The 72,089-nt window shown below is 39.9% G+C and overlaps 1 protein-coding gene across 1 annotated transcript; it reads right to left on the reverse strand.

The window, feature by feature from the left end:
- Nucleotides 1-21,869: 21,869 nt before the first annotated feature.
- On the reverse strand, nt 21,870-48,471 carry PLEK (pleckstrin). The gene is made up of 9 exons (XM_056127501.1): nt 48,378-48,471; nt 34,042-34,197; nt 33,620-33,801; nt 32,077-32,168; nt 30,521-30,705; nt 26,972-27,076; nt 25,170-25,253; nt 23,416-23,485; nt 21,870-22,110 (listed from the first exon to the last, which is right to left on the reverse strand). The coding sequence occupies exons 1-9, from the start codon at nt 48,417-48,419 to the stop codon at nt 21,974-21,976; spliced, it is 1,053 nt and encodes a 350-aa protein (XP_055983476.1). The 5' UTR covers nt 48,420-48,471; the 3' UTR covers nt 21,870-21,973.
- Between the last annotated feature and the right edge of the window lie 23,618 nt (nt 48,472-72,089).

Consider the following 72,089-nt stretch of genomic DNA (forward strand, 5'->3'; position numbering starts at 1 on the left):
TACCTTAAATCAATTTTTTAAAGAACTTTATAAAATTCACATTTGAAAATCTCTTATTTAAATTCTTGCAGGCAGCAGAGTGTTGGATTCAATTTTCTAATCCAATTCTGCATTTCTATCTCTTAATTGGTGCATTTAGCCCATTGACACTAAAGAGAGATTATTGTAATGGGGTTTTGACCCATCTTTCTGCAGGATTTGGTGTGTTTGAGGGACTTGTCTTAAAAGTGCCCATTTAGTTCTTATTGTAACAATGGCCTTGAGTCTATGAAGTTCCTGAGTTGTTCTTTGTTTGTAAAGCTGTGTATTGTTCCTTCAAATATGGATGAGTCTAGCTGGGTAAAGTATTCCTGGTGAGGCCTTTATTTCATTCAGTTTTTGTCACTATACCCACCACTGTCTCTGGGCCTGAAGGGTTTTGTCTGATAAGTCTGCTGTTCTTATTTAAATTTTGTGTGGTTTTGTTTTGCTTTCATTCCCAAAGGTTAATTTTTAAAATAAAGTAAATAAAACAATTGTTTTATCATTCTTTTCCTGTTTTATCTCTTCAGTTCTTTATTAGCTCTTTTTATTATATCATTTAAAAATACGTTTTTTTTTTCTTTACAAGATCTATCCTGAAAGATTTCAAACATGGGAAAGTTGAAGAAATTTTCATATTTCTACAGTCACCTAGATTGCCTAGTTGTTAATTTTGGTCTTGTTTACTTTATCTCTATGTAACATTTGAAATATCTTGGCATGATAGACACTTTGATCTGGCTATTTCTCCATTTAGAGGTTGATGTATACATCCCAGGTTATTTAACAGCATCCCTGGTCTCTCTCTTCCTTAGATTTCAATGGCACTCCCTCCCAAGTTGTCACAACCAAAATGTCTCCACTCATTGGCAATAGCCTCTATCCAAAAACATTGTTTCAGACCAAGGAGGGAGCTAGAGCTCCAACCCCATCTCTGCATATCACTCCACCCTCCACAAATCCCCTCAGCTCCATCGCTACTGGGAGCGGCCTTTAAGCTCTGCAACAGAAGTAGCCCCTGAGTACTGCTGATTGTTCACCCAGCGAAAAAATCTGATAAGTAAAAAATAAGACATAAAGAAAGACTAAAAGTAAAGTAAAGTAAAGGCCCTCCCGTTGATCATCGATTTGCTCGAGCAGGCCCAGTAACGTTTCCATTGGAGACTTTGTTGTTACTGTGTCTGGCATATCGAATACGTCACGGGGAGCTTGCCAGGCTCTGCCGTGCCGGCGAGATACTCTCGGTAGCTTGCCAGGCTCTCCGAGAGGGGCGGAGGAATCGAACTCGGGTTGGCCATGTTGGCTGCGTGCAAAGCAAACACCCTACCGCTGTGCTACTCTGGTTTCTCTTCAAATCATATAAGGAAAGACTATTCTATAACATTTTTCAAAACCTACTTTGGTAGAGTGGAGTATTTGAAAGTAGATTTTTTAGATCCCGTGACATTTTTACCACTAATTATCATATAGAATGCAATCACTAAAGACAGCCAGTCACTTCACATCTACGTGCAACATATTTACATCCACAAAATCTAGCTTTCGCAGTAATATTGTCACTTAATATCCATCTCACACCCAAATTTCCCTCAATGAGCCATAGTTTTTTGCCAAGCATTTGATTGTTCACCAATCTTATAGCAAAAATCATAATTCTCAACATGCCTTTCATTTCCCCAATGATCTATAATGAACTGTTTCAAATGTACAGGAAAATTGAAAGAATTTTTTAATTGATATTTCATTTTCATTTCTCTTTCGTAAGTGAAACTTGCATGCAAAAAAGACACTTGGATTTTGACATGACCTTTGTTTTCCTCAATTTTTTAGTACTTTGAAAGCAGGAAAAGCTAGCTCTTTATGACATGTGTCATAATTACTTCCACCACTACCCCTTTCCCCAGCTTATTGCTTGTTTTTTCGTTTTTCTGATATTTCCTTTTCCACAAAACTTGATTTTTTTAATGTAGTCAAATGTGTTTATTTTTCCACTATTGAATCATAGAATGAGCACACTTTTAAAGGTTTTCCCCCCACGAAAAGAGTATAAACACATTCACTCAGTTTTTTCCTCTAATACTCACAAGGCTTATTCTTTCTCATCTGTAGTTTTCCCTGGAGCATGAAGTGCATATGGATCCCAAAATTATTTTTCAAATTATTGTACAGTTGTCTTACCATTCACTAATGTCTATATTTTGCCCATTGATTTAAATAGCACAGCGGGTAGGACGTTCGCCTTACACGCAGCCAACATGGCCGACCCGAGTTCGATTCCTCCGCCCCTCTCGGAGAGCCCGGCAAGCTACCGAGAGTATTCGATATGCCAGACACAGTAACAACAAAGTCTCCAATGGAGACGTTACTGGGCCCGCTCGAGCAAATCGACGATCAACGGGAGGGCCTTTATTCTTTATTCTTTAAGAATCCATTCTACTACATTAAAATATTATTTGTACTTAGCTATTTTTTTTATTTTTCATGTTTCTAACCTGTCCATCTATTCGTACCAGACAGTTTTTATTTGTTTGTTTGTGTGTGTGTGTGTGTGTGTGTGTTTGGGGGGTCCACACCCAGAAGTGCTCAGGGATTATCCTGGCTCTGCATTTAGGGATCACTCATGGTGGTGCTTGGAGAATCATCCAGAGTCAGCAGCATACAAGTAAATGCCCTGCCCACTGTACTATCACTTTAGCTCCATACCACATATTTTCAATTATAGAGTATAGTATACTATTTCTAGTAAGATTACCTTTCATCACTGATTCTCCTGCTGGGGTCCAATGTTTTCCTATAAATGCCTGAATGTTTATTTTTTCATGTTAACTTTGTAGTCAATTCATGCACTATTAGAAATAATGCAGAAATTTTAGTGCAGTACAGTTAAATTAAGGTCAATTCCCTTCTTTCCACTAAAGTTACTGTATTTACGGAATAGTTGCATTTGTGTTTCATATGCGCTTTAAGATTTTCATCATATTGTTTTTGAACATCTTTTCAAGTTTAGTGCCTAATATTTTTATATTTAAGCTTTTTCACAAATGAGATTAATTTTGTAACCAGCAAACTTACTGAAATTTTGCAATATTATGTTTCTTTGATTCTACTTATTTTTATAGGTGTATGATCATATCACTTGCAAACAGAGATTTACTTCTTTACCTATTCCTATGCCTCTATATTTTTCCATGATACTGTACTGTCCTCCTGTTGTTCATTGATTTGCTCTAGTGGGCCCAGTAGCGTCTCCATCATGAGATTTGTTCTTACTGTGTTTGGCATATCAAATACGTCATGGGTAGCTTGCCAGGCTTTGCCATGCAGGCGAGATACTCTCAGTAGCTTGCCAGGCTCTCCGAGAGGGGCAGAGGAATCCAACTCAGGTCAGCCAGGTCGGCCGTGTGCAAGGCAAACACCCTACCCGCTGTGCTATCGCTCCAGCCCATTTCCATGGTATATGTATATAAAATGATGTTAAATATATTATATATTTAATACCTATTGTCATAGCAAAGGAATATCTGTTTATTTCTATTTGTCTAATAGTTTTATTATAAGGTAAAGGTAAAGGTAAAGGCCCTCCCGTTGATCGTCGATTTGCTCGAGCGGGCCCAGTAACGTCTCCATTGAAGACTTTGTTGTTACTGTGTCTGGCATATCGAATACTCTCGGTAGCTTGCCGGGCTCTCCGAGAGGGGCGGAGGAATTGAACTCGGGTCGGCCATGTTGGCCGCTTGTAAGGCGAACGCCCTACCCGCTGTGTACATATTGAATTTTATAAAAATTCAGAGTTTTTTTAATATCTGTGAGTTAAGTTATTTAACTTTCACCTGAGAATTTTGAAGAACTTTACAAATATTATGCTCTGGAGCAATAACTTCTTAGGTAGACATAATACAGGCAGGTTTTTCTCGTACCCAGAAAGTCAATGATATTGAAGATCTATTTTACAGTCTTAAAAAACTTGGTACTCTTGCTACCTTTCTTCCGCAAGTTGTCTTAAAATAATATCCTAATCCCTCATTGATTTGAGACCAGTAGCCATTTAACTCATCAAACAATCTCAAAAGTTATATTTTTAAGATTAATATTTTAAAGATGAAATAATAGAGAATCTGAGGATCAAAGTAGTTTAAATGAGGTCACATAGCTTGCACAAGAAAGAAAGTGACCCTGACTCCAAGTCTGACTCAGAAGTTTCTGTCTCATCTTGAGATCTGGCCAATGCAAACCAGCTGTCAGCAGAGGGAGCAATGTTTCTACTGAAACTATACTCCTTCCTCTCATGCTTCCTATTGCAGAGCCTCAGAAGTCAAAATTTGTCCAAAGCTTTTTAGTTGCAAATAAAAGAACTAAATAAGTCCATTTCAAATCTGGGGGAGGATGGTTGGAGGTTGGAGTGGGGGTGTGGGGGGCAAGGGGTAGGGGTGGGGGAGAAGGGAGCTTTCCTAGAAAAGAACAAAGAATAGAGAACTAACAAATTCTATGACTTAAAATGTAAGGTATTATGAAAATACAATTGAGAATTTTTATCCCACTCTTCCCTTCAATCCTGGTCTGCCCTGCTAGGTTTCTACCTTAACCACCAAAGGTAAGTTTCAGAGTATTTAAATTTAGTTTTGCATTTAGGGGGAATTCAAAATAGAATGGTCACGTCATTATTCAGTTCAGATTTTTTTCCATGAGGGTATTATTTCATTTTTCCACAGATTTTCTTCAACAACTTTCAGCTCAACACTTCTGCTGCTTCTATAGTACTCTGAAGTTGAGCTGTCAGGGTGAATGTATTCTACTGAAGTAAGAGATGTGAGCACTAAGATCATCAGACCAAGAGCCCAGAATTAGCCATTTGTTGGGACTGGGGTGACAGATCTAAGCTAACCAGAAATCACATAACTTGCATGTGTGAAGCTACTTGTTCCATCCCCTGTGCATCCCCATTTGTAACCCTGGAGGCCCCACTCAGCACAACTGGGGTGATCCTGGTGGACCCCAGCACCTCTGGGCCCAAGCAAAATCATATTACCTGACCAAGCTTTGAACCAACCAGCCTGACTAGCTAAGTATCACCAGAAGTGGCCCCTGGGCCTCCTGAATACTGCTCATAAGACCCCTAAAAAAATTAAAGATAATTTAAAATATTTCAGTTAAAAAATAGGATTAGACACAAGGTTTAATGATCTTTAGGTGTAAAGAAATTTCTTGCCTGTCATTGCCCTTGTGAATAAGTTCCACTTCCTTACATATAAAGATTGTACTGAAGAGGTAGAACAGATAGTGTGTGCCCTGGTTCTATCCCTGACACCACTTAAGGGACCCCCAAGCCCCTTCAGGGATCACTCTTGAGTACAGAGCCAGGTACAGTCCTTGAGCACTTCTGTGTGTGACCTCCAAGCTCTCCACCAAAAAAATGAAGAAGAAAAAGACTTTAAAAGGAAGGAATTCATCCAAGGTTGAAAATACTTTGAGAGTAAGATATCTTTTTCCTATAAAACTTACTTGGGCTGAGCGAACCAGGAGCCTTGGGGAGTTAGAGAAGCTAATCAAAATTGACATGCAAGATTCCACTTCACTTAAAAATAAACCTGTCATAATTAAATTTTGAAATTCCTCTACTGGATCACATACCTTTTTTATGTATATAATATCCACATATCAAAATGGGTTGCAGAATGTTCCCAAGTATGCTATATAATTTTATCTCGACATGACTTCATTTTTTATTCTAATTTTCTAATTTTGTCGAAGGCTTATTATGTTTGGGAGATACAATTTCATCACTGAATATTTGTGTCTATACATAATAATAACTATGCATTTTGTATGTCAAAGATAATCCTCTCAACAGCCCTTGAAAATAGTACATTCCTTAGCTGCCCTTTATTAACTGAGTGAGCTAGTTTCCTAAACCTCTGATTTGCACCTGTAAAATGAAGCTGGCACAAGTATCTGTCTTCTAGGGGAATTCGTGTCCCTGTCTTATCTCCCCAATTTTGCCCTAATAATCTCTTTGTCTCTATAGAGCACTTTATTTGTATTAACTTTTGTATATTGTATGTGAAGTGAGGAACTTTTTTCTCTTTGCGTGTGGTTTTCTAGTCCTTCCAGCATCATTTGAAGTGGAGAAGAAAAGTTATTTCCCTATTGAATAGTCTCAGTACTCTTATTAATATTACTCAACCCTTGATCTCTGTCTTCATTTCTGCACACTTATTTCTGTTCATTTACCATCAATTCTTATGTCAACATTCCTTTTGTCTCTATTTCTATAGCTTTGGCTTAAGTATTGAAGTTGGGAAGAGGAGTCCTCCAACTTTGTTTTTCTTTTTTCTTTTTAAAGTTTATTTTGGCTATGCCAGGTGTTAGGGTAGTTTTTTAACCCAACTTTTTTATACTTTTAGTTGGGAAGGGGGAGTGTTCTTTAAGGAAAATAAAAGGAGGGTGTCCCAGAAGAAAGCACTTCTGAGTGACTGGGCCGTCCTTCTTGCCAATCTCATCAATCTCATCCTGGGGTGCAACTTTTTTACAGCTAAAGTTGAAGAAGGTGTTACCAAATATGTTTCTACTCAGAAAATGTTGTCCTTTGGTATTTTCTGTATTACACTGTCTTATGCAGTAACAAATAGGAACAGAGTTGGGGCAATAGAAATATTATTGGATATATTGTTGGACAGGACTGTAGCACTGTCCTCCTATTGTTCACCGATTTGCTCGAGTGGGCTCAGTAACGTCTCCATTGTGAGACTTGTTGTTACTGTGTTTGTCATATCGAATACGTCACGGGTAGCTTGCCAGGCTTTGCCATGAGGGCGAGATACTCTCCATAGCTTGCCAGGCTCTCCGGAAGGGGAGGAGAAATTGAACCCGGTCAGGTGGGCCAGCCGCATGCAAGGCAAACACCCTACCACTGTGCTATCGTTCCAGCCCATAGAACTATTAACATTGGTTAATAGTAATACTTCTAGCTGATGACTTGCAATTAACTAGTAGGTTACTATGGACATTGAAAAGGTGCTTGACAGAAAGTACCTGGCAGGAGAGGTTATCCCTGCTCTTGGACGCTCTGCTGGAGAACCTAAATCATTGCAGTGACCTTCCTCTCAGAGAGGTCCCTTCTCATCATTGTGTTTCAGTTCAAGAGAGGTTATTTCCCCCGTATTCATTCCACAAATACTTGGGGATTTGCAGCTAATTTTTTGTCATTTTGCTTGGTGCACTTCCTCCTTGCTAGTCTTTTGACACATTCTTTTTTTTATTCTCTATATTTATCCTTTCATTTATTTTAGCTTTGTCATGATTTTTGCCCTTCTAAATCTTGAGATTCAGAATTTTCACTTTCTACTTATCTATTCTTGACTTGGCAGTGTATATTTTATCTTTTTTTTCTGGGGTGGGGGGAGGTTGGACCATACCGGGCTGTGCTTGAAGGCCTTTCCCAGCTGCTAGCTTGGAGTGTTCAGGGGACCGTGCACTGCTCCCTAGACCTCCTGCATGCAGTGCATGAGCTGAGACCATTGAGCCATCTCCCTGATCCCTATTTTATCAGTTTTATATATTGTATTTTTAGTGCTAACATTTTGGTTTTGTGTATGTTTGGGCAACTCCTGGGCTGGAGTGATAGCATAGGGGGTAGGGCGTTTGCCTTGCACACAACTGACCTGGGTTCAATTCCTTCGCCCCTCTCGGAGAGCCCGGCAAGCTACCGAGAGTACTCTGCCCACACAGCAAAGCCTGGCAAGCTACCCATGACGTACTAGATATGCCAAAAAAAAAAAACAGTAACAACAAGTCTCACAATGGAGACGTTACTGGTGCCCACTTGAGCAAATCGATGAACAACGGGAGGACAGTGCTACAGTGGGCAACTCCTGGTGCGCTCAGGCTTTTCATTCAGGGATCACTCTGCCAGTGCTCAGGGTTTGTGGTGCCAGAAATTGAACTGGACCAATCATGTGCAAGGCAAACATCCTACATACTGTACTATTGTTTTGGCCCCTCACTCTATATTGTATTTTTAGTCTAGGTTTTCTTAGCTTTTAAACTATGTCCCATTATATATCTTCTCTCTCTTTTTAATTTGTAACCAAATCTATTACTTGAGTTTTCTGAATTATTCCAGACTATGTTCTTTCATTTATAGTTCCTTTCTTTTTATTCCTTTAACTTAAATTTTTTATCCACATGTTTTTTCATTTTAAATATGGTATCTTTTGCCCATAGCAATTTTCTAAATCTTTTGTTCTTTCTCAAATTCTCAAGTTTACAATGGTAAGCAGGATTTATGGGTCTCAAAATAACCCATCTAAAATGTGGTCTGCACCACACACGGAAACACTGGAGACATTTTTTCCCGTCTAGCTGCCTCTGCACTTACCTAACTCGGCTTAGCTGATCATCAGTCTCCTTTGGTGTTATTCTCCCAAAATAAATGTTTAACTGGAATATACAGACATGGGATTGACAACTTTTTCACACTCTCTAGACTTCACCATGCATAGGCTTCATGTTTGAAATGTTGAGTAAAAATTTTTTGTAGAGTTACATATTCTAATGTACGGTCTGACACATAGCAGTAGTCTAATGAGGGATGGAGATTTAGGCAGAGAGTATCTCTTCTGCCTAAAATCTTTTCTGTGATAATAAATCCAGCCTCATAGACAACCATTGGCAAGTTCTGTCCATTTTACCTCTGTTGTATCCTCCATATTTGTTCCTGTATCTTCAGTTTCACAACTCTCTTGGGCAATATCAGATCATGCCAATTTTGCTTCTAACTACACCTTTTCTGCTTATTTTCCATGTAGCAACCAGTAATATTTTTATTATAAAATGCATCAGTCTTTAACAAAAATAAAGTCAATGTTTTTATATTGTACCTTAAGTAAATCAAAACTCAAACAGAACTTCCTTGCTGGAAACTCCTCCCTGCCTATCACTCCCTTCCCCTGGTCCCCTTATCCCCAAATAACACCGAAGTCTTAATATCTGATTTTTCTTTACTCTTGTCTGTCTTGCCTCCAGAATTAAGGGATTCTGGAAGATTCTGTATTTCTCGAAATGCCTTCTGAGGCGAAGCTGACAAAATGCAAGAACAAAGCAAACTGGGAAGAAAATAACTTGCTTTATTTTTACTAAACTGTGGAATAAAAACTGTCTTATACACATTTAAATAATATTAAACATTTTATTTTGAAAATTAAATGGGGCACATATTGGAATATAAATATTTATTTATCCTTAATTCTCTAATAACCTTTCTTACACAATTTATGCAAGCATAGAAACTGTTTCTCCTTTATTTAGCTTATATAACTGATGACATATATGATTGATAAGTCTGAAACTACTAGATATATCATCAAGGAAAAATGATTTGACATTTTATCAGTTTCAATACTTAGCCCAATCTGGCAGCATAAAGTATTAAAGATTAGACTGTTTGGTTCTGCTTTTGGGCTTATCCCAGCAGTGTTCTGGGCTTACTCCTGCTTCTGAGCTCAGTGATTACCCCTGGCAGGGCTGGGGAACTATATGGAGTGGGGAGGTGGAATCTGGGTTGGCCTTGTGCCCACTATTCTAGCTCTCCAGTCCCTAAATATTAGACTTTTGAGAAAAATGCTCATTGCCTTGCATTACTACTTGGCTTCTACTTAACTCCTATTAAAAATGGTGAGATGCAAGGGGTGGAGGAAGAGGTGATAATAATGTGACTTTGCACCCGAAGAAGTAAGTGACATCTATTCATCTATCATCATATAGAAGACACTTCTTTGGCTAAAACCTTTTTGGCTGATACTCTTCTAAGGCTTTCTACTAGCATCACTAGCTGACATCTGATATATTTCTGAACTTTCCTTTAAGGCTCAATCTTATGCTAATCAGGCCAATGCAAAGCCATTGTGTTGCAGCAGGCTTGAATCTCTTCCACTTCTTTCATGCAGTCTCCTAACCAGAATCAACTGTGGCAGCCTGCTCCAACTCCAGACATGATTACAGATAACTGGCTCTCATTATGAAGTCAAGATAATCTAAAATAGAGTTACTCTCTTCCTGGTCATTGGAACACTGATGGCAGGAAGTGAGTTCTCTAGCAAAATGGGCATGGTGTTGAAATGGTGCATACATGAAAAATATAATTAACAATATTGTAAATCCCTGTATTTCAATAAAAATGTTTTTTTAAATGAAATTTAAAAGCCCAGGCTTACACATGCTAGGGGAAAAGGGAGCTCAGATAGAGAAGGGAGCACCAAATAAAGGGTGTTGGGAGGATCCTCCCAGGATGGGAGAAGCATGCTGAAAGTAGACTATAGACCAAACATGATTGCCACTCAATGCCTCTTTTGCAAACCACAACACCCAAAAGGAGAGAGAGAGAGAACAAAAGGGAATGCCCTGCCACAGAGGCAGGGTGGGACGGGGGTGGGGGGGGGGATGGAGGGTGGGAGGTATAGTGGGATCCGTGGTGGTGGAAAATGGGCACTAGTGGAGGGATGGGTACTTGATCATTGTATAACTGAAACCCAAGCACAAAAATTTGTAAGTCTACAACTGTACCTTATGGTGTTTCACTAATAAAAAAATTTTTTTAAAAAGCCCAGGCTTTCTGAAACATGGTTTAATTTTTTTATGAAGTTGTTCATGATGATTTGTTACAGACATTCAATATTCCAATACCAATCCTACCACTATTGCACCTTCCTACCACCATTATTTCCAATTTTCCCAACCACTTCTTAATCCTGCCTTCATAACAGGCCCCCAATAATTTATTTTATATTGTTTATTATAAATAGTTAAAATAATGATTAAAAATGTTTCTTTAGAAGAAAGTTAGTGAAGACTGTTGTATCTCACCATGGAGACATTAAGCCCTTGTAAAAGAGATTACTGTCACTGTCACTGTCCTCCCGTTATTCATCAATTTGCTTGAGTGGGCCCAGTAATGTCTCCATTTTGAGACTTGTTGTTACTGTGTTTGGCATATTGAATACATCACAGGTAGCTTGCCAGGCTTTGTTGTGCGGGCGAGATACTCTCGGTAGCTTGCTGAGCTCTCTTAGAGGGGCAGAGGAATCGAACCCAGCTTGGCCGGGCTGGCTGCATGCAAGGCAAACGCCCTACCTCTGTGCTAAGAGATTACTAAGATGTTGTTAAAAGTTAAGCCTTCTGTGTTTATATTTTGCTAATTGAAATTGGCTACCTTCTACATTACATCCCATTCAACCTGGTGTGCTACTCCTGGTTTATCAGTTTGAGATGTTGCTTGGCAACTCAAAAGCAGCTGTCTGCGCCCGGTTGTCCAAAAAAATTTTTTTTAATTGATTTATTTATTGAATCACCATGAGAACAGTTACAAAACTATCAGGTTCAAGTCTCAGTCATACAATGATCAAACACCCATCCCTTCACCAGTGCACATTTTCCACCACCAAGAACCCCAATATGCTCCCCATGCTACCCTTCCCCATGCCTGTGAGGCAGATAATTTCCACTTAACTCTCTCTCTCTCTCTACTTTGATTATTCATTATTTCGACAAAAGATGCACCATTATCATTTGGAATTTTCCTCCATCAGTCAAACCTGCTGAAAAAGCATGATGAAATAATTTGTTTTCTGTTGCTGGTTATGAAGACAGTATGATGTCGCGTGGCCGCTACCACAGATTTTGGATTTCTGATATTTTACTAATTAAGTCTGGAGGGATTTCTGCCAAAAATCGAACAGTTCTAAGATTGGTTTGTGTACCTCTGGGTCCATGGCCGTGCCAGAGAGCTGCTCGTGGGGGGCAACTCGTGGCCTCAGCAGGGCAAGAAGGATGTGCTGGTTCCATCCCCAATCCCATGAGGCTGCAGTTGCCCCGTCACCGCCTGGTTCATAACTGTCCAATAAGCTCTGAGGCAGCAGCCACCATGTCACGGGGGGGGGGGGGGGGGGGTGATGGGGGGCGGGGAATGGTGGAAGAGACAGACACCATTTCCCTCCCGAGGGGGCATGGCACCATAGCTTAAGGTATAGTCCATACACCTTTCTGCCAGAAGCTGCTGGGTTCCTAATTAGGTCCGTGTGCCTCTGGGGCCATGGCCGTGCTGGAGACCCGCTTGTGAGGGGCATCTCTTGGTCTTGGCAGGGCAAGAAAGACCAATTACCCAAAATTTATAATGGGTGATACAGCTGGAGTTAAATTTTTAACTGGGTGGCAGCTTTAGAGCATGTGTGTGCCAGGGCTTCCAGAAGTACAGGCAGATGACAGAAGATAGCCCATCTCCTATTCTAAGGAAGCCTGGAGACTTCAGGTATAAAATATTCATAACTGAGTTTTTCAATAGATTAATTTCTGCATGAAGCTCATCCCAAGCATGGAATCTGGCTGGGAGCATGGCAACAATTGTGGAATGTGGAAGCTATCGGCTGTTGGGACTTTGCTTGCTTGGGTAGGTGCTGGGCTTACCCAATCCGCTCTGGGGTGCACTGAATGACTCAGTCTAATGCAGGGCCTAGTAGAATCTCTTTGATTTGCTTTGAGATTTATTTATGAGTCTCTGGAGCATGGCTGGTGAATGGGGATGGAGGTGGTTCATGAATCTGACTGCCAGGGATTCTGGAAGTACAGGAAGAAAGGGGAACATGGCTCATCTCCAACTCCGTGGAAGCCTGGAGAATGAAATATGGTTTAAGAAAAGGTTAAGAAGTGAGCCCTGAGATATACCATCATTCAAACAGAAATAGGATAAATAGGAACCAGTAATGGAGAGAGAATACTGAACTGGAGAAACATTAGGAATGATATGAAAAATTTTCAGGAGCAGGAGGGATCAATGATGTCATGACACTGAGAAGTCAAGTAATAGGCCCCTGGGAATATTGTTTTTACCAATGTGAAGGCCATTTCTGTGTCCTTATGAGGTAGGATTTTTTGCATATGTAAATCTAATTGGAAAATAGTGTGAGAAGTTGAGGAACTTTTAGGGTACCTTGCATAGAAATCTTCACTTGTTTGTGACATTTGTTCAAATGGTCCCATATAACATGTTCTCCATGCTTCTTGGGTATTTTCTTCAAAGCTTTTTTCTCCCACACTTCTCACTTCTCACTCATTCCTTGCTTTTGTCATGCTGGCATCCTTGATGTTCCTCAAGTATTCTGCCACCTAGAAATCCTCACACCGGTTGTTCCCTATGTCTGGAATACTTTTCTGCCAAATTCATGCTGTCTCACTCTCTTCTCTTTTAGTTCTCTTCTTCAGTGTTATCTTTTTGCTTTGTTTTGTTTTGAATTTAGTGGTGCTCAGGGATCACTTCTGGCAGGGCTTGAAGGGACCATATGTGGTGCCAGGGATGGCACCCAAGTGGGCTGCATGCAAGATAAATGCCCTACACACTATGTTATCTCTCTGGTCCTTCCAACGTCATCCTATTGGAAAGGGCTTCTCTGATTCTCTTCACAAAAAGAACATCACAATCCACAGACCATCCACCCTGTACTCCCTTTACTCCTATTCTCTGACTTCTATGTCATAATTATCTCTGCATTGTAATGGATCTATGTAGTAAGAATATTAACACAACAAGTGCAACAGCTAAAACACTGCCTGGCACAAAGTGGTGATCAAGAAAAAGTTTGAATCAGTATTATTTAAATAAATGAATGGAAAACCAACTAACCAAAATGTATCTGTGATAACCATATACAGCATAATCTTCCAAGAAGAGTAAATCACCCAAAATTTAACTACAGAATTATTTTAAGAATCTACAAAGATAAGTGTCTAGTATGGATTCTTCCCCATTCTTTAAACACCCTTTAACAATGATCATATCTGAAGTTTCTGCCTTTATTTTGGATGAACTAAAACATTAGATAAGGATGCATCTCAGTGGTAAAGAATGTGTTTCTTATGAATGAAGCTTTGGGCTTGATTCCTGGCACTATTCCCCCACCCCCAAAGCCACAAATATATATATATATATATATATATATATATATATATATGTATATGCCAAACAGAATAAACTTTCATTTGAATACTAGTTAATAAAAGTAGTACACAATAATGTGTACTTAGTTTCCACTTAAATTTTCTTCAATCTTAAAAAATAATTTACCTAAGACAACTCTTCAATAAACTATATATGTCATTTTTATTATTAAGTTTTTCTTTTATTGACTTTAGAAATGTTAACTTTCTCATATGTATGCTACAACAGGGAATAACAGAAGGCCAAGAACAACAGGATCTAAGGACTGGTTCTACGAAACTGAGTTTACCATGGTATTAAGATGGGGAGTGAGGGGCCTGGTGGGTGAAACCTTGTGACAATACTGGAAGAAAACATACTCTGGAGGTGGGGTGAGGTATGGGGTGTGGTTTACAGTACTGTAAAATTATAAATCATGTTGACTGAAATAAAGAGAAACAATAAATAAATAAACTTTCAATAAACAAATAAACCCCCAAACTTTATAAGAAAAAGTATGAAGAACACACCACTGATTAGCATTTGCTGTCAATATTCTGATGACCAGATAGAGTTGGAAAGGAAGTCCTTCCACTACACACACACAAAAAAATCATGAACTTTGGAACTGAAACCCTGGTACCTTTGTTCCAGCTGAACTTCAATGAAGCTCGCAAAGCAAATCAAATAAGGGGTATTTGCATCTTTGATGGTTTATTTGACAGATAAAAAATTTATAAGTGGGGCTGGAGCGACAGCACAGCAGGTAGGGAGTTTGCCTTGTGAGCGGCGGACCTAGGTTCCATTCCCAGCATCTCATTAGTACCCTGAGCACTGCCAAGGGTAATTCCTGAGTGCAGAGCCAGGAGTGACCCCTGTGCATCGCAGGGTGTGACCCAAAAACAAAAAAATATATAATCAAATATAAATGAAGAGTAAGGGAGATGAAGAAAACAGGGGAAGAGAAGGAAATTGACAGTGAAGCTATTTTCCAATTTTTTGATAAGACAGTAAACCCTAAAGAAGCCTCTAGAGAGAGTAAAAGGGATATGTGCCTATCACAGAGGCAGGGGGAGGAGTCTCAGAGTGAGGGTGGCAGGAGGGTTACTGGGAACATTGGTGGTGGAGAATGGGCACTGGTAGAGGGATGGGTACTCTATCATTGTATGACTGAAATGTAATCACAAAAGTTTGTAAGTCTATAACTATCAGAGTGATTAATTTAATTTTTTAAATTAAAAAAAGAAACCTCTATAAAGAGTGAGAACACTTAGAACAAATGCATAGTGATAGCCATATAAATGTATGCAAAATATAGGGATAGCAGGATGGAGTTAACAATTTGTGCCTAAAAAATTTTTGTGCTTATTTTTAGTAGAAAAAAATGTTTTAATTTTCTTTATTCTTATTGTTGATATTTATGTTTTTGTTCATTTATTTATTTTATTGAGTTAGAATAAAAAGCCTAACCTAGTCTTGCACATGTGTGGGCAGAATAGGATGAAATTAGAATTGCTGACTGATTGTAAAAGAGGCCATGAGGAGTTTATTTTTGTTTTGTTTTCCATTCCTTCCTTGATGAAAGTAGGCAATCAATAAGTGTATGTTGAAAGACAAACTGAAAGAGTAAAAGATAGAAAATAAGTTTTCCATTTTAAGGAAAGCAGGGGAATGACCTTTATGAGCCTCTTTACAGATGATTCCCAAACAACATGGGAAGTTGGCACCAATGAATAGCTTCTCCAATAACCCTGGAAGTTATAGAAGTAGATTCACAGCAGGAAAACAGAGTGGGTGGGGGGTGGGGAATGGTTTAAAAGCCTCCATTTCAAGTGCCTGAGAAGATACTAAAAAAAGTCAGACTGAATTTCCCTGTGAAAGCCTAGAATGGCTCAGAAATTGAGGTATAATAATTTCAGGAAGACAAATATGGAATTCAAGATTAAAAATAAATGTTTCTCAGAATTTCAAAGAGATTGATCTGTCATCTTCTGGTTGTAATGCAGCAATTGAGGAATCTAATAACATTCTATTCCCCACTTCCTTACATTTTCCCTATTTTTATTTCTATTTTTTCTCTAAAGTTCTTGAATTTCACAGTAACATGCCTGGAAAAATCAACATTCATCTCTCTGCTTTAAAATTTTCTATTTTATATCCAACTCTTGTCTACCCTCTCAAATCATTTCTTAAGAGAATCCCTTCCATGAAGCCAGGTAAATAGCATTTTTCAGCCCCTTGGAAGAGGGATTCCAGCAAGTTTCACCAGGAAAAAAAAAAATCTATGCATATGTGAGTCATTTTTTGTGGTGTATATATACTACATCTAGTAATTTAACTAACATAATTCCTTCTTGTTTACAAAAGGTTTAGAATGCAATTACTAAAGAATTTTATAACACAGAGGTACCCCGGTCCAAGTACCTTCCACACTGGTCAGAATGAGCTTGTAATAAAAATAATAATAATTTAAAAAAAACACTAATAAGATCATTTTGTAGAGAAGCCCAGAAAAGAATCTCACCCAAGATCTTACAGCTGGTTCTTGGCTGAGGCTGAAACTGCTAATTGTGTAGCTCCACATTTTAAATAAAACCAGAGCTCCAGCCAACCTCAAGCAAAATTGTCCACCAAAGATTTCCCAAGACTTTGCAAGTCAGAAAAAAAGCAGCTGAAACCGCTCTTCTAGCCACTTTTTAAACAAGGCAAAGGTCATACCCCTTCCATTTCTCATATGTTCAATGTTATTTGTTTGGCTATTAAAAACACACTATGAATATTATTTTGAAAATGTGAGCAAATCCAAAGCCAAAATTAAAATAGAGAGATCTTGGCCTAGAGTTTTCTCAAATAAATTCACTATCTGCAGTCAGGGTGCCAGCACCTCACAACTTTGAAAGGTCAACAGGATATAGGAAGGGAGTCCAACAAAAGACTTGGTTGATTATCCAACTGGATCACTCCCTGTGACAGGAAATAAATGACCAAAGTGGGGCAGTTAGCCTGCTAGCCTACGCTGATCTCATTTACTAACCCAAAGGCAAGACCGCTAAAAGGTCTGATCCTCCTACGTCATGACACTGAAAAACAGAAAACCCTCAACTTTGCTATTCTCTCTCGGTTTTTTTAATTTTTATTAGTGAAACACCATGAGGTACAGTTGTAGACTTACAAATTTTTGTGCTTGGGTTTCAGTTATACAATGATCCAGTACCCATCCCTCCACCAGTGCCAATTCTCCATCATTTGCATTTTTTTAAAATTTGTGTTAGTGAAACACCATGAGGTACAGTTGTAAATTTACAAATTTTTGTGCTTGGGGTTCAGTTGTACAATGATCAAACACCCATCCCTCCACCACTGCCCATTTTCCACCACCACGGGTCCCAGTATCCCTCCAACCCCCCATCCCACCATCCCACCCTGCCTCTGTGGCAGGGAACTCCCTTTTGTTCTCTCTCTCTCCTTTTGGGTGTTGTGGTTTGCAAAAGAGGTGTTGAGTGGCAATCATTTTGGTCTATAGTCTACTTTCAGCATGCATCTCCCATCCTGGGAGGATCCTCCCAACAACCTTTATTTGGTGCTCCTTTCTCTATCTGAGCTCCCTTTTCCCCTAGAGTGTGTGGCTGGCCTCCAAGCCATGGAGCAAAACTCCTGGTACTCTTGGGTGTTAGTCTCCTGTTTTGTTACTTTATGTTCCCCAGATGAATAACTTTGCTATTCTCTTGAAATGCTACAGCACTAAAGTTGACTTAGGAGGACAAGGAAAATCCTTTCAAGATTCTCTGATTTCTGGTTATTGGTCTCGGAGAAGACATGCCTAAAGAAGAAACGAAAAACAGACCACTGTTGGGATTTCAATGAACAAGATTGTTCACTTTTGTTCTTTTTTTTCTCTTCCTTGTTGACCAGTGAGGATTACCATACTCTCAATGCTGCAATGACAAACAACCCAAAACTACAATGACTTAAGATAGTAGACATTTTATTATTTATATTTTATAGTAACTGTCTATTGGCTGATAGATCTGTTCCGTGTAAAGATTTAGAGGATCCACTTTTAATAGCCCACTATATTCACAATAGAATTTTTTTAACAAGTAATGAATATAGAAATTATTTATGAGGTCATAAATTCAGAGGATCCACTTTTAATAGCTCACTATAGTCACAATACCATCTTCTCAACGAGGAATGAAGATAGAAATCATCTATGCGGTCACTTTAAATGCTAATTTTTTAAACTCTGGATGTCATTTTAATGTGAAGCACATCTCAGTTTAGACTAGTCACTCTCACTTGCTCAGTGTTACCTGTCACTGCACAGGACAATGGGGGATGTAGAGCCATAGATTAAGAAGAAAGAAAGAAGCTCTCTAGAATCTCACACCACAGTAAAACACTGAAGTCAGAGCTGGTCCCATGGGGACATCTAATTTTAAGGGGTTAGAAGGTGCAATCACCCCAATTCTGGAAGGGGCAGCTGTCTGGCTTTTTAAATTCAGAACATTAATTTTGATATCCATTCATGTTGCATGTTCATTTTTATTTCTGGTAATATATCAAACAGAGAATCTACACAATTTTTAAGTTAACCTTTTTTTAACAAAGTTTCTCCCCCTCTGGTAACCATAGAAGACAGTCATAAAATATTCAAAATTATGAATGAAAAGTATTTTCAAATGAGAATACTCTATCCTGCCAGACTATGATTTTGGGTAGAATAAAGAAAAAAAGTTGTACAGATGTACAAAAACTACAGCAATTTACTGCCACTAAACTAGCCTTGAAAGTAGTATTAAAGGGTTTCTTATGAAACAAAAAGTAATTTTTTTGTGGACCACACCCAGAGGTGCTCAGGACTTGCTCTTGGCTCTGTGCTTAGGGATCACTCCTGGCGACAGAGGTTCTGAGGATTAAACTCTGGTCGGCGATGTACATGGCAAGCACCCTACCTTCTGAACTGGTTTTGCTTGGCACCAAAACAAAAAGTAATTTCGTCTAGCAGTAGTAAGACACCAAAATTATAGAGTAAGAGAATGGGAGCATGGAAAAGAGTGAAATTGAAACCTGCTAAAATGAAATGTAAGATTAATCTATCTCTTAAGTCATAAGTATCTGACTTTAAATATAAACTTTAGATTTTCAAGTTGTAATGTTACATTGGTTGGTTTTTTTAAAATTTGTTTTTGTTTTTGTTTTGGGGTAAGACCTGGAAATGCTTAGGGCTTACTCCTGGTACTGTGCTCAGGAATCGTTCCTGCCAGCACTCAGGGAACTGTATAGAATGCCAGGGATGGAACTGGGTCGGCTGCGTGCAATTCACCCAACCCATTGTACTATTACTCTGGCCCCGGTTGATTATTTGTTCCTTGTTTCCTTATGTAAATCTGTACTGCTATGCACTCATCCTTTACTTTTGATGTGTCCCATGGACTTGATGGTTGGTGTTTTCATTCTTATTTGTTATAGGATTCTTTCTATTTTTTCTTTGATTTCCTTTTAGATCTGATGTTTGTTTAAAAGTACGTTGTTCCAGATGGTAAGTGGAGATCATGCAGTTCAAGCCACTTAATCCCTACATATATCTTTCTGGCTCTATTGGAGGTTTTTTAATTTAAAGTTCATTTTTTAAATAACATATTTAGGAGTGAAGAGGTAATACAGGAATTAGGGTCCATGCTTAGACAGTGCCTCACCTGACTGAATCTCTGGCACCCCCTAGAATTGAGCAGTTATTTTCCTGTTCAACCACACAAAACAACCAGTAACTTATTTCCCTAATATACACAGTTTTCTGGATTCTTAATGATCAGTGGACACTTTGAACACTCTTACTTATGGTTAGATACATTGTAATCATTGTAATACAATGTAATACATTGTAATCATGTAATCATTGTAATACATTGTAATAGATACTTAGACACATTGTATTCAAAGTGAAATAAGCTTAAAATTACTGACACAGACTATCCATATGTCTTCTTATTTCTTAAACTTTATCCTTATTTATCCCACTTTTTATTATGTCTTGGGATTTTTTGATTTATGGAGACAGTTTAGCAGATTACGGGATAATGTGAGAAATAAGGGATGGAATTACACCTCAGGAGGTAAAGTCACCAACAAGAAGCAAAATGTAACACCAAGAGTCCATACCAAAATGAAAGTAAATATGTTGTTTTCAAAACCTAAAAATAATTTCATATTAATAAATATTTTAACACTGAATTTAGAAAACAGCTCTGCAATTCTAACAAGACAGTTTACCAAAAAATAGAGATCATCTTTTACCTCTAGAGCACTAATGAATGTGGAAGTCAAAATAACTTTGTGGATATTGCATGGATTTTAGAGAAGGAAAAAGAAATTAATAAAATCAGGAAGAATTTTTTCACTCTCCTTTGCTGAACTAGAGCTTAAAATTGTAAATCTGTAGCACTGTAGCACTGCCTGCCCGTTGTTCATCGATTTTGCTTGAGCGGATACCAGTAACGTCTCCGTTGTGAGACTTGTTACTGTTTTTGGCACATTGACTATGCCACAGGGAGCTTGCCAGACTCTGCCGTGCAGGCGGGATACTCTGAGTAGCTTGCCCGGCTCTCTGAGAGGGACAGAGGAATCAAACCCAGGTCGGCCGTATGCAAGGCAAACGCCCTGCCCGCTGTGCTATTACTCCAACCCAAAACAGTAAATCTAGACTAGGAAAATCCACCATCACATAAATACCTGGTTCTATAAGTACCTTGTTTCTCAACTTTGGATTAGCTTCATTAATGAGTGGACAGGATCAAAAATAGGAAGTAAATAGTCCATTTTAATGAAGACCTGTTAACTCTTGCTGGTAAAGAATCAGTGAGATCCCAGAGAAGCTCAGCAAAAACTGTTAGATCTTGTGTTTAAATAACAGCCATCATGACAGTGTTGTTGATGGGAGAATTGAAAGTGCTGCACAGTGTTGACAGCCACTGCCATGAGCTCAGTCTGGATTTATGTCCTTTCGGTGCTCTTTTTCTATAAACTTATCATTCAATCAGCTAACGTGGAATCCTTCTCCTAGGAATCCTACTCTGAAACTGGGAGAACCCGCTTGGGTCTCTTATTCATAAAAGAGGAACTTCTCTGTCCACTTTTATCTATCAACACTCAAAAGAAACAGAATCAGATGGATTTGAAACTCCCCCTCCCTATCGTGATAAGTAGCATAGATTGCTCCAGAAAGAGACAAGATAAACCCTTCCAGGTCAGTCTCAAGTGAAAGTAGCATACTTGCTTTGGGGAATTTCAAGGCCTGGAAATCCCCTCACCCCTACTGCTCCTGGTTCCCTTGAGTCTATTTCTAGAAGACAGATTATCTAAAATGTAGTAAGTGCAAGAAGGCTCCAGTCTAAGACCACAGTGCTTGCTAGCTCTCAGGAAGGTTCTAAATACAGTGAGGAGGAAAGAAGAAAATTCTCCTTTGTTTAGTTTGATACATGACCTTGTGATTCAAAGCAAGAGGACAGAAGTACCTTATGCTTGCACTCAGTACTCCTAGCAGAGCTTGACAATGATTTGAAAGGAAAGAGCTATCTTAGGTTCTAAAGACCCAGAGTTAGCCCAGGAAGGAGACCAGCCAGACAACTAAAGATGCTTTCATGTTCATGGGTTTTAAAATATAGAGATTATGGGTTTCACATTAGGAAGGATCTCAGCGAGATGCTAGTTCTATTCTGTTTTACAGAAGAGGAACTGGAGGTCTGGCAAGGTAAGCAGTGTCCTGTGACCACACAGCTTGTTCTTATGCTAGGGGGTGTGGAGAATGGCAGTGAGGTTTCAGTGAGCAGTGTCGTCAGGACAGGTGATCATCACACAGCAAAGAGTGAGTTATGATCAGAGTCCCTGTGAATGGAAATGCCCCACTGACTGTCACCAGAAATGGACAGGTCCCTGACCATGAGTATTTGCGGGGTTTTCTTGGGAAGATGGTGAGGAGCTGCAGGTGTGCCCTCACTTTCCAGTTCGGGAGGCCACCTGGATAGCTTTTATCCATTCAGTGCGCTCCTTGGGTGTGGCTGCTTGCAAGAAATAGTGAACTTCATCAGCTGTGATGATCTCAAAGAGGTTCTCTTCTTCACTTCGCTTGCCTGGTGAAAGCGAAAGGGAGTGACAGAGAACATGAGCAACCAAAAGACCAGTTTGTTCATCCTCTTCCTATAATAGATGCAACCACTATGTTTTAAGTGTTCTGAGAAAAGTGCATATGTGGTTTTCAAATTGACCATCACTCATCATTATTTGATTGCGTATATAAATTATATGCTTATGCTTTTTTTTTTTTGGTGGAAGGTGGCCATAACCTATGGTGCTCTAGGGTTATTCTTGACTCTGCTCCAGGAACAAAGCCTAGCATTTCTCAGGGGACAATACGTAGTGCCAGGGATGGACCCTGGATTGGTCACATGCAAGGCAAACACCTTGCCCTCCTTACTTTGGTTTGATACCTGGTACTGTATGGTAAATAGAATTTTTAAAAGTCTAGACTATCACAGCTTTTCCTGACAGCCATTAATATATCACAAACACAAAATGAAAAACACAAAACTAGGATTTTAATGTTGACACCAGAGTTCCTCAGCGATACCATTTACCTCCACTCCTCCAAGAAGTCAGTCATCAACAGGCCACATGCATCAAATTATAGACTTATCATCAGAAATCAGACATCAGCTGGTGCAACCCCCTCATTCTCAGAGGAGAAAATAAGGTCCAGAGTGTGGAGTTTTACTCATGGTTTGTGAGGTTAGCCAGTGAGTTAACCTTAACTGAATCCAAGGACACTTTCAAATCCACAAATGTTTCTCTTTTTGGTGAATATTCCAAGCTATGAAGATGTGAAATAATTATATAGTGCTGTAGCAGCACTGTCCTGCAGCTGTTCATTGATTTGCTCAAGTGGGCACCAGTAACATCTCCATTGTGTGACTTGTTGTTACTGTTTTGGGCATATCGAACATGCCACAGGGAGTTTGCCAGGCTCTGCTGTGTGGGCGGGATACTCTTGGCAGCTTGCTGGGCTCTCTGAGAGAGGTGGAGGAATTGAATCTGGGTCAGCTGCATGCAAGGCAAACACCCTACCCACTGTGCTATCACCTGGAGATGTAAACAAGTCTCTCCAACTAAAACAACCATGAGATGAAGGATTTTTCTCAGCATTTCTCAAGGATTTACTCAAACCCTCCAAAAATCCATTCCAAATCCCTAAGTCCCAGAGAGCCAAGACAGCGGTTGGGAGAAAAAATGTCTTGTAATATCCAGCATTTTAATCCAGTAACTTTATTCATGCCTGTGACTGACTGAGTGAAAGAGGGATTGACTGACACCAACTCAGACCAGAAGTGGAAAGGTGACCCGGAGTGGACATTCCTCCTCATATGAATGTTCATTCTTACCATCTGGGTTGCTCTCCACTGAAGTCACCACACAACCTCTCAAGTGAATGGCTCCAAGAGGATCCTCCCCCTAAGGGAGAAAGGAGATAGTCTGTGGACTTCTAAGTACAATACAAGAATTTTCAATACCCTGCTGGTGAAAAAGTTTCTCGGACTTTGTCTGTTACATACCAGGGTTCCCCCAAACAAATTAGAACATTAAAAGATGAAAAGAAACCATTTTCTAGTCCTCAACTTCTACTTCATGAGGGCCCAGGAGGCTAGATAAGGAAAGACAAGTTACCCTGAGCCTCATCTGAAAGTGGAAGTGGGGAAGAGACTGAGGTCACAGTGATCCACAAGAAAAGAACTTTGTGCTGCCAGAGCTCTTTAGTCCCATGACTCTGATGGTGGTATAACCCTCGGGGGAGGGAGGAAACCAATGTGCCCTACATGCAGAAGCGGGGGACCCAACCTGCAAGGCGTTGTCTTTAGGCATTAGAGTTGGCTCCTTTTATGAAGGAAATGCTGAATTATCACCTGCCAAGCAGCTGAGATTAAAACACAGTCTTCTCCAAATTTATCTAGAAGATAAATTTTCACTTTTTTGGTTTGTTTAAGGGTCCATTTAGTTAGGAATAAGTTCAGGGCTTATTCCTAGCTCTGCACTCAGGGGTCAACTCCTAGAGAATCATATGCAGTGCTGGGGATTAAATCCAAAATTGGTGTTGTGCAAGGCCAGCATTTACCCAATGTGCTATTACTCCAGCCTCAAATTTTCACCTTTTTTGCATATTCAACCGAGGGGAAAATGTTGAATTGATCTAGTCCCCCTGAAAATAGAAGGTGGGAACAAAAAGACCAAAAAAATATTTGACCCTTTAGATGACATTCAGGTGAACTTCACTTCCATCCTTACTTGAGTTTATGCTGGCCTCAAAGCCTCATGTAGCACTGTAGCACTGTCTTCCCATTGTTCATAGATTTTGCTAGAGCAGGCACCAGCAACATCTCACGAAAAATTGTGAGACTTGTTGTTACTGCTTTTGGTATATCTAATACTCACGGGTAGTTTGCCAGGCTTTGTCGTGCGGTCGAGATACTCTCAGTAGCTTAATGGGCTCTCCGAGAGGGGGGGAGGAATCAAACCCGGGTTGACCTCATGGAAAGAAAATGTCCTACCCACTGTGCTATCGCCTCAAAGCCTCATATATCAGATAATTCCTCTTCGACCCCCCCAAAAAATTATGTCAGAAAAGAAAGAGAGGCAGGTGGGAGAAAAAGAAACAGGAGGATGAAGAGAAAGAAGTGATCTGTGCATAGAAGAAAGAATGGGGAGTTCCAAAAGAGATACTGTACAGGCTTCCATTTGAGTTTATTCTTTTTTTGTTTTACAATTTTTTTTATGGCGGCCGTACCTGGCAGTGCTCAGAGACTATCTAGCTCTGTACTCAGGAGTGGTCCCTGGCAATTCCTTTTTTTTTTTCTTTTCGGGTCACACCCAACTATGCACAGGGGTTATTCCTGGCTTTGCACTCAGGAATTACTCCTGGCGGTGCTTGGGGACCATATGTGATGCTGGAAATTGAACCCCGGTCAGCCGTGTGCAAGACAAATGCTCTACCCGCTGTACTATTGCTCCAACCCCCCTGGTAATTCTTACAGGACTGTATTCCAGAAATCATTCTGGAATCGACCACATGCAAGGCCTTGTCCTGTGTATGTTCTGGTCCAAGGTTTCCATTTAAATGAATTTATCAACCACCCAAACTCACCCCAGCTGGGTCATAGTAGTGAAGATATGCAGGATCCTCTCTCAGAATAAACTTCCTCACTTTCCAGTTTTTTCTCCTATGTCCCTGTATCCAGGATCAATATAAGAAAAGAAATGCTCTTTTAATATCACTCTGTACACATAGTTCCTGGATTTATATTTAATTTAATTTATTAAAGTTTCTGAAGAAAATGAAAAAGAAAAGATAAAATACACACTTCAGGAAAACCAGGCAACAATACAGGTCTTTTTCAGGGACACAGCAATAGGGGCAATGAACAATTTGGATGTTATTAAATTACGCGTAAGTTATTTCTAAGACTGCATTTCAGATTTAGCGTTTCATAAGGCAGTACCATGTACAATGTCTTTGTGAGGTAATTTACAGTCTAGGAAGAGGTTTAAGAAACGGTCCTGTTCTATAAAGAGTATAGAAAGACAAAATATAAAATGCTGAGCCCAAGTCCTCGGACCAGATTTGATCATTCTCTGCTGCTACATCTGCAGAGTTGGTGTCATACTCTGGTTTTGGACTCTGCATTTTCTACCCACCATAAGGATGGCATGTCTTGTTCTCCATGGCCTATGATGTTCTTCCCTTGTGTGTTGCCTATTCCTATTTCCTAGTTATTTTGCAAGGAAGAGTATAAGCAAATATATGGAAATAATTTTACTATGAAACGTCTCTGTCTTTTGGATGATAACTCTTGGCCAATTTATTTTCCCTCACTAATAAGTGCCAACATTTTTCTTGAACATATTTTCCCCTTTATATTGATATAAGTTATTTATTTTTTTATATTTTTATATTGATATAAGAGTTTCCCTATTAGAGTTTATAACTTATGCCCTTTCTGTTTCAATCTTCCTGATTTAATGCCATTTGTATCACCTATTTAGCTCTTTGTCTTCTGTTGTTTGGCTTTCTGTTTTTCTAGTGGGCTAATGGTCAAACAAAAGTAAATACCATTTGGGTGAGCCTCGTCCGGGAATGAATCCATTGAAAAACTCAGATATGCAGGGTTTTTGATGGAAATCTCCAAACTCTCATGGAACTAAGGGTTGGGTGACCTTCCCTCCTGTTATTCCAGGAGCCTGGAAATAATGCCCATGAACTGCCTCTGGTGTCCTATAAATTTATTAATCAGCCATAACCCAGAGATTCATAAATAAATCTCAAAAAAAGATCAACAAGCTGTGGAGATGATTCTGGACTCCAAAGTCACCATCCAGTTAAAAATTTAACTATAGCTGTATAACCCCATTATAAATTTTAGAATTCCTGGAGCAACATCTCATATGTGACACCACTGATATACCAGAAGTAGCACACCACATGGGATGGGATGTAAAGTAGAAAGCAATCAATCTCAATTAACAAAATATTAGCACACAAGCTTCAACATGTAATAGCATGTTAGTAGTCTCTTATACAAGGGCTTAATGGTTCCAGGGTGAGACACAACAATCTTCACATACATTGTTCTAAGAAAATCTCTTTTGATCATTTTTAGTGAATTATTCATAACAAGCAATACAAAATAAATTATTTAGGGCATGCTTTTGGGTCAATTTTGGGTGATGATTGAGAAAATTGAAAATAATAGTGGTGGAAAGGTGTAATAGTGGTGGGATTGGTGTTGGAATATTGACTATAATAAATCATTGTGAACAACTTCATAAAAATAAATTCAAATTAAAATAAAACAACTTTCAAAAAGAACCTGTAAATACCACTTGAATGTTAAGAAATAAGACCTGATACGTAGGAAAGGCTAGAAGAGAATGGAGGTAGCCACTCACCTGCTTCAGTAAGCATCCCTGCTTAATAATGATCCCTCTGAATTCTTCTTTTAAGATCACATCATCATCACTGGAATTCTCTTCACAGAAGAACCCACTGTCTGGCTTTTGGAGAACCATATAGCAAGTTTATTTTCCCAATCTTGGGCATATGACTATGTACACTATCTCTATACCTTCCTCCCCACCAGCCACCAGGATAGCTCCTTTTCCTGGTCATTTGTAGCTCAACCTAAAATTTAACCTTGGAAACATTAATTGGAAAAGATATTTGCACCATATGTTCATAGCAGCATAAGCATAACATGGAATCAAACTAAATGTCCATTGACAGATGGCTGAATAAAGAAACTCTTGTATAGATACTCAGGATACTACCCTGCTATTAAAGATAAAACTATACTTTTGTGGACAAAAATTGTTGTAACTTGTGGTGATTATGCTAAGTGAAGTAAAGAAGGAAAAAAATCACCTTCCATTCCTCCTATCGTCACCTATTCCTTCCACTCCTCCATTCACCTTGTAACTAGCAGTTTTCACTGAGTCTAGGAGTCAGTTTAGTTGATTATTGACAGCAGGTTTGCTTTAGATATTCAGATTCTACATATGTGTGAACACGTCCTGTAATTTTCTTTAGCTTTCTTCCTAAATTCACAGTCCTAGGGATGGAGCGATAGCATAGCAGGTAGGGCATTTGCTTTGCATGCAGCTGATCCAGGTTTGATCCTTCCACCCCTCTCGGAGAGCCCAGCAAGCTACCAAGAGTATCCCGCCCGCCTGGCAAAGCCTGGCAAGTTACCCATGACACATTCAATATGCCAAAAACAGTAACAATAAGACTCACAATGGAGACGTTACTGGTGCCCACTCGAGCAAATCAATGAACAATGGGAGGACAGTGCTACACTGCTACTGCTTTGAGTCCTATGCACCTACAGAAGCAGTATTGTACATCTCTGGAATTCCTCAATGTTGTAATATAATGATAAATTAATGCCCAAGAACATGTCCTGGTTTAACTCTTTTCCCTGTTTCTTTTTCTTATTTCTACACATCTAGTTTTGTTTCTAGATGCTCTTTTACTTCCACTCAAGTGTGATTTCATCGATCTTCTTTCATATTCTATGGTTTCCCAAGCTATATTCTAAGACCATCTCAGGACATTTCTTCATTCAAAGGATTTCTTCTCTTGGAACCTCATGGCCACATACTTCAAAGCAAAGTTGACTAATTTATGGGACACAGCACTAGCTTCATTGTGACTTCTGCCACACAGCTTCTACTCTAAAACCAAAAGCCTGTGTCCAACCTCATCTGTTGGTGTCAGGAGGAAATTGGGACTTTCTTAGCCGTAAATGGGTAAGGAACCACACAGAGGAGGAAGAGACACTGGTGGATATTTTTAGAATCCCACAACCAGATTAGAGGTAAAAAAAAAAAATACTGACAGTGAAACTTCCTTCAAAGTGAAATGAAACTCTATGGGGCAGTGGGGCAGTCACTTCATTTTAAAAAAAGAAAAGAAAAGAATGGTTTTATTAAGTAGTTTGAGAATTTTTGTGCTCTGTTCCCAAATAAAAACAAAGTTGCCAAATTCCCCGCTAGAAATCTATCTACTTCTGCTGAGTTTCCCCTGTGAGCCAAGATTAGATGCATATTGAGCAATACAGCACTTTCAATGGGTATTCAACTCATGATGCAAGATGCACGAAACAGCTGGTGTCAGATAAGGTGGAGTGACATGGATAAACACATTTTTTACTGACTCACATATGCCAATGTCTATTTGGAGGAAAAAAAGAACTAAACACATTGTGTTTTTATACATCTCCTTCTAGAAAAGAGTTCCAGGAAGGATGAAATTTTAGCCTACTTTTAAAAAAAAACTTTGCAACTACTTAACTTAGGAAAATGTTGAGTAAACATAGATTTGGCACATGAAAAAAATACTTAGTATCACCTCCCAGTAGGGTGGGAAATGAAAATAAGACCACAAAGAGCAGTTCTTTCACATCTGGTGTGTGAAAATACTTTATATCCAAACCACAAAAAACAAGTGTTGGTGAGGAGAAAAAGGAACAACTCATACACAATTGATGGGAATATAGAATTGTGCAGCCTCTATGGTGAATACTATAGCAATTCCTCAAAATTTCAATATTAAAACTGCCAGATCAGCTGGAATAGAGAAGAGATCACTAAGTAATGATTGTTGGAGGGATCAGTCAGGATGGGAGATGTGTGCTCAAAGTAGATAAAGGACCAAACACGATAACCTCTCAGTATCTGTATTGCAAACTATAATGCCCAAAAGGAGAGAGAGAGAGAGAGAAAGAGAGAGAGAGAGAGAGAGAGAGAGAGAGAGAGAGAGAGAGAATGGGGGAAATTGTCTGCCATGGAGGCAGGGGGAGGGTGGGAAAGGAAGGTATACTGGAAAGATTGATGGTGGGGAAGGTACACTGGTGGAGGGACGGGTGTTTGATCATTGTATGATTGTAACTCAAACATGAAAGCTTGTAACTGTATCTCATGGTAATTCTATTAAAAAAGAAACTGCCAGATTATCTAGAAATCCATTTTAGTTACTATCCAAAGAAAATGAAAGTCTGTTTCAAAAAGATATCAGCATCGCCATGTTCATTACAGTGCTATTTATATGATCTTAGATAAAAACTAAATGCCAATTGATATATGAGTATGATATATGATATATGAGTATGATATAAGTATGATATATGAGTATGATATATGACTCAAGATGTGTTACATGTACACAATAATATTTTACTCAAATATTTTAAAACGCTTTTGACTATTATTCTGTTTTGTTTTGTTTTTTGCTTTTTGGGTCACATCCGGCAATGCTCAGGGGTTACTCATGGCTCATGAATTCAGTAATTACTCCTGGCCATGCTGGGGAGACCATATGGGATGCTGGGAATCGAACCCCAGGTTGGCTGTGTGCAAGGCAAACATCCTACCTGCTGTGCTATTGCTCCAGCCCCTTGGCTATTATTCTAAGCAAAATAAGTAAAGGGAAAAAATTTCAAATAATTTCACGAATATGTGGAATACAAAAATAAAAGCAAACAAACAAAAAGAAAAAAAGAAAAAACCTTTGGTGCCGGGGTGGTGTGTGTGATCTGTTCGTTTACATTTGAATAGGTGTGAAGTTACACTTCTAACACTTTGACAGTATTGTAAACCAATGTGTTCACAATAAGAAAGGGGGAAAAAAAGAAAGGTTTTTAAAGTTTGTTTAAAGAAAATGATTAAGCAAATAATAGTTGGCTGGGGCTGACAGGCATTGTGGAGAATCACTGTCATACTGAGGCTTAGGGTATCTCCTAGTTTTTTCCAGATGACCTTTCCTTTGAACCCACAAGCCTCTCTCATCTAACACCTCTCTGGAGGGCTGTACCCTTTCTTGCACATGTGTGACTCTGAACTGAAATCCACCAAGAATCTTTCTTCTCAGAGGAAGCTCATTTCCCACCTCCACCCCCCACCCCACTACCCGGACATAGGAACGTAGTTTTTCTCACTTACAAAGTAGTAGAAGGCATCAGGATTGTCCAGGAAAGGGTTTTCAGCAGTTCCATCCACTGCAGTCTTGGATAGGTCTCCAGCAGGCTGCAGGTAGCCCTCAGTGAGCAGCGAGGAGGCAATCATGAGGCCTTCCTGGCGATTCCGAACAGACTGGTTGGAAACCAGCCAGTCAATGACACAGTTACCTAGGTGGGACCATCAGAGAGATTGGTTCTTCTCACCAAAGAGCCACTTACTGGCAATCACCCCTGGAGAGCTCCAGAATCTGGTGTGTCTTATCTTTCTTATTATTCCAAGAAAGTAAAACAAATCAGTGAGATCAATTCTTAGAAACAAAAGGAACCAAGCAAAAACATTGGGTTTTTTTTTCTTTGTTTATTCACTTGTTTTTATTTTAAATATCTGCACGCTCCTTAATGGAAACTTGGAAGAAATAGTTTTTACTAACTCAAAAATTTCATGAGCAAATGCTCATCACATCTCTTGGATGCTGAGTACTGGAATGGATATTAGGAAGCATTTGGGGAAAGTTTCATAGGGAAAAAGGATACAGCGCTCAGGATTAAAGATTTGCCGACGTTTGCCAACTACACCAGGCAGGAGAACCAGCACAGGTTGAGGGCAGAGTAGTATGAGCAGAAATACAGGGGCATGAAACAGCCCCATCAGAAGGCAAAGGGAGGAGTAAGTGGGGAAGATGGTAAAAGGACAGAAGAAGGTTCAGTGAGTGAATGAGAGCTTTGATGGTTCATCCAGAAATTTGGCAATGAGTCACTGCAAGAAACATCATCATCAGATGTGGATGTCCCAAATTAAAATGTGATGCCATCACATGTACTGAATGTCACACTTTTGTAGGGCCTAGCAGGGAACTGAAGTCGTTTAGTCAACTGCTTGCTTCAAGAGAAAATTGCAAAGAGATTAAAAGGAAATTAACTCATCCATTACATTACTGGTAAACTATAGCCCTTTGTGTTGAAAGTGGAATATTCTTTACAAATGCAAGCAGTCATGAAGTCAAGGTACCAGGCAGTGAGTTCCCTGCCTAGTGCTCCCTGAGAGCACTAGGCCACACCAGCCTTGCAACAGGAGTGAGCAGAGAGAGAAAGAGAGAGAGAGAGAGAGAGAGAGAGAGAGAGAGAGAGAGAGAGAGAGAGAGAGAGAGGGCTTACCATGAATTTTGTCTTTGAAAGACTTTTGCACATTTCTTTTTTGGCTAGAAGGATAAACTTAATGATGTTGTTTTTCTGCTTGCCACATTTCCAGTGATCCCATGAAAAAAGATAGGGCTTTATGATCAGCCTTGCTTTCAGAACAGGAAAGCTAAGGCTTAGGGCTTATGTGTATGCACACACTTGGATCCCTTTCTAGCTAGATAGGCTGAGGCTTAGAAGAACAAACCTGGATAAGGCCCTCTAGCAGAGACATGTCTCCCTTGCCAGTATTCTATGACCCCACTACCCACTATGTCCCAATCCCCCCACTCCATGCAGAGGACTGAAGGATATTCTCAATTTTGCCACCCTTTTTTTTTCCCAACTCACAAGGTCTTTTACCTGTGAAGCAGTGATTAAAAATCTTCTTATCCTTTTCTAGATTCAGTTCTTTTATTCCTTTCTCCGTGTCTTTCATGGATAAATACAAGGCACTGAACAGAGAAGGAAACAAAGGATGAGCAGATGGGGGCATTGCAGGAGGTTTTCTCGGGGAGTAGCAGCACAGAGGCAGCCTGTGACTACAAGCTCCCATACGGCAGAGCTTCAGGAACCCAGTGTCTCCACTTAAATCTTCCCATTGGCCTAACCCTGTGGTCTGTCCCTGCTTTCAGTAACTTTCCAGTGAATGAAGTTACTGATTTAACCTCTTCATGTCTAAAGTGGAGAATTGCTCCCTGGTTAGGTGACCAAGATGAAAGGCTTTGAGGACTGGTTTTTATCCACATTCTAGACCTGGAAGGTCCCTCAAAACTAAAGTAGCATTCTTCGTGTCTTTTCAAGAGCCTGCCTGCTGTAAAGATTTGCCTACAAGAAAGTGACTATTTTTACTGAGCATAACTCTCATTCTGAAAGTCATAAATGAGATGGCAAAATAATGACAAGCTATTCCTTTTGTTGTGAAGCAAAGACCAAAATACAGCCTTCTCAGAGGAAATCTAAATCCAGCACAGAGAGCCTCCTTCCTGTATGCTGAAGCTCCAAAGAGCATGAGGGTTTATCCCACAGGACTGACATGGATGGCCAAAATAGTCACTCAAAAACCCCATCTAGTTCTCAAGGGTCTTTACCTGAATGGTGTCATGGAGAGAGGAAGTGTGCCTTCTTACCAAGCCTAGTGCCCAGACATTGTCAACCATGATACTCCAAGTCCCATGCTGGGCTTGTGAGAGATTTTCAGTATCCTCTCAAACACTACCTCCCAATATTCTTCTAATAGAATCATTGTCAGATATTTAAATTGCTCCTTGGACTTCTTCCTGACAGGGATCCTCTCTCAAGTTATGCTCCACAGTACAGCAAACTCAGCAGGAAGTTGAGCAATTCCTGGAGAAAGGGGCTCCTGTGGTAGAAGAGGTGAACCATGTAGGAAGTGACCCTGATTCCAATGCTTAGCAGGAGCTGGATTTGCCTGGGAACTTTACACTCTGGCTGTCCTTACTGACCAGGAATATATGAATTTGAACCTGAAGCCATGCCTACTTGGACACATATCCCCTCCCTCTTCCTGAAACCCTGAAGCTTTCTTCCAAGATTAACATGTTATAGCTCCTTCATAAATGCAGTGTGTTCTCTTCCCCACTTCTTTCTGCCTCTCCTTCTCTCCCTTTCTCACTCCCACCATTGTATTTCCAAAAGGAGGAACTTTATACTGCATCTGCCTCCTCCTCTAGGCTGCTAAGCGTTATAAAAACCACAATTGTTTCTTTAGACGCAGAACAGCATCTCAGTATGCCATGTGGCAGTATGCCACATTGACCTGGAAGAGTAGCTACACCCTTCAAAGGTGGCCAAAGCAAACCTTGAATCAAGGTCTGCCTTTATGAGAGTTTCCTCAAAAGGGCTGGGAGGAAAGGGATGGAAAGAAGCAAATACAAAAAGTCACCCTAAGTCTACGGTTTCCGGCAGGCGAATGGATCTCCGGGTGGATTTCCTGGCAAACTTTTGGCCTCCTTCAATGCATTTAATGGCCTTCTTGATGTCTCTAACCCAGCCGTCTCTCTCCTCCAAGAATGCTGCCTGGAAGAAGTGGTCCTGCTGTTTGGTTGTAGTAATCTTAAATACAAACTGAAAATCAAAACACATCTAATTAGGAATGAGTCCTTCCAAGGAGTCAGTTAAGGCCCTTTATGATGCACTCTAATGAAACCAACTCTGTTCTAGAAGTTCTTGGCCCAAAAGCAACCCTAATGCCCAAAATGGAATGTGGAGGGTGGTGAATTCAATTCCCTGAATCACCATTCACACTGTGGTCTCAGTACCCACTGCCAGATCATGTGTTCATTAAGATCAGTTATGTCAACTCACCATCCTTTTGCCAAAGTCTTGACAAGGGCTGGTCAGAGAGCTTCCTTTCAAAGGAATCATTCCTTTGGGACTATTGTCACTTTTCTTCTTGTAGAATTCAATTCCATCTTCTAACAATACAACCCACATGGGTTTCCAGGTGTTGAATACACTTCCCTACAATGAAAAAAATGCAATAATAATAAGAACTATTTAATGATATTTTTCAATGCTACTTTCCAGTAGACTCTGACCATTGGAGAGTCAGGTGACCCACATTTCTATGACCAGGCTATTTGGGTAGATAGCTTCAGAGAAGAACTCTGCCATTCTGCTAGACATTTTTTTTAATGTTTAAGATAAAATGTTCACACAACTATAATTAACCCATAAGCTATTTATATGCCACTGCCAAGAGAGCACAGCATGTTTCTGACTCTTGCTTATGCCTTTCAGACTTTCATGGCTTATTTTCTGGCCCCAGTCCTGCCAGTTGTGCATAGTTTAACTATGAGACAGATTGGTTGTCTCTTTCCAGTACTGACTAAGCATGAGTTGGCAGTGGATGGTGGTGACTAGACTCATGGAAAAGTGTCATGATCTAGTAGCTGTGTCTCCCAAAGGCAAGGCCGTAAGTATGACCTGCAGGCTGTACTTACTTCCATTATTTAGTCTAATCAGATTTTTTCTGAACATGAGTGTCAAAAAAGAAACTCAAACTATTAAGGAGGACATGAAAATATTTATTTTAAAAAGTTTTCAATTGGTTTAATGTCACCTACCCTTTTAGCAATAGATTTACCACCCCAACTAAATCAAGAAAGTTTCTTTTGCCTATATTTGGAGAGAACACTAAAAAAGGAAGAGAATTGGGTTCTGTCTTTGGATTCACGGTATCATCCTGTTACGATTACCACAAAATAGAACGATATCATTCAGGCCCCAGCACATCCGGCTCTTTATCTTCAATGCAAAGAGCTCCTATATAAAGATCCAGTTGCTCAAAGGGAAAACTATTTATGCAAAGAAGATAAAGACTTTGGGGACTTTTGCTTGCCCAGATGTTTCCTTTATTTGTTTGTCTAAGTTACTAAAAAGTTTGTACTTAAAACACACCCTCTTTTTTCACATAAAGAATAATTATTCATATGAACATTAAATTATTTCCTTCTTTTAAAAAATTGGCCATTTCAGCTGAAATAGAGAAGGGATCCCTCTCGATATCTGTATTGCAAACCATAATGCCCAAAAGTAGAGAGAGAGTTTGGGGGAAATTGTCTGCCAGGGAGGCAGGGGAGGGTGGGAAAGGGAGTTTTACTGGGGAGATTGGTGATAGGAAATGCGCACTGGTGGAGGGATGGGTGTTTGATCATTGTATGATTGTAACTCAAACATGAAAGCTTGTAACTGTATCTCACGGTGATTCAATTAAAAAAGAAAATTGGACATTGTCTGACTCTATGCCAACACATGAAATAATATATTTCAATTTCAATTATTGTTTTTTTAATCTATCTGAAAGGGAATCACATTTGTAGTCTAATGAGCTCAAGCAATTAAATAAGAAAAATATAAATGATTTTGTAAATAGGCAAAAGACTGAAAGAGACACTCAATTTCAAAAGATATCCAATGGGCCTGGGAAATAAGTTGGCTTTGGGTTTGATCTTGGATGGAAGTTTGATCCCCAATACCACATACTTCTCTCCCCAGCCCTAATGACCCCCAGCTATATAAGAATGAGCAGATCCAATATCAGGTCATCAGGCACAACCAGACTGTTTCCCCAGGAGTGGTGCCCAGATTCTCAAGGATTGCTAGGAAGATGCCTTCAAATAAAATAAAGCAGATATAAAAAAAAAAAGTCTATGAAAAAGTATTCAAGATCCTTCGTCGTCCTGGAAATGCAGATTAAAAAATCACAATGCGATGTATCTTCACAAAGCTTAGAGTTTCTAAAAATTTTTAAGGATTGAGAAGGAAAAATACTTGGCAGGAATAGAAACTGAAACTCACACACTTGCCTAGAAGGAAAGTAAAGGGTACATTCAATGTGGAAAACCATAGAGACTGGCCTTAGAAGATATATGTGAAGTTTTTAGGAGCAAGTAACATTATGTCTGCAATTTATTCTCAATATCTCAGCTTAAATTATATGAATCTATAAGTAGAATTATATATTAATAGTGAGAGAATGGGCTGGAGAGATAGCACAGCTGGTAAGGTGTTTGCCTTGCATGCGGCCCACCCAGGTTCGATTCCTCCGCCCCTCTCAAAGAGCCCAGCAAGCTACAGAGAGTATCTCGCCCTCAAGGCAAAGCCTGGCAAGCTACCCGTGACTTATTCGATATGCCAAAAACAGTAACAAGAAGTCTCACAATGGAGATGTTACTGGACCCCGCTCAAGCAAATCGATAAACAATGGGAGGACAGTGATGGTGACAGTGAGAGAATAACAAAGCAAAACTAGCCACATGTTAACAATTGATACATTTATGTAAAAGAAATACAGATAGTCTTACTACTTTTCCCATTTCTCTGTGGTTTGGACATTTTCAAAAATTATTGGGAAAAATAATAAATCAACACATGAGACTACTATATATTAAATTTTGGGATATATTTTAGGAAAATAGACAAGTAGCACTGTAGCACTATACTCCCATTGTTCATCGATTTGCTCGAGTGGGCACCAGTAACATCTCCATTGTGAGACTTGTTATTACTGTTTTTGGCATATCAAATGGCAAAGCCCTGGGGAGCTTGCCAGGTTCTGTTGTGCAGGTGGGATCTCAATAGCTTGCTGGGCTCTCCAAAAGGGACAGAGGAATCAAACCCAGGTTGGTCACGTCCAAGGCACAGCACATGCTGTGTTTAATTTTTAAAATTTCAAAGAATTTAAAATTAAAAATATTTACAGAATTAGGAATAAAAAGTTGAACCAGATGACTGCAAAAATGTCTTCCAAGTCTGTGATTTAATATTCTACTTCAGAAAGGTTAATAACTGTCAATCACTCTGGGCCTTTGACTTTGTAACCAGGATACTGGGAAGGATCAACTAGCACTGCATTCTTTCTGTAGATGGTCAAAATAAAGCAACCTTGGAGCCAACTGTTCAAAGTGATTAATTCGGTTATAACCTGGGGTGCTATCTGTGCTTTCAGAGGCTGATGTGTCATTAAGATGAAAGGTCAATTAGTACATTGGGTAGACTGATTCTCAGCAGAGCAAAAATAACATATGCCTGCCGAGCAGACAGTTTTTTTCCACACATGGTAGTGGTTTCCTGGGTTTAAGCTGATTGAATTAAGGTTAATTTCCCTCCTCTCTGCCAATGCTGCAGTAAAGTAAAGTAAAGTAAAGGCCCTCCCGTTGATCATCGATTTGCTCAAGCGGGCCCAGTAACGTCTCCATTAGAGACTTTGTTGTTACTGTATCTGGCTTTACTAGATTTTTACTGTCCTTGCCCAAAAGCCCCTCCTCTTAGTTATTTCTGCATCTAACCCTTCCTGTCCCCACACTTTTGACGTGCACCCAAGAGCAAACCTGAACTGGAGATCATGGCATATCCATGCTAAAAGTCCTTGGGGACTTTCAGCCAGCATCTCACCACACAAGCAGGAAAAAACGGCCAAATTAAGTGACCAGAGTTATAGAACTGACCGATCAATATGGACCTGAGACCAGAACCCGGGTCTCATGATGCATAAATCTCTATGTTTTCCCTATATCCCCTCAGATGCCACCTTCATTTTGGTTCTTATATAACCATAAGTAATTCTGGAATTCAAATTAATTTCTTTAGACCACTTTGCTATCTATGAATTTCTCTCTCAGACAAGTATACATAATATCTAAGTATGTGATGGATTTGAAACCTCTGACCCCAGTGCAGACAGGAAAAGGCAAATAAAGGTGAAGGAATAGGAGAAGATTATTATAATGTGGAGAAATTGAGAGGTGCACTAGAGCTTCGACCTGAGAAAGAGGAAGGGAGCTTTTAAGTTGTCTTGGGTGGTGAGGGGACAAAGACCAGCAGGACAGGTGTGCTTGAGCTGGACTTTTTATCTTGGGGTGGGGGGGTTGATGTGAGGAAGCATGGAATGCAACCTGGGTCATAAGTCCTGTCCTCTGTGCCGGGTTCAAGGTGATCTTTGATTCCAGAGGTGTGTTATCTCATCATCCAGTTGCCATTTAGTCCTGGTCACAGTTTGGTCTGAGCAAACCTCACAGTATGCATCAGTGAAGACAGAGATGTAAAGATGTGGGGATATGAGGATTTATACAGATGCAGATATCCAGAGCATGTTCATGATAAAGTGGCAAGACGGCATCTCTCTTGATGAATTGTTGTAGGAATGGACTCTGCTTTTATTAACACAAAAGACTCAATATAAAAGACATCTTAATAATAGATGTGTTTTAAGATATATATGTATATTTGTGCCTCCATATTTATATATACACCTAAATAGAGAATAGAACTGGTTTTAAAAAAACAAAACCCTACACAATTGCGTGTTAGAAAGGATGGGATTTAGATGATGAGTCAGATTTAATGTTTCCTGGTTAACAGCTGCATTTATGAAACTGATGTAGTTTAGAGCAAATGAGCTTGCTATTGTATGAGTTGAAGGAAGAAATCTCAAGGGTGAGCTACTTGACCAGATAATTAAGAGTCAATATCCTGACATATTATTAAAATTATTTCTAATCAGTAAGTATGCAAACATTACCAGTTGTTTAAATAAGCAGACACTGCAAACATTCAATTCTCAAAAGAAATGCCTAAGTCTAATAAAAATAAAACATACTACTTAAGCAGCATTCAAAGAAATTAAAATTAAATAAGATGCACTTGGGGAGGCAGGGTGGGGGACACAACCAGTGGTGCTCAGTGTATGCCCTGTCCTTACTCCTGGTATTGCACGCAGGGATCACTCCTGGCACTGCTCAGGGAACCATATGCAGTGCCCAGGATTGAACCCATGTCAGCTCCTTGCAAGGGAAATGCCCTGCCCACTGTACTATTGCTTTGGTCCAAAGACACAGTCTTTTAACTTTGACAATAAGATATTTTAAGAGTTTGCAAAATTGGAGTTGGAATGTAGTTCAGAGGTAAATCATATGCTTTGCATATATGAGGCCCTAGACGCCAATTCCAAAAAAAGAAACAAGAGAGGCGCGAGAGAGAGAAAGGAGGGAATAAAAAAAAAAAGCTTTGTAAGATGAATTGAAGATTTAAGGGAAATAACAAGGTTAAAAATAGCAAAGCTCTATGACTCAGCAGTTTGATGTTGGCTATGAAAAAAAGGAAAGAAAAGCATTATAGGTTATAGAAGTAGAAACATCATAGAATCTATAATAAGGAAAGAAATATTCATCCTTCAACTGAAGCATAACCAGTAGGTGGCTGTGAGCTTCACAGCTTGAAGGTCTAGGCCCAAATCCCAGCTTTACACATACTCTATTAAGTTCTTTTTAATACTTCATTCTTCAACATCTGGCAACTGGGGACAATGTTTGTATCATTTCCCAAGGTTCATGGGAGATTAAGTAAAAGAGACTATAGACATCAGTGCTAGCAGTATCTAGTATACATCATAAGCACTCAACAAATGCTACCTCTTCTCCCTAACTCCACTTTTACCAGTGCATGTGGAGGGCCTGAGAGGTAGCTCACAGGACTCATGCCTAGGCTCGGATTTCATTCCTAGCACCCAGAGCACTACCTGGAGTGATCTCTGAGCCTTTGCAAGTGCTCTCGCATGTGTACACACACACACACACACACACACACACACACACACACACACACACACACACTTACTCACATTACAAACCCAAATGCTTCTGGAGAATGAGAATGACTTGAGTTCAGTAAACCTTGAGCTGCAGAGAAACTGAAGGAAATAAGAAGATGGCATCTCTTGAAAAAAATGTTTAAGGAACTGTTATGTTTTATAACATAACAGTTATAAAAACAGGGCACATGAAATCTGTCTTCAAAATTATTTGTGTGATTTTGAAGTTCCAGTAAATGAAGTTCCAGACAACAGCTTATTGCAGAGTTTAAAGAAGGAAGTGAATGAGCCCCTGACATAAGAGGTTTGTAAACATACTGTAGACAGTTAAAAGAGGTGCAGGGCACAATGGGAGGCTCTATTTAACTTTTACCTAAATACTTAATCTTTCTTTCAAACTCCCCCCCCACACACACACACACAAATCCCATATATATGTTCTCCAAAGCCCATTGTCCCTCTATTCCCTTTAGGCTATTTCCAGATGCTTCTGCCAATCCTTACACCTCCCCTACAAACCAAACAAATACATCCTTTAAAACATTGAACCTGGCATTTATCACAGCTGTTCTTGGGTATTAGTCTCTTATTTTTCTTACTTTATGTTACCCAGATGAATGCAATCTTTCTATGTCTGTCCCTCTCTTTCTGACTCATTTTGCTTAGCATGATATTTTCCATGTAGTACTACTTGTATGTAAATTTCATGACTCTAGGGGTAAAGGCAGCTCAGATAGAGAAGAGAGCACCAAATAAAGGGTGCTGGGAAGATCCGCCCAGGATGGGAGATGCATGCTGAAAGTAGTCTATAGACCAAACATGATTGCCACCCAATGTCTCTTCTGCAGACCACAGCACCCAAAATAAGAGATAGAACAAAAGAGAGTGCCCTGCCACAGAGGCAGGGTGGGATGGGGGATGGGGGAGGTGGGAGGGATACTGAGATTGGTGGGGGTGGAGAACGGGCACTGGTGGTGGGATGGGTACTCGATCACTGTAGAACTGAAACCCAAACACAACAACTTGTAAGTCTACAACTGTACCTCATGGTATTTCACTAATAAAACAAAAAACAAAAAAACATTGAACAGGTTACTAAAATATTAGAAATCCAATATGCTCTTCTTTATCATCAATAGAAAGCAAATTATCTAATGATGGCTTCTTGTCAGGTCTGAATGTTGGGGGAAATTTCTAAAAATTTTCTGTCAAAAAATTGAATGTAATCAAAGTAGAGAGAGAGTAAAGTGGAAATCATCTGTCACACTGGCAGAGGGAGGGGTAAGATGAGGGGTATACTGGGGTTCTTGGTGGAAAATGTGCGCTGGTGAAGGGATGGATGCTTGATCATTGTATGACCTAGATAAACCTGAAAGCTTCGTAACTGTTCTCACAGAGATTCAATAAAAAAATTAAAATAAAATGAAAAATTAAATATACAGATCTGAAAAAAATAACATTGAACAGGGCTGGAGAAATTCTAAAGGAGCTAAAACCTGCCTTGCACCTGGACAAACATATTTTCATCTCTCAAACCATATATAGTTCCCAAGTACCACTGTGAGTGACCTGAGTACAGAGCCAGGAATAGTCCCTGAGCATTGACATTTTTGACATACCCCCTCCAAAATAAAACAAAACAAAACAAAACAAGAAACACATTCAACATGATCATCTAAAGATGGATATTCCATATGGATTTTTAAGTACCAAGCATAGTACTATCTCTACTTCAGACACTGTTCTGGGTATCAGGGTCAAGAAATAAACAAAAAACACTCTCAAACAAAATTCACTATCTGAAAACAGGGGAGACAGTGACCTTGGCAACCTACATCCTGTGTACGTGTGGCATCACAGAAAGAAAACCCAGATCATTGCGAGAGTTGGGGAATCATAGGGTGTAGAACCCCACCCAGGCACCTCTCCCAGGGTGAAGACACCTCCTTGAGCTTCTCCTTTCCCTCAAACTTCCCTTTTTCATATGTTGTCCTACAGTTGCAATTCAAAAGAAAATTACATGATGACCAAAACAACATGGGGCTCTATGGAACTAATTAAAGCAGTAGTGAGTTCAAATCATCTAGTCACCCATTACTCATGGGGTGTGCCATTTATACTTGTGTCACATTAACTCACACACTTGTTTCTGCTGTCTCATACAGCTTATCACTTAGTTTTCCGCTCTGAGCCATGGAATCACTTGCTTAATAAAGTAAAGTAAAGTAAAGGCCCTCCCAATGATCATCGATTTGCTCGAGCGGGCCCAGTAACATCTCCATTGGAGACTTTGTTGTTACTGTGTTTGGCATATCGAATACGTCACGGGGAGCTTGCCAGGCTCTGCCGTGCAGGCAAGATACTCTCGGTAGCTTGCCGGGCTCTCCGAGAGGGACGGAGGAATCGAACTCAGGTCGGCCATGTTGGCTGCGTGCAAGGCAAATGCCCTATCGCTCCAGCCCCACTTGCTTAATATCCCAGTTAAAAGGTCATTTTGTGTCCAAACTCTTTGAACACAAGGAAACTCATCTGTACAGCTGTATGTTTTTCACACAAATAAACTCTGGTTGAAAAAATTTCTCCATAAGAATGTATTAAGTGAGCAACAAAAGGACAGAATGTTGACTTCTGGGGACTCAGGAATTGGGGTTCAAATCTCAATTCTAGCTCTTCGAGCCTATGTGATATTAGCCATGTAATTTAGTTTTTCCAAACATTGATCTCCTACGTTGTAGATGATGATAAATTATCAATCTCCTCTGCTGTAAATATTGAATAAGATAAGTTTCCAAAGCTCAGTAGTGACAGGCTTGAACGAGGTGTTCAAATGTTAGTAACCTTGGGCCTGGGAAATAGTATAGCACGTGGTCAGATCCCTGATACTGCAAGATCCCCAGTACCTCTGAGTACAGCCCTGGCCAGGGAGCTGCCTGGATGGTCTGAAGATCCACAAGACCACAGGGCCAGAGCATCCCTGTATCTTTGGTCCTTGCACTGAATCATAAGTAGGCATTTGGGGAGGACCAACCTCTCTGTAGGGACCACCTGTCTCACACCAGACTGGCTGCTGGCAGCACACCAGGGTGGTGGCCAGTAACTAGTTATGTACCACAGTTTCCTCACCAAGAAAGTGAATTATACCCATTGGTATGGTTGTTGTACGTGTCCTGAGAATGCTCAAACTTGCTTCTGTTGGTGGTGAACACTGCGGGTGAGCTGGTGAGAGATGGTGACTTAGTGGGAGGTGCGGGCACAGGCCCTGGGTACTGTGCCATGGTCTTCTGTCCAGAGCACCAGATAACTGTACCAAATGATTCCTACATGGAGATCCTTGATTTCTGCTTTAGCCTTCACTCTGAATGGTTTGTCCATATTTCCAAGCCATGTACTGGGTCAATCCTGCAGTGTGGACTGCATATTGAATTTGTTTTGTTTTTTTGTTTTTTTTGTTTGTTTGTTTGTTTGTTTGCTTTTTGGGTCACACCCAGCGATGCACAGGGGTTACTCCTGGCTCAGCACTCAGGAATTAACCCTGGCGGTGCACAGGGGACCATATGGGATGCTGGGACTCGAACCTGGGTTGGCCGCGTGTAAGGCAAACGCCCTACCTGCTGTGCTATTGCTCCAGCCCCTGCATATTGAATTTGTTGAGAGTGGGGTAGGTTTGGGATAAGAGGGTGAAGACTAGGTTATTGATTAGGTGATTGGCTCCTCTTTCATTTTTTAAATATAATTTTAAAGATATTCAAATTAGCAGTAGGTTTTCTATAACTTCCAAAATTAAGTTTATTGGCTGCAAAACAATTCACTCAGCAAGAAAAAGAAGTTGAGGTTACTACCACCAATTAGGTCCTGGAGTGAAAGATTTGATGAGTTCACTAGACCTACATTGGGTAAGCCGTTCAGAACTCTGCAGGAACCCACAAGGTTCTGGGGGTTGCTGTTAAGCAGCTAGGTTTGAATCCCAAATCTCCTTACCACTAGTCTTTTTACTGTGAGAAACTCACTTTTCTTTAAGCCTCAGGTTTCTCATCTGTGCTTGTATAGTGCTAACAGCTAAGTGGTACTCTCCACCAGCTCTCTCTCATTTGTGCTCTCTCTTTCTTTTTTAAAGTCTTTCTCTTTTTTTTTTATCGTTATGTCTCTATTTATTTATTTATTTATTTTGGTTAGTGGAACACGATGAGGTATAGTTATAGACTTACAAATTTTTGTGCTTGGGTTTTAGTTATACAATAATCAAGTACCCATCCCTCCACCAGCACTCATCCTCCATCACCACGGGTCCCAACATCCCTCCCACCCCCCATCCCCCCCCATCCCACCCTGCCTCTGTGGCAGGGCATTACCCCTTGTTCTCTCTCTCCTTTTGGGTCCTGTGGTTTGCAAGAGAGGCATTGAGTGACAATCATGTTTGGTCTATAGTCTACTTTCAGCATGCTTCTCCCATCCTGGGAGGATCCTCCCAACACACTTTATTTGGTACTCTCTTCTCTATCTGAGCTTCCTTTTCCCCTAGCACGTGTGGCTGGCCTCCAAGTCATGAGCAAAATTCCTGGTACTAATCTCGGCCACTCCTGGGTGTTAGTTTCCCATTTTGTTGCTTTATGTTCCCCAGATGAATGCAATCTTTCTGTGTCTATTCCACTCTTTCTGACTCATTTCGCTTAACATGATACTTCCCATGTAGTACCTCTTTTATGTAAATTTCATAAAAAGTCTTTCTTTTTTTTTTAAGTCAAAAGAGTTAAGATTCTTCTAGTCAAGAAAATCTGGGTCTTATTTAGAGTGAAGAAGTTGCAAAAATGTCACAAACATTCATTTTCCTAAGAGTTCTATTTTCAATAATTAGGCCAAGCCAGGAGTCTGTATTGATGCCTTATATAAGAAAGGAGGGGAGGATCATTCAAACTGTACATGGAGTTAATAGCCATGCTACCAGACCCCGCGCCAGACTATTTCATTTGAGGCAACCCAAAGGGGGGGTGAGTGAGGCCCCTCTCTGCCCCAAGGAACCAGCCCCAGCAGGCAAAAAAAGTCCAGAACTCAACTGCTGACATGTTCATGGCTGCTCTCCACATGCTTGGGCTGAGCCTCACCCACAACAGAATCTGCAGAAAACCCAGGTATGTGGGACTTGTAACTGAAACTCCAGACTCAATGGAAGCAGGAATGGGTGACCTTCCCCCATCTCGCCCTGCTTCCTGCAACTTGGCAGTCATGCCCACATGACTCTGGCTGTCATCAGATAATCCCATCAATGACCATGATGCAGAGACTCACTATAATTCTCTCAGAAGAGAGCATAAAATGACTCGCTATAGCCATGCTGCCAGAACCCATGCTACTTTGTTTCTTTTGGGGCACCCCAGAGGGGACCAGGTGAGGCCCCTCTCTGCCCCCAAAGAACCAGTTTCAGCAGCCAAAAACCTCCAGAACTCAACTGCCATCCTGCTCATGGCTGCTCTCCACATGTTCAATGAACCTATTCCTGAACCACTGGGCTGCATTCATGGCCACTCAATATCTTATACCTCACACCACTAATATTCCAAGAGTAGCACACCACATTTTATGGGGTTTAAAGTAAGAGGCAACCAATCTTATAGGGAAATATATTTTTACAGATATATGTATAAGCACACAAGGCTCAACCTTTAACAACATGTTAGTAATCTCTTATAAGAGGTCTTAATGACCTTTGGGTTTAATACAATGATATTCACACAATTTCCTCTCAAGAAACTTTTTAAATCATTTTCAGTAGTTTATTCATAACAAACAATACAAAATAAATTACGTTGGTTCTGCTTTGGGGCAGGGTTTGGGGTTCAGGATGGAAACATCCAAAATATGGTGGTAGGAAGGTATAATGGGGTGGGATTGGTGCTCAAATATTAATGTAATCAAATATTGTGAACTTCTTAGAATAATAAAATGATATTAAAAAATTAAAAAGTGTACGTGGATGGTGTTACTAATAGTCATTGTCACCTGTGTACCTCCGTCTTTGTGCTAGATTCTTCTCACACAAAATTTATTATTCACACATATGACGCAATTGAAAGAAACAGTCTAAAGAAGTTAAGAACTTCAGCACCTTACCAAGAAACTCTAGCTTTACAACTAGTGCTGCATCTGACAAAGAGAACATTTCTGAGTCAAGCATTTCCTTAAAATAACTTTAATTTTAATATATCACATCATGGAAATTCAGAAAATGTCAGAGAAAAAGGAAAAGATCACATGATGTAAATGATGAAAATAATACAAATTTTTGCTGTTTATTTTCTGGATTGCTTTTATCAGCTATGATGCAAAAATATTATTTTTGCTGAGCAAAAACTATTTAGTAACTTAAGTATATGTATTTGTCAGTCTAACTTTCATTCCCATTTCCAGTGCAAGTCTCACTTATTAGAGATTTAGTTTTTTATATTTTTGTAAGTTTTTTTGTAAGCATATTTTTGTAAGATTTCAAATATGGCTAAAACAACCACAATTTTCACTGCAACATGTTTTTACTGATTTTTTTTAAAAGTTCCATATATCATGGGGCCAGCATGAAAGTATAGTGGGTGGAGCATTTCCTTTCATGTGGCCAAACGGGGTTTGATCTCTGGCATCCCATATGATCCCCCAGGCATCACCAGAGTATTTCTTGAGGGCAGATCCAAGACTAACCCCTGCACTGCACATCACCCGGTGTGACCCAAAAAGGAGGGAAAAAGTTGCAGATAATATTTCCACTTGCCTGCTCTTCTCAGGAATACTAGCTCAACTTATTGCAAAAGAATATCAACAATAATTGTCAGTGGTTCCCAGAGAGAGTATCGGGGCCTTTGAAAAGAATATACATATACACACATGTATTTTTATGTGTTGTATTTATATGTGTCTTCTATAAAGGTGCTTTAAAACAATCGACACATATGCTGCTTGTACCCACATGACCGAGCACATGTGGTGCCCAAGCACATGTGTCACCTGCTCACATGTGTCATCTACGTCTCCCCTCTTGTGATGTATACTTTCACGCTTTCATATATAATGCTGGGATGTATGTATGGTTTCTCTCTCTTCTCCTTTGGAGAAGCTCGCGTTCTCTCTTGAGGCATCTCTCTCTCCTTTCTCTCTCTCTCTCTTCCCCTCCCTCCTTCTCTCCCTCCCTCCTCTTCCCCTAAATAAAATCTTTTTTACTTAAAAAAAATAAAGTATAGCTTGTCAGGCCATAGCTGTAGCTCAGTGGTAGAGTACTTGTCTTACTCATATAAAGTCTGGGATGCAATTACCAGCATCATAAAAGGAAAACAAAGATAGAAATAAAGGAAGAAAGGAAGGAAGGAAGGAAGGAAGGAAGGAAGGAAGGAAGGAAGGAAGGATGAAAGAAAGAAAGAAAGAAAGAAAGAAAGAAAGAAAGAAAGAAAGAAAGAAAGAAAGCAGTAACTAGAGGGAACATCAACTAAGAGCTCATTTTTTTACCAGCATTCACTGGTAATTCTCATTATTATAGGAACTTTACAAAACCTAATTTAGATTAAATTTACTCTGAGCAAATGTGGTGTACTAGGCCAATTTTTTAAGTTAAAACTTAAGTCAAAACTGAACCCATTAGCATGTATGCCATTTAGCCCACAACCAGAGCACTGTTGGCTAAGGTGGTAACCAAATGAAGGGCTTAAAACAAAGTCACATTAAGTGGTCATTCAATCAAGGAATTGGACATCTGAAGGAATATTCTGAGTCCAGTTCAGTTCGGATATGTGAGCTCACTTAGGTTAATGGGAGTATGCTTTTCAATTCTTTTAAATGGTACATTTACCTTTCACTTTGATGACACATTATAGAAATTTACTGAATTGTGAATGAAGGGTTTTAAACCAAATTTTTTTTGGTGGAGGAGCCACATCCAGTGGTGCTTGGGGGCTATTTCCAATTAACTCTGAACTTAAGGTCACTCTTAGCAGTGCTATGGGGAACCATATGCACCATGTTGTATGCAAGTGACTTAATTTCTCTATACAATCTCTCTGACCCTCAATTTAATTTTAACTTTTAGACAAATGATATTTTTATGCATCAGTTCTAATATGGCCCAAGAAAGAAGCTAAAATTTCTGTTGTATCTGTTCATCTTTAATCATTTTCTTTTCTTCCCTTTAAAAAAAAACAGAGAAAGAAAAAATGCGGGTGGGACTTTAAAAAACAAGCACAGGCATTCTGAGTAACTTCTAAGAAGAATTTGAATCTTCTAACTAGCATGGCCCCCATGTGTGGTCCTTGAAAATGATGCTCTAAATCATGAAAGATTTCTTCACCCAAGCTGAGTTGCTGTCTGATCTGAATTCATTCCCCTTAAAAAACAAATGCAATAAAAACATACATTGACTTCTCTCCCCTTTTTCTGATGCTCCAGTGTTCTCCTGGAAGACTCCTACCAATGGATTCAGCAATAAACATCGTTTAAAATGAAGGGGAAGAGACTGCAAAACTGGACTCCAATCCCCAACACCCATCTCCACAGATGCCCTCACAGGTGGTAGTCTGCTTACCCTCTTCACCAGGTAGCCCTCCCTGATCCGCTTGGGTTCCATGACAGATGGCTGCTGCCTCTACTCTCTCCGACAAGTCCTCTCAGAAGTTCCACCTCCTCTGACCGCCGTGGCAGCTGTGGGCTGCTTTTCTAGAGCGAGTTTTCTTTCACAATTTCCCGTCTGCTGTCAATCGTATGATCACATCCTCTTCCCCTCTCTGGGGTGGGAGATCAGAATAAGGAACTGCACAACGAAACAGCCCATTCTTTGCTAATGCTGGAGATTTATTCAAAGTACAGTTTGGGTTGAATAATTATTCAAAACTGTTATTATCATAAAGACACTCACTCTCCCAAAGATTAAAAAAATAAATGGTCAAAAGAAAAAGAAAATGAATTATAAAAGCTTATTGGTGGAAGTGATCCTGGCTTAGGAATTATTTCTGAGATCCTGGAAATGCTTAATCAAAACCCCAAAAACAGTCAGGTTAGCATAACAAGGATAACTGCTATTAAGTCATACCTGTGTGTATGCCAAAGTGATTTCCAACCTACCTCACTGAATGGGATCCTGACAAGAAACTAAAGAGGAGCATGCATCCCTATCTATCACCATCATGTCCAGACAGGAGGAACTACAAGGTGATTCAACACGTTGGAGGTGGGTCCTGACAGAGAGGGAGGAAGCTTCCCAAGGGACTGCTTCCCACTGAGCCTGAAGAACTGTGGCCACAGGAAAGGCAGTTCCAAAAAGGTCTGGAGAAAGTCTACAACAAATAGGTTGGAGAAATTGTTCACGATAGTCTGAGTTTGGTGCCTCTCCTTTAGATGAATAAACTGAAACCCCTCCCTAAATGTGACAGGCCAGAATTCTATTGTAACACTCTTTGGGCCTGTTTCCCAAACTTATTTGACCACCAATTCTTCTTCAAACAACTTCTGTCAGCTTTCTTGGTATGGGTAGAATTGTATCCATCCCCCTAAAACAGCCTAAGCCCCAAATCTTAGAATGTGACCTTACTTGGAAATAGGATGATGACAGAAGTGATGGGTTAAGAGGCTGGATCCTATGCAATTTTTAGATATGATGATAAAGATAAGGAGCCAGGGAGAAAATACAGTGGTTAAGGAGCATGCCTAGCAAGTGCCCAACCCAGATGCAATTTCTAGCATCACATAATCCCCAGAGTATCACTAAGTGCAGCCCCAGAGTTCCTTTGAGTACTTCTTGGGGTTTCTCGGGCCTAGGAGTGCTGGGGACCACTAGGTATGTACCCAGCAGTGCTAAGAGACCCATGAGGTGAAGGGAATCAAACTCAGGGCCTCACACATGCTAAGCTTGCCTGTCATTCGTTTGAACTATCTATCCAACCCTAAAACCAGATTTGTGACTAGTTCCTCATTATACCATCAGTTTATTTGACTGTCGTCAACTGAAAGCATCTCTGGCCAAAATAGGTAAATAATAATAAGCATGAAATAATAAATGTATTAGAAGAGTGGAGCTGGGTCACAGACTTAAAGGAAAAATGAAGATTGCTGTCTTTGAAAAACCAGAAAGCACGGGTCAGAGAGAGCACAGGAGAAGACACCATGCCTTTCAGAGGACTGACCCCATGCAGTTCTGTGTACTACATCAGGAGTAATCCTTGGGCAGAGTCAGGAGCAATCCTGAGTGCCACAACGGGGACCTCAAGACAAAAACAGACAATAGCAAAAAATAACAGAAAGCAGGAGAGTGGTGAGGTTACAGGAAACAAGAACTAATAGAGAGTTTCATTGAGCAAAATGAAAAACTTGCAGTGTTTTTCAGGCTCAACCATAGTTCCATTCCTTGGGCTTTTGAGTGGACTGACTTGACTTAGTGCTTAGCTCTCCAATAAAGGGGGAACACATTAACTGACAATCCTATCCAGTGCCCATTGGAGAGAAGAGCTGGACAATCTTTTTTGTTTGACATGCAAGGCAAGTAACCTACCTGCAGTATTTTTGCTCTCTAAAGGAACTACTAATAATAGAGAAGTTAAAGAACCCCAAAACACATGGAAGGCCTATGAAGAGTCAGAATAGATTAGGACAGGAAGAAGTTCTATTCTTGGGGCTTTCTATGAGCTGCCTCATTCACCCTCCTGCTTCCTTCCAACTCTATCTAACCAGCAGTTTCTGCCTATTTTCCACCTGTTTTTGTAGGGGGAGCCACACCCAGTGGTACTCATGGGTTACCCTTAGTGCAGTAATCAGGGGACCACACAGGCCAGAGTTCCAGCTCTTTGCGATATCTCCCCAGCCCCTTACTTTTTATTATATGCTTATATAGATCAAATAAAATTACAATGAGCATATAGATGCCATCTACTTCTTATTGTGCCAAAGTTGTTAAGCAGTTAGCGAGGCTTAGGATAATAGGAGAGGAAGAACCAATATTTTCCCCAAGCAATACAGAAACAAATAAAGGGATAATTTGCCATGTTTGTGTTTTTAGTGGAGGAAGTTTGAGGGGCACGCCTGGTGGTGTTTGGGGGTGATTTCTAGATCTATGCTCAGTGGGTCACATCCAGTTGGGCTCAAGAGATAATGTAGTGCCCCTCAGATGCAAAGCTATAGCTGTGCATAAACAAGTATTTTGCTTTATATTTGAACAGACACTAGGAATAGTTTCTACATGTCTCAAGTAAAATGTATAGATAAATATACTACGATTGCTTAATCAATCGATGTCTAATTTTTCATGCTGTCTCCCACTGACCTAATATGACCTGCGGCCTTAAGAATGTTCAGATGTCATATGTTTAAGATAAGTATAAAAGGATCTGCATTCAGAATAATTTACTTCAAGAGATATGTGTCACAGGATCAGGAGTATAATTCATAAAGCTAATGCACATACAGAAGGCTGAAGTTTTAACCTCAGTAACTCATGATTCCCCAAGCATGGATCTAGGAACAGGCCCTGGGCACTGCCAAGTTTGAACCCTCCCCCTCTGAAATAGAGAGAGAAAGAAAGAAGGAAGGAGAAAAAAGGAAGGAAGGAGAAGGAAGGAAGGAAGGAAGGAAGGAAGGAAGGAAGGAAGGCAGGCAGACAAAGAAATGCTATAAAGATACATTAAATAATTTTTTGTGCTCTGGGCCCTGAGCTAGGTAGAATTTCTTGCCACAAAGTTACTTCCCAAATTGATCAATTAACTGAAATATTTTGGATGGATTAGAAGCTTTAGCCTCCTGTCAAAGGCCTTCATGCCTGCTTAGCAACACCTAGTGGTGAAGAGAAGGAAGCAACTTATCAGTGACATCCTTATTTACATCTTCCTCTTTTCTCTTACCACAGTTTCAGCAAGTGCTCTTCAGCTGTCAGATACTACTTCTAGGGCAGATAATTAGAAGCTATTTCAACGTGTGTTTTATGTATGAGCATCTAGACTTCTTAAAATCTCGGCCTTTAATTTATTTCTCCCATAATAGATTAATGGCTTACAAGTGCAGTGAATTTCATTAGTGTCCCCAAAAAGTGAAGTCTAGTATAAGCAAAATAAATACATAAATAAATTGTAGTGCATCTTCAATTAAACAAAAAAAATGCGTTGTTTACAGCTTATCTTTACAGGTTTCTGCTTCTATGAAATTTGTGCTTCTTGTACTTGAATTATTTTCATAACTGTAAAATACTGGAAAAGTCATAGCAATGTAAATAATGTTTATCCCTCCTGCACCTCAAAAGAAACAGTGACCAAAATACAAAGACAGTCTACATAATGGGAAAATATATTCACTGAATACACATCTGACAAGGGGTTGATATCAAGGATATATAAAGTACTGGTTGAACTCCACAAGAAGAAAATATCCAACCCCATTTAAAAAAATGGGGCAACGAAATGAACAGAAACTTTCTCAAAGAAGAAATCTGAATGGCAAAAAGGCACATGATAAAATGCTCTACATCATTAATCATCAAGGAAATGCAGATCAAAACCACAATGAGATACCATCTCACACCTCAGAGACTGGCCCACATTCAAAAGAACAAAAGCAACCGGTGCTGGTGCGGATGTGGTGAGAAAGGGACCCTCCTTCTCTGTTGGTGGGAATGCCGACTGGTTCAGCCCTTTTGGAAAACAGTATGGACGTTTCTCAAAAAATTAGAAATTGAGCTCCCATTTGACCCAGCAATACCACTCCTGGGAAATATATCCCAGAGAGGCAAAAAAGCATAGTCGAAGTGACATCTGCACTTGTTTGTTCATTGCAGCACTCTTTACATAGCCAGAATCTGGAAAAAACCTGAGTGCCCAAGAACAGATGACTGGTCAAAGAAACTTTGGTACATCTACACAATGGAGTACTATGTAGCTGTTAGAAAAGATGAAGTCATGAAATTTACGTACAAGTGGTATTACATGGAAAGTATCATGCTAAGTGAAATGAGTCAGTAAAGAAAGGGACAGACATAAAAAGATTGCATTCATCTGGGGGACATAAAGTAACAAAATAGGAGATTAATAACCAAGAATAACCGAGATAAGTACCAGGAGGATTACTCCATGGCTTAGAGGCCAGCGGTCATGCTAGGGGAAAAGGTAGCTCAGATAGAGAAGGGAACACCAAATAAAGGGTGTTTGGAGGATCCTCCTAGGATGGGAGATGCATGTTGAAAGTAGACTATAGACCGAACATGATTGCCACTCAATGCCTCTTTTGCAGACCACAACACCCAAAAGGAGAGAGAGAACAAAAGGGAATGCCCTGCCACAGAGGCAGGGTGGAATGGGGGGGATGGGAGGTGGGAGGGATACTGGGATCCATGGTGATGGAAAACGAACATGGGTGGAGGGATGGGTATTTGATCACTGTATAATTGAAACCCAAGCACAAAAATTTGTAAGTCTACAACTGTACCTCATGGTGTTTCACTAATAAATTTTTTTTAAATAATGTTTATCCATAAATGTGCAAATACATTCCATCTGGTGGATTTCAATAGACTTCACTCTCCACTCTCACATGGAAAAAGCCAGGAATTTTTGATCATTTGTAAATGGATTTTAACCTTCCTTCGTTCCATATAAACCTGTCCTTGACTTCTACTTTCTTATTGTTATTTTTGTTCAGACACTCCTTTTGTATTTATTTTTATTATTATTTTTTATTTTTATGATGTTGTAAAGGTAAAGGTAAAGGTAAAGGCCCTCCCGTTGATCATCGATTTGCTCGAGTGGGCCCAGTAACGTCTCCATTGGAGACTTTGTTGTTACTGTGTCTGGCATATCGAATACTCTTGGTAGCTTGCCGGTCTCTCCGAGAGGGGCGGAGGAATCGAACTCGGGTCGGCCATGTTGGCCTCTTTTAAGGCGAAGGCCCTACCCGCTGTGCTATCGCTCCAGCTCCATGACTGGAGCGATGATGTTGTACACAATAATTTATTACATTCAATATTCTGAAACCAATCCCAACATCATTACACCGTACCGCCACCATTATCTCGAATTTTCCCACTACCACCAAAGCCTGTCCCAGAGGCAGATCCTAAATAATTTATTTTTCATGCTTGTTTTGAATAATCCACTAAAACTGATTTATTCTAATTTATATCCCACCAGATGTGGTGTGCTGCTCTTGACTCTTGGTACATCAGTGGCATAGAGTATGGCACTCCTCGTCCTTAACTTGCTTTTTTTTGGGGGGGAAGTGTTTTTTTGTTTGGTTGTTTGGGGGGTTTTGGGGTTTTATTTTGCTTTCTGGGTCACACCCAGCGATGTTCAGGTTACTCCTGGCTGTGCACTCAGGAATTACTTCTTGCGGTACTTGGGGGATCCCATGGGATGCCAGGGGTTGAGATCGGGTTCGCCGCGTGCAAGGCCCTCCCCACTGTGCTATCACTCTGGCTTCTATGTTCTTAACTTCTTCTTTGAGCAAATTATGGCATGTTGACTCATACTGATTAAGCTTTCATTTTGTACTATATGTGTCATGATTTAATTTTCAATTTATTTTATTTACTAAGTTCAAAAAATATTCGTTAGCATTAGCAGCTCAAAAAAAATGCCTCACACTTGGCTGAGAAATAGCAGAACAACACCAGTGCTAAGTCTAAGTTAAAAAAGTGTCAAAACTTGTCATGAGTCAGAGATTTCACTCTATGTGCAAACTAACAGGCTTACTGACATAGTTCCAAGGAAACTGATGGAAGACAGGGCTCTGGACTAGGTTAATCATATACACTGAGCAGGAGAAGTTTTATGTTTGTGTTTTGTGTGGTCTCTCTTGCTCAAGGTGCTCTGAGTTACCCAGAAGGATGCAAGCTCATCTTGCAACTGAAGAACACATAGCTTACAGATCTGAAGTTTTTCTCATGGGGTAGAAGCAGATCAGCCCCAACTTTATTTCAGAGAAAGGCATTATTTTTTATTATGCAGGACAGTAAACAAATATGAAATCTGTCCTTTATTCTGGAAAGAAACACTATACAGCTTCAAGATTATTGTAGTCTACAGGTATCCTTATAAAAAGACATTAAGAAGCTTGTTCTCTCTCTCCTCCCCCCCGTCTCTCTCACTCTCTCTCTATCTTCCCCCTCCCCTTTCTCCTCATATCACCTGTGATGATACAAGTCTGCAACCCTGAAAAAAGTTCCTTGTCGGAAATTAATTTGGACACTCTGCTCTCAGACATCCACCCTTTAGAACTAAGGGACAAATTTCTATTGTATATACGCCATCACATTCATGGTGGTTTATTATAGATTTTTTAAAATTGAAGCACTGTGATTTACAAAGTTGTTCACAATATGGTCGTTTCACCCACCCATGCCCTTAAGTCTGCCCCATTAGCAGGTACAAACAAATTTACTTTATATTGCTTGTTACAACAAAATGGCAAATGAATCAGAAAATAGATCAGTGAAAGTCAGTTTGTAATAACTATTATGCCTCACAATAGCATTACTAAAATCATTGTCTAAAGATTTAGAGCTGTTTGGTGCTGTGAATTAGCCTTTTGTGTTATTGTTTTCACCCACTGAGCTTGGTGGGCTTCTGCACAAATTCCCCATCATATTTGCTGTGGCCCTACTGGGATGCTAGCACTGTGAAATATGGAGGTGATGTTGCACAGCCACATGTGTAACGCTCTGTAACGCTCCAGGACACTCCAGGAGCTGTGGAGTTGGGCTGTTCATTTCTCTGAGAAGGTTGGTTGTGCTGCTGCAGAGCCTCTCTGGAAAGGGAGGAGTCTGCCAGCTCCATTCTAGGAAAGCCCCTGTTTCTAACCCAGAGATCAATCTGCACTGTAGCACTGTCCTCCCGTTGTTCACGGATTTGCTCGAGCGGACCCAGTAATGTCTTCGTTGTGAGACTTGTTGTTACTGTGTTTGGCATAGCGAATACATCACGGGTAGCTTGTCAGGCTTTGCTTTAGGGGCGAGATACTCTCAGTAGCTTGCCAGGCTCTCCGAGAGGGGCAGAGGAATTGAACTCTGGTGGGCCAAGTTGGCTGCATGCAAGGCAAACTCCCTGCCGCTGTGTTATCGCTCCAGCCCAGAGATCAATCTACCTGGGACAATTTGACAGCGAGGTGACTTTTTTTTTCCTTTTTGGGTCACACCTGGCAATGCACAGGGGTTACATCTGGTTCTGCACTTAGGAATTACCCCTGGCGGTGCTCAGGGGACCATATGGGATGCTGGGAATCTAACCCGAGTCGGCTGCATGCAAGGAAAATGCCCTACACTCTGCGTTATTGCTCCAGCCCCTAGGTGGCTTTTTGAAATTAGTTGTGGCGTAGCACTGTAACACTGTCCTCATCGATTTTCTCGAGTGGGCCCAGTAACATCTCCATTTTGAGATTTGTTGTTACTGTGTTTGGCACATCGAATACCTCATGGGGAGCTTGCCAGGCTACAGTGCTACCCCAAAATTAATTTCAAAAAGCCACCTAGGGGTGGAGGAATCAAACCTAGGTCGTTGTGGGGTATTATAGATTTTTGTATATGGCTGGAGCGATAGCACAGCGGCAGGGCGTTTGCCTTGCCTGCGGCCAGCCTGGCTGAGCCAGATTCGATTCCTCTGCCCCTCTCGGAGAGGCTGGCGAAGTTACTGAGAGTATCTCACCCTCATGGCAAAGCCTGGTAAGCTACCTGTAACGTATTCAATATGCCAAACACAGTAACAATAAGTCTCATAAGGGAGACGTTACTGGGCCCACTCGAGCAAATCAATGAACAACAGGAGGACAGTGATACAGTATATGTATAGTTCCAGGGATAAAACCCAAAACCTTACACAAGTGAGACATATACTCCACCTTTGAGTCATATCGCCAGCCTGTGATAGTTTAATATAGCAGCCCCGAAGAACCAAGACACACACAATGTCCAGACGTTCAGTGAAAGGAAAAAATTCCTTGGAGAAATGGCTAATTCTACTTCTGGGCAAGAAGTATACAAGATTAGCCAGGAGCATCAAGTAGTACCAGAAAGTACATGCTAATTAATTGAAGGAATATCTTAATTTAAAGAAAATAAATAAAGCCATAGTGATGGATTGTATCAAGGGACACAGCAGCCAACTTAAATAGCTCCCAATGGCCAACATTAGAACATTACCACAAAGCAAACAAAATATTTTTGGATTATAGCCCAATGAAAAATAGCACTGTAGAACTGTCCTCCCATTGTTCATCGATTTGCTCAAGCGGGCACCAGTAACATCTCCATTGTGAGACTTGTTGTTACTGTTTTTGGCATATCGAATATGCCACAGGGAGCTTGCCAGGCTCTGCCTTGCGGGCGGATACTCTTGGTAGCTTGCTGGGCTCTCTGAGAGGGGCAGAGGAATTGAACCCAGGTTGGCTGCATGCAAGGCAAATGCCCTATCGACTGTGTTATCACTCCAGCCCAATGTAAATGTAGATAAACAACTGATTGAATAAATCAACAAGTAAGGGGGACAGAGTCTTTCCAAGATTCTAAGAATTCCAATTAATTATGTAAATATGTCAGCCTCTAGGAGATAAAGTTCAAATTCCAATCCATTAATTGTGGGTTGCTCAGGGTGACTTCCTTTCAAAGAGCACATAAGGAAAGGGGAGAAAAGAGTAATTTCATGGTAGCAAAACCTGACAAACTTGACCTAAGCCTAATGATCAAAATCAACACCAAATGTAGTAAGTCAGATTGGCAGTATGGATACTGCCAGTATCAATATTGGCAGTATTGATACTAATCATGAAAAACACATCAGACAAACCTCAATTGGGGAACATTTGCAAAGTTCCTGACTAGGGCTCCTCAAAAACATCAAAGTCATCATGAACAAGAAAAGTTTGAGAAATTATCACAGTCAAAACGGAGCTGAGAAAACAAAACTATGTAATTTTGGATCCTTAATTGACTCTCAGGGCAGAGAAGGGGCACTGGAGAAAAATAAAGCAAGCCTAAAGATATCATGGACTTTAATAAAAGTATATCAATCACAATGAATAATAACAAGTATGTCACAAGCATCATGGCTGGTTCCTTCTCTCCCAAGATGTCCATCCTGTCTCTGCCATCAGAGATGAATGATGACAATTTCTTTGATGAGGACATGATCTTCCTTTCTTACCACTCTTTCTTCACTTTCTAGTATGAGTTTTACCAAATAAGATCTCTGTAAGGGGCTTCTTATACCACCTCATGGTTGGATGCTATTTTAGCCAACTCTAAGGCAACTTGCTTAAGGCAGGCTTTATCTCATGATGCCTGCATCCAGCATCTGGGTCCAAGAGTTCAGTCTTCAGGCAGCAAGACTACAGCTTCGTTCCAGTACATGTCTTTTGTGTCTGCTTTCAACTGAGGGCAACTCTACGCCTCACATTTCTTAAAACCTTTGAAACATTCTGAAAATCCCTCTGAAGTTGCTCTCACTTGATGTGAAAATAGAAAAACATGTCTTCCCTTCTAAATTGGGGGAAATGTAACAATGGGGAGATAATACCTTGACCATACCTTATAGGAATCCTCTACACAGGTTTTTCAGTCTCAGTATGCAAGTAGGAGACAGGCTAATACTAATAGAATCTGTTTGCCCATTTTGCAAGTATCTCATGAATGGCCCTGCCTGTTTTCAGCAAACTACAGTCTGAAGTTCACATCCTTTTCATTATCAGGGCCCATCAGCTCTGAGCATGTTTCCCATCTTCTATATGGGCTAACCCCAGAGGTTCTAGAGTGCCATAGTCGCTCCCAGTCATGTTCAAACTTGCAACCCTCATGGGCCACCAGAAGGTATTAGGAAATCTGCAGTCCTAGGACTTTCCATATCTACCTATGTACCTTCCAGGGACTTACATGTGCTAAGTATGTGGTTTACCATGTGAAGTATAATCCCAGTTTAAAAACTTTATTTTAGAAATAATGAATAAGAAAGAAGAGAAAATGCTAGGGCAGTCATAGCTGAGAATGGAGATAAAGAGATATTAGAAAAAGTGAACAAAAATTAAAAATTAAAAAATTTTAAAAAAAGAAAAAGAAAAAGTTTCTGATCCAAACAGTGAGATCCCTGGTTCAATTCCTGTACCTGGGCCAAACATATTGGTCACCACATTGACCTCCATTTATGCAAACTGGTAGATAGAAATATTTTATTATGGTTTTAATTTGTATTTTGGTGATGAATAATACAGTGTAATATATTATCATGTTTATTTTCTTTGCACACAAGTAGCTATAAAAAATAAACAAAGGGTCAGAGAGATAGTGAGGAGGTAAGGCATTGGCTTTGCATGCAGCCAACCTCAGGGAGTTTATTGTAGGTTCAGCACATGGTCCTCTGAGCACCCTCAGGGGTCACTCTGATCACAGAGATGGGAATAGCCCATGAGAAACACCAGGTCTGGCCCAACCCACCAGAAAAGAAACAAACAAATAAAACAGAAACTTACATTAGTTTATTCCTCTGGTGTAATAAAGAGAGTCTGAGTGATCTGAGATGGCATAATAACTCCATGATGTTAAGAGGCTAGATGCCTTTGATCTAACCATCAACATGTGACTTTCCTTAGTGGCCTAAGTTACCTGTTTCATAAGGTACCTGTTTCATTTCAGTTACCTGTTTCATTTCCCACCATAAGGCAAATTTGGGGGTGTGTGGTGAGAATAAGGTATAGGGCCACACCCGACTATGGTTAGGGCTTTCTCTTGTTTTTTTGCTCAGGGGTCACTCCTGGGGGAACTTGAGGAACCATATACAGTGCCAGGGATCATACGTGGGTTAACCATATGCAAAGCAAGTTCTCTACCCGCTCTACCCCTACTAACTCACTCTTCCACCCCAGGTGAGTTTTCTTAAGGACTGCCTGTACTGCAGACCCTGAAATCTCCTTTCAAAGAGATGGTATATTCTAGTACTTCCCTCCCCCATGCAGATTAACTTTTGCTTCCAAAAACAACTGTGTGGGAGGCAGGATGTGGCCCAGAGCAAAAGAAAGTGGCTCAGTGAAATACAAGGGTCCTACAGACTCAAGTGTGTCTTGAGAAACTGACCCGCCCTGGAACTAATGCACTATCTCATGATGTACACCCTTTAGAATGGAGGCAGGGAATGTTTATTCTAAATTACCCAGTTTTAAAGGAGCACAGAAGACTGACCACAAAGTCATTTGATTTCTAGCAAGATCTTCCAAAGCCCAACTGAACTCACTCAACCCCGCAAAGAACTTCTGGAAAGAGGTTCTCCTAAAAGAAGGGCCTTGGGATTATTCATAGTATTGTAAGCCAAAATAAATAAATAAATAAATAACATTTTTAAATTGAGAGAGAGAGAGAGAGAGAGAGAGAGAGAGAGAGAGAGAGAGAGAGAGAGAGACTTGAGAGTGGAGATAGAGGAAAAGCTTGGACTTGGAGACACATTCAAATTCTAAATCTACCTCTCTGGTTAGGTAAATGGCTTTAGGTCTTCAGGTCTCTTCTGCAAAATGCAGAAGCCAGAAATAGTCCCCCACCTCTGAGAGAGGTGCAGAGTAAATCAGACAAGAAGGGCCTGTGAGAAAGGTGATGAAGAGAGGTGAAGACCATGTTACTAAATCTGCTGCCTGTGTTCTACTCTCAGCTCTAGATTTCCTAGCCATTTTTCTTCTTGAAGACCTAGTTTCCTTGTTTGTAACACTAAGATTATAATAGCACTCACCTCAAAAACTTGCTAGAAGAAGCAAATGGCAAATGTACATACTGTTCTGAGATGAGTGTCTGGAACATAGTAAGTGCTTTATAAGCAATAGTACTGGCCTTTTACTTTCAAATCATAAGTGACACCTTAAAGTATATGAAAGAAATAAGCATAAAATACCAAAAAGATCACTTTAAAATATAGAAAGAACAAGTAACTGGAGTAATAGTACTGCAAGTAGTGCATTGGCTTCACATACAACTGACATGGGTTTAATTCTCAGCACCACCTATGGTCTTCTGAGCATCACCAGAGTGATCCCTATACACGGAGCTCTGTGCACTACCTTATGTGGCCCAAACACACACACAAAAAAATAATTAATTAAACAAGAAAGAACAGAAAATCTAATGGAAAAAGAAAATTCAAGAGGAAAAAAATATAGTGAAGGCATGAAAAAGAATTTTACAAGATTCATTAATAAGGATGAAAAATGCTCATCTCTGTAATAATTTTATTTTTATTTTTTAAATAATTTTATATTTTTAAATTTTAAACCAAAACAATTAGGATATGACATTTATTGCTTGTCAGTCTTAAAAATTGCTTGCATTTTGATGAAAGCAAGGAGATTCCTATATACTGTCTGTGAGAATAAAATGAGTAAGATTCTTTTTGCCAATCAATGTGCTAATACAAATGAAAATTTAGATACTGGCTGAGGGAGAGACAATCTCCACCAGGGACCATTATGCTCACTCACCTGCTCATCCCAAGAAACAAAATGAGTCCTTCTAACTAAAGTGACCATTTCATTTGTCTTTAAATTGATAAATGAATTTGTCTATTTAGTAATAAAATTGAATCTATTTTTCACTTGGAAATCTATCTCAAGTCTGGAAATCAGGGGGAAATCTAAATGTGCAAGAATAAAAATTTAAACGATTTAATCTGTATGTATACAAAAGCCATTCAACAGAAATAAGTGGGGAAAGCAGAAAACAACCAGTTGGAGATTTTTGGTGCTAATTTTTACATAGAAAATACAAAATTTTATTAGACTGAAAATAGAGTCCTGTGATTATCTCAATGCTATGGAATAAACTGATGCTTTAAAAATAACTACGTGTTTACTTACAGTGCATAACATTTCAATAGTAACATGTACAGTGTCCTGGAAGTTGTGTGTTTTAGCATTGGAGTCTATTTTGCTGCAACTTCAGCACAGTGAATGTTACAGAATACTCAGCCCAGCTTTTCAGGGAGCTTTAGCCATATGCACCTGGGCTGGCAGCAACCTCCTCCAGCTCTGCAAGGAGCCAACGCTCTGTCAGTGCTGATATCAGCATCCTTGGCATCAGGTACTGTCCGCAGCCTGCACACAGCAAACCTCAGCAGACCTGGCCTGCTTAGTAAATCATGAGTTGCAAAAGCGATAGCAAGGAGCACAAGCAGGGAAACCCAGGGCAACCGAGAGGGCCATGTCCACGAGCCCATGAGTCATCTGCTGGATCTCCAAACTGCATAAGGGAACCAGGAAAGAGGACAGAGCTCCCATCACAAAAGGTATGTATAGAACTCGAGAAATACCATGTGCAACTGTTGTTGTGGAGCTAGATTTACCCTCAAGCTAGCGGGACTGGGGATACTCTTGTTCTAAATCTGCATCACGGTCACTGGATACCCAGGGGATCTTCCATCCTCAACCTGTTCAGACAAGCTCTTTCCTAAATTGGGCTTCTTAAGATACAGCTGCTTGGAGTACCAGTTGTCACCCATCCTTCTTACGTTTCCTGCCCACGTCCCGATGAGCTAAGTGGCATTAAGTGTAGCTGAGGTCACTGAAGAGATTTTTAAATAAGCTATTTTAAAAGTAACTGACATCAGCTCAGAGCTGTTATTCCCAGGTCAGCGTTCCACTTCTCTGCAGCAGCAAAGGTCTGTCTGTGAGAACTTGGGGGAGGTACAAGAGCCCGAATATCTGGGCAGAATATGATGAGAGCTCCTTCCTGCACCTCCTCACCCCAGCAGCCTACCTGCCATAAAATTTGGAAGAAGCTTTCCCAACTGAAATTCAAATGAAAGGATGCAGCAGATCTTGATTAAAGATTGAAACTAATATCCATATACTTCACTCTGGCCCAAGTAGATAACCTATTCCCTAAAAGACACTCTAACATTGGGGGAAAGAATGCAGGAATTACGGTGCATGTATCCTAACTGGAGTTGAATCCCTAGCAGCACCTGGTCCCCTGAGCATCACCTGAGCAGTGCTGCATCCTCAGACCCTAGCACTGAAACACCAGCTTGGTGGTTCAATAAATACTATTACCTGACTCCGTGTGTGTGTGTGTGTGTGTGTGTGTGTGTGTGTGTGTGTGTGTGTGTTGGCAGTGGTTGGGGGACAAACTCTTGGCCAAATAGAGGTGGTGTGTGTGTGTGTGTTTGTGTGTGTGTGTTGGCAGTAGAATCTGGGGCCAAGTAGAGGTGGGTTTGCATATCGGGTGGTGCTCAGGGGATACTCCAGGCTCTGTGCTCAGGGCTCACTCTGGCAGTGTCTGGAGACTATATGCAATACCAGGATCAATTCAGAGTCAGTTGCATGCAGTACTATCTCTCCATCCATCACTACATGTTTTTATTCTAACTTACATTCCCAACTAGTCCTGTCACTGTCACTGTCCTCCCATTGTTCATCAATTTGCTTGAGCAGGCCCAGTAACGTCTCCATTGTGAGACTTGTTACTGTTTTTGGCATATCGAATACATCACTGGTAGCTTGCCAGGCTTTGCTGTGGGGGCGAGATACTCTCCGTAGCTTGCTGGGCTCTCCGAGAGGGGCGGAGGAATCGAACCCGGCTCGGCTGGGTCGGTTGCGTGGAAGTCAAATGCCCTACCCACTGTGCTATTGCTCCAGCCCCCATTTAAGTCCTATTTAATACCTTATATATAACACCCTATCATCAATCTAGGAGTAAGATAGCTTTGGGAAACAATTATTGGACAAGAATATAGACAAGCGTTAGACCACTTGCCTTGAATGAGTGAAGCTGTGGGTCCAATACCCAGCACTGAAAAAATATAAATAAACAAATAACAAGTGTTGGCCTTCTTGATATAAATATAAGTATATAGATGATGAATCAATGAATCAAGGTCACATATCAGCAATAGTGTTACGAGTTGGAAAGTTATCTAAGCTGGTATCTCTCTATTACTTTCTTCCGTAAGTATAATGTTCCAGATGTTCTTAGGGCAGCCCTCCCCACTCTCTTATATGCACACACACAAATTCATACATAGACAGGACTCGGAATGAGAGCAGAATCTGGGAATGGTATGCTGTAGATAGATGTTTAAAAAGAAGCATATACTCATACTGAATACACTGAGATAAATAAAAAAATGTGACTTAAGGAAATCAATACTATTCATATTCCTCATGATGTTACTAAAGACACATTAATAGGTTTTGAGATGAAGAATGCTAATAAAAATTATTTTAACTTTGAGCCATAGATAGTATAGCAGGTAGGAACTTGCATTATTTGCTGCCAACCAGGGTTTGATTACCAGAACCTGAGCACTGCCGGGGTAATCCCTTAGTGCAGGCCCAGGAGTGAGCCCTGAGTACAGCCAGATATGGCCCCAAAACAAAAAACAAATAAATTACTTGGATTTATAAAAAAAAAATTAACTTGAACTTTAAGAAGTTCATATCAAGCTTTCTAATAATAGACAAATGGAAAAACCTTAGTTTTTAGTTCCTATGGTAAAAACCCAAATCTTCCCCACTGGGTCTTTCTTCCCCATGAGTGTCCTGAACTACCCCACAAAAAAGTTCCCCTTAGGTCACCAAATGTGTACAGAGTTTTCTTATCACCAACATAAATGAATTCTCTTGATATAGGGTATCCACAATTAAATGTTGACACTTTCTGACCCAGAGGGAGTGTCAGGTTCCAGGGGTGAAGGCAGGGTTCAGTCCTATGAAACATACCACATGTACACACACACACAAACACACAAACACACACTTTAGACATCAGTCATAAGCCTAGGTTGTTGCCACCACTCCCAGTAGTCTAGAAGTTAGAGGTTCCTACTACCTCCTCCTCGGTTTCAGTGAATTTGCTAGAACTTTGCTCACAGATCTCAAAGAAGTTGGTGTGTGTGTATTGTTATTATTTTTAAAAGATATAATTTAGGAACAAATGGATGGGAAAGATGCAAAAGGTTATTCAAGAAATACAAAACAAAGGGCGCCACTGTGCTCTTTCGGGGTGTACCACTATGCCTAGAACTCCACATGTTCATTAATTTGGAAGCCCTTGGAAGCCCAAATTAATGGGATTTTATGAATACTTCCTCACATGGTCATGATAAAATATAATCTCTATCTCCAGCTCCTTTCCCCTCTCCTCTAGGGAGAAGCAAAGCTTTTCAACATTGCTTGGTCTCTCTTGGTCTCTCCCTCAGAGAGAAACCCACCCAAAGTCACCTAACAGGTGACTCAACATAACAGAGGTTTCTTGTGACTTTATTACTTAGAAATTTATCAGGGTTTCAGGAGGCCTCTGTCAGCAACTTATGGTAGAAATCAAAATATATTTTTATTTCACAGTTAGAGAACAACAAACACTCATGAAAACTATGTATAGTATTAGTTAAAAAGTTACTTTTTTCATTTCCTATAGCAAATGAGGTAGATGAAGGAAGTTTACAAATATTCAACACATTTATTTTTAAAAAGTAAGACAATCTTGCAGGATGGATTGTAACATTGCCTATCTTTACACCATGAAAGTTATCATGATTTAAAAGGAAACTGCTCTTGATAACTGGTTCCCGGGCTGTGGGATCTAGATCAGAATTTATAGTAATCTGCAATATTGATCTGCCTGCATTTTCCCTATGTTTTAACCCATTGCAATTGCACACCCAAAGTCAGAGGTTTAAATTCTTGTAAACAGATTGAAAATATTCCAAAATTTTCTGGCTGGTCGCAATTGCAAACTATTCCAAACCCCTGTGGGAGTACCAGGAATATTTTGACCTACTGCTTTGTGATGGTTCATTCTCTCCAGATCTTGTGGCATTTCATCCCACATTTGCACCCATCTATGGGCAGCCTCACTACCATTTTCAGGTGTCTAGAGCACTTGTAGTGCCTTTCTGTTCCTCCTCATGGCTTAGCTACAGAACCTCCAAATTCTAGAAAGATGCCTCTAATACTGATCTTTGCTCCTTAACTGAATGAGCCTATTGGGTACTGTTTCCATACTTCTGCCTGCTCAGTGACCTGAAATTGGCCTCAGAAGTGAAACAGACCAATCGAATGGTTCACTCTCAGGTTTCACAGTTCTGTATAGCCCAAGGCCCACTCTCTGAAAATAGTAGTTACCTATATTTGGTAAATACTAAGTACAATCTTCTAGCCATTTATTTCAGAGAGGAATTTTACATTGTAGTTAAGTCTTTATGGGAAGAAGTACAAATAAGTAATTTAATCCTTCATATCTTCTATAAAGGTGATGAAAAGGTCTCCAAGGTCAGTCTGGATGGTATTGTCATCACTTCAATACACAACTATGGGTGCACCACTTTTTTATTCTTCCCTTTAAATTATTCTTGTCTTTAAAGGGTTTGTTAAACTATTTATGAAGTGATGTAATTTCTGGGATTCAATTCAAAAAATGTTTAACAAGGCCGTGAATATGACTTAGTGGTAAAGCAGATGCCTCATATGTGTGAGGCCCCAAGTTTCACCTCAGTACTGCCAGCCAAAACATAAAAAGAACAAATGGGTAAGTAATATTTTCCAAGAATTTTCATTGGCTATAAACAGATAACTATGAAGTTAAGGGCTGAATACTGTCTGTTTTTTAATATTTGCAATTGTCCATAATAAAAGGTTGTCTAAAGTCCACTATGAGATGCTTTATGTTGACTTCCAATATATGCCTGAACAATGTTCAAGGCAAAAGGAAACAAAATATCTGATAGACATTTGATGGTAGAAAGAGGTATAAAAAGGAAACTGATGGGAAGGGAACATGGAAAACTTAATGGTGCTATGCAATTGCTTTAACCCCTCAACTCAGGTGACCCCTCCCCTCCTTGGTAAACCCAGAGAGACACTGGACCCTAGCTCCACCCCATCTGAGACTGACACCTAGAGGTTCTCACGGGCTGTGTGCCTGAGAGGTGGCATCCCCAAATCACGTTCCTTTCTGCTGCCGTGACTGCCTGGTCCTTATTATAGAGAATGATATTTCACAAATTACAAAACCAATCTGTCCTGTCACAGAAATGCCTCAATCACCATGGTAACAGGCGGTCAGGCAGTGGGGGGCGGGATGCACACTTGATCACAACAGAAAAGGAGGAGAGCAGGAGCCAGGGGATGTAGGCTACCCCACCTGCAAGAGCCTGCCCAGAATTTTGTCTCTTCTCTCTGTAGCATGGCATCTTCTATCTGTGAGTAAAGCATCTCTGTGTGTCCAAGGAAGAGATCATTACCTTCATTTTAGAGGCAGTAAAATAAACTCGGAGACTCTATGAAAATTTTTAAAGCATAATAAATTTTCAGATCACAATTAAATGTTAGATCTCCTAGTAATACTGAAAGGAGAAGCCTCAGTTTCCTCCTTGCCCCCTGCTGCTTATGTCTCCATTTTAGCTGACAAGTCTACAGTTTTGACAGTCCTGCAATTTCCAGGACTTTCACTGAGACAGGGTAGCTTACACTTACTTTCCCAAGGATATAAATTCTACCTCTTCGAAAGTCCATGGCTTTCCTATACACAAATAATGAAAGAGAAGAAAGAGATATTTTTAAAAAATCATGTTCACTATAGTGCCTCAGAAAATCAAGTACCTAGAAATCAGCTTAATTAAAGATGTGAAGGACCTATATAAAGAAAATTATAAAACACTACTTCAAGAAATAAGAGAGGACAATAGAAAATGGAGACACCCTGCTCTTGGATAGGGAGGATTAACATTATCAATATGGCAATACTTCCCAAAGCACTATACAGATTTAATGCAGTCCCTATAAGGATATCCATGGCATTCTTCAAGAAATAGACAAAACACTCCTGAAATTATTATGGAACAATAAACCCCCATGAATATCTAAAGCAATCCTTGGGAAAAAGAAGATGGGTGGCATCACCTTCCCCAATTTCAAACTTTACTACAAAGCAGTAGTAATTAAAATAGCATGGTATTGGATTAGAAACAAACCCGCAGACCAGTGGAACAGAGTTAAATATTCTGTCACAGACTCTCAAACATTTTATCACTTAATCCTTGGTAAAGGAGAAAGAAAAGTGAAGTGGAACAACGAACAAGTGGTGCTGGGAAAACTGGACAGCTACAGGCAAAAAAATGAACTCTGACCTCTGTCTAACAGCAGGCAAAAAAGTCATATCAAAGTGGATTAGAGACATCAATATCAGACCTGAATCCATAAAGAAAATGTAGGAAAATGTAGGTAGAACCCTCCATGATATTGAAGTTAAAAGCATCTTTATGGATGAAACAGCACTGACCAAACACAGACAAATGGGACTACATGAAACTAAGAAGCTTCTGCACCTCAAAAAAAAAGTGATCAAATTACAGAGAGAACCTATGGAATGAGAAAGAATATTTACCCAATCCACATCAGGATATTTTTTGTACTGCAGTTGACTACAGATAGCTAGAAACCACTAAAATACAACCTGAGGTTAAGGCAATGGGAGGAGGAACCCAGAAGAGATATTGCTGGTTCATGTAGTAACTTTATTTCTAAATTTTGAGGAACCATTTTCCTGACTTCCATAGCAGCTGCACATTACATTACCACTAACAGTGCCCAAGGGCTTCCACTTCTTCACTTCTTTTTCAGTTCTCAATTTTTTTTGGTAACAGTCACTCAATTGGGTGTCAGGCTATACATAGCTCACTGTGACTCTTATTTGCATCCCCTTAATGATAACTGGTATTAAGCATCTTTTCTTATTCTTTTGGGCCTTTGGTGAATCTTCTTTGGAAAATGTCTATTCAAGTTCTTGGACCATTTTTTTTTCTGTACTGTAGCTCCAGCTCCTTAAATTTTTTTGAACAATTTTTTTATTATTATTAGTGAAACACCATGAGGTACAGTTGTAGATTTACAATTTTTTGTGCTTGGGTTTCTATTATACAATGATCAAATACCCATCCCTCCACCAGTGCCCATTTTTCACCACCATGGATAATATCCCTCCCACCCCCATCCCTCCCATCCCACCCTGCCTTTGTGGCAGGGCAATCCCTTGTGTTCTCTCTCTCCTTTTGGGTGTTGTGGTCTGCAAAAGAGGCTTTGAGTGGCAAACATGTTCAGTCCATAGTGTACTTTCAACATGCATCTCCCCTCCTGGGAGGATCCTCCAAACACCCTTTATTTGGTGCTCCCTTCTCTATCTGAGCTGCCCTTTCCCCTAGAATGCCCGGCTGGCCTCTAAGCTATGGAGTAATCCTCCTGGTGCTGATCTCAGCTATTCTTGGGTATTAATCTCCTATTTTGTTACTTTATATTCCCCAGATAAATGCAATCTTTCTATGTCTATCCCTCTCTTTCTGACTCATTTCGCTTAGCATGATACTTTCCATGTTGTACCACTTGTATATAAATTTCATGACTTCATCTTTTCTAACAGCTACATAGTACTCCATTGTGTAGATGTACCAAAGTTTCTTTAACCAGTCATCTGTTCTTGGGCATTCAGGTTTCTTCCAGTTTCTGGCTATTGTAAAGAGTGCTGCAATGAACAAACAAGTGCAGATGTCACTTCGACTATACATTTTTGCCTCTCTGGGATATATTCCCAGGAGTGGTATTGCTGGGTCAAATGGGAGCTCAATTTTTAATTTTTTGAGAATTGTCTTGGACCATTTTTAATACAATTTCTTTTGTTATTTTAACTTGGTGGCAGGGAGGAGGTTCTTCTCACCCAAAAGTGCTCAGGGCATATCCCTGGCTCTGTGTTCAAGTGTGACCACCCTGGATACTCAGGGGCCCCTGTATGGTACCTCTTGTTTAAATCAGAGTCAGCAAATGCAAGGCAACTACCTTAAGTCCTATCATTCCTCTCTAGCCCTAGAATAGTTTTTGCTGTTGTTGAGTTGCAAAAATGGTTTGCATGACCTGGATATGAAATCCTTATTAGAGATAAGGTTTGCAAAATTGCTCCCATAGCACAGGTTGCCTTTTGCCTCTGATGGTTGGGCCCTTCAATGCAATTTTCTATTTTAATGTAGTCTAACTAATCTATTTTTGCTTTATTGCCCATGCTTTCATGATCACATCCAAGAATTTCCAAATACAGTGTCATAAAGTTCCTCCCCCCAACTGACACAGTCATGTTTTCTTTTAGAAATTTTATAGTTTGAGGACTTATATTTAGTTATTTGTTCAGTGTCTTTTTTTTCAGTTAATTCTCTCTCTTTTTTTTAAAAAATTGAATCACTGTGAGATCAGTTAATTTTTTTTTCCTTTATTTTATTTTATTTTTTTTAAAGTTGTAGATTTACAATTTTTTGTGCTTTGGTTTCAATTATACAATGATCAGATACCCATCCCTCCACCAGTGCCCATTTTCCACCACCATAGATAATATCCCTCCCACCCCCATCCCCCCATTCCCCCTGTCTCTGTGGCAGGGCAATCCCCTGTGTTCTCTCTCTCCTTTTGGGTGTTGTGGTCTGCAAAAGAGGCATTGAGTGGCAAACATGTTCAGTCCATAGTCTACTTTCGACATGCATCTCCCCTCCTGGGAGGATCCTCCAAACATCCTTTATTTGGTGCTCCCTTCTCTATCTGAGCTGCCCTTTCCTCTAGGATACCCGGCTGGCCTCTAAGTTATGGAGTAATCCTCCTGGTGCTGAGATCAGTTAATTTTTATATGGTGTAATATATAGGTTTAATGTCTAGCTTTGGATTCTTTTACTGATTTGTCATTGATCCACAAGACTATGGAATGTAATGAATATTATGTGAATATTATGTTTGTATGTGAATATCCAGTTGAAAGGGCTGCCCTTTTCCCTATGTAAGAATAACTTTGAAAAAACTCTTATTGAAAAACATTTGACCATAAGTGCAAAAGTTTATTTCTGGAATATCATTTATATTTCCTTGACCTAAGTTTTATGCCAGCACCAAACTCTTTTAACTACCATATTTTTTGTGTCCTAGAGCAATGTAGAATCTTACTGTTTATATTTTTGTTTCTGTGGTTTTGCATATATTAGGTTATAAACTGATATTTGGTTGATACAGATCTATTGAAAAATGTGTAGCCTAAATTGAGAGTGCTTCTACCAAATATGATTTTTATTCATTTATTCAAGAAGCCAAGGACTGCTGCACATCTGAATATAGTTTAAATGCATATTTGAAGTATCAGGAATCTCTCTCTCCCCTCCTTCATCTTGCCACCGGCCCAATAATTTGATTTCTGGATAGCAGGACAATAACTGCAATTTCTTCCCTCCACTGCTTCCATGCTTAACTTTGTCTTCTCAGAAGTGTCAAGATTCATTCATTTGGGTTTGTCTTGTCTTTTCCTCTAGAAAATTCCCTATTCATTATGACAAAGCAGTATAAAATAAATTTTACATAAATTCGGAGGGTTTTATTTTTATAAGGGGAAGCGTTTCTCAAGACCATCTAGTCTATGATAAGTTCAAAAGCAGAAACAATTCAGAAGCCACTGTTTGGTAGATTAATAAAACAGCAAAGTTGTTGCTTTAGAACTGTAAATTGAAATTATTGCACTAAGAAATCCAGGTTTTTGCTTTATCAAGTCTGGAAGGCAAAAGCTGAATTGTTGTCAAGCTGAGGACAAGGGCTAAACCTTGGCCACAGAGACAGCTTTCAGCAATTGGAAGAAAGAGTAGATAATAGAAAGAGAAACATACTCCAATGAAGTTTAAGTTTTTTGCTATTTGGTGAGGAACATGTATGACAAACTAACCACAACTATATCTACCGTTAAAGTAACTTGATTTTAATCTACTTGGAAAAAGCAAAAACATTTCCAGTTTTGGCTTCATGTTTGATGAGAGTAAGAACTTGGGTCTACTGCATATATTAAGTAATATCTAAATAATGAAACTTACCTTGATCTTATTATTTTGATCTCTTGCAGTAATGTCTTTACTGTGTTAAGATTTAAATATTAGTTTCTTAGTTCAATAGCACACTAAAATAAAAAATAATTTGAAGAACAATCTGTCTTTTGCAAAATCATATTTCAAGATAGCTATTAAGTTACTCAGTGTACCTAATACAAGAACCCACACACATTCAACATTTCTCCTTAAATTCAGTGCCAGAAAAAAAACCTCTCTTTAGAAAAAAAAAAGCACATTTTCTTCTTTGAGACTAAATAACCCTTATATTTCCTTCCCAACTTTCTCCCTTAACTCCAAGAAAAGTTCTATCTAAACTAAAAGCTCAGTTGTGGCAACCAGACCTAGGTTCCTGTATAATCTCTGCCACCACGCCTGTTTATTTAAAAAAAAAAAAAGTTTGATTCATGGACTGGAGCAATAGT

Source organism: Sorex fumeus, unplaced genomic scaffold (genome assembly GCF_029834395.1).
Source record: "Sorex fumeus unplaced genomic scaffold, SorFum_2.1 ptg000006l, whole genome shotgun sequence".
Taxonomy (NCBI): domain Eukaryota; kingdom Metazoa; phylum Chordata; class Mammalia; order Eulipotyphla; family Soricidae; genus Sorex; species Sorex fumeus.

What these genes read in the sequence shown, in the direction of transcription:
- PLEK (XM_056127501.1), bottom strand. Translation starts at nt 48,419, where the DNA reads ATGGAACCCAAGCGGATCAGGGAGGGCTACCTGGTGAAGAGG. An exon ending in AGGGATGCTTACTGAAGCAG is followed by an intron (nt 25,254 to 26,971) that starts GTGAGTGGCTAC and finishes TCCTGGATACAG; the next exon opens with GGACATAGGAGAAAAAACTG. An exon ending in AGTGGAGAGCAACCCAGATG is followed by an intron (nt 22,111 to 23,415) that starts GTAAGAATGAAC and finishes CGCTTTCACCAG; the next exon opens with GCAAGCGAAGTGAAGAAGAG.